At 47.0% G+C, this 72089-nt stretch overlaps 1 long non-coding RNA gene and 1 pseudogene across 1 annotated transcript; one reads left to right on the top strand and one right to left on the bottom strand.

Moving 5' to 3' along the window:
• Window positions 1-13354: 13354 nt before the first annotated feature.
• Window positions 13355-67521, bottom strand: LOC144150239 (uncharacterized). Its single transcript, XR_013318467.1, has 4 exons — window positions 67418-67521; window positions 43168-43356; window positions 27892-28074; window positions 13355-13429 (listed from the first exon to the last, which is right to left on the bottom strand). It is a non-coding gene; the product is annotated as an uncharacterized LOC144150239 (long non-coding RNA).
• Window positions 35513-37407, top strand: LOC144149674 (RILP-like protein 1; annotated as a pseudogene).
• Window positions 67522-72089: the final 4568 nt, after the last annotated feature.

Here is a 72089-nt window from a genome sequence, read left to right as displayed (position 1 = left end):
GTTCTATTGGTTATTTTTATGCCGCACGGGCTATCTTATTCAGATGAGGAGAGTGTTTTACCCTAACTTCACTAGCACAGAATATTCTTATGTTAGCATCTCCGAACGGGGCACGTTGAGCAATCTTGGTGACGGTACTGGCGATACCTTGGACCTCGAGCCCCGAAACATAAGCTGGATTCAACCGTGGCGATGTGTTTATAGGTGGAGGGTTAGAAACCACGAACGATGGCCGTCGGAGCCCAGGTCAAGCTCCGGCGGATGGGCTTCCTGTCTGTTTACCAGGCAGGAAGCTCCGGGACCTCTTCAGGTATCGGGTTAAGGCTGATGAAGAAAGTACCACCGTCCCCTGCTTTTTCCTATGCCGTATGAATAAATCAAAAACCCCTTCAAAACGTGATCACTCCCTGAAAAGGGCCCGCACCGAAGTTTTCTTTCCATCCATGCCAACCATCAACATTTCGAAACCTGACAACTATCCTCGTTTTTTGGTCCTTGAATCAATACATAAATCCAAACCCCTCTCCTCCCAGTCTGTATTCCTCGTCTCAAAGTTTCTTAAAGGATCAGTGGCAAATCTTTCGAGGCAAAAAAACTACGAAAAGGAGAATTGTTGGTTGAAGTCAAAGCGCAGCAGCAAGCCACAAATCGCCTGACCCGAACCCGCACGGCAGATCTGGACATCACTGTCACACCCCACCGCAGCCTCAACAGCTCACATGCTGTGATATCTGAGCCACATCTGGTAAGTGAAACAGAGGCCGAACTTCTGGAAGGCCTCAAGGATAATGGCGTTACCACTGTCAGGACAATCCCCATCCGTGGTGACAATGTAGAAATACCAACAAACCACTAAATCTTGACATTAAACAAATCAAAAGTTTCTGAGCACATCAATGCTGGCTTCATTAGGTGTGGTGTACGTCCGTACATACCTAACCAGCACCGCTGCTACAAGTGGTAGCGATTTGGGCACGCTACAACTTCTTGCCGCGGCAAAACGACCTGCGCGGAAGGCGCCGCACATGACCACCCTACTGAAAACTGTGACACTATTACCTTCGCCTGTGCAAACTGTTAAGGCCGCACGCAGCATGGTCCCGCAGCTGTGAAAAGTTTCAACAGGGAGAGAAGATTATCAACGTGAAAGTAACAGAGAAAATCTCCTTCCCAGAGGCGCGAAAGAGGTTGGCCTTATTCACCCTGGGGAGGTACGTCGACGCAGCTCGATGGGGGGCGGAGTGGCGTCTGGTTTCGGAGGGGACCCAGTACCGCGAGGCGGACTTGGTCCCGTCCCTGCCCCCCTCGGGTCGCCTCCGGCGGCCCAAACCCGCCTCCGGACCACTCGCTGAGCCAGCAGCGGTTGTGGTGGCATCCACGTCTGGTGGTAGCGATACTACATCCTCCACTTCAGCTCCATTGTCCCAAACCACATGCGAGGGCACGGAGATGGAAATGGGAGAGCCAGCGGTAGCTCCCACACCCACCGCACCGCCTGCGCCATATCAAGGCGTTTTTGAAACCCTCGTCGCTTGCGGGCAAGGAAAAGCGCGCCTTAAAAGGTGCGTGGTCCAAGGAACCTGATCCCTCAGGTGCTCCGAGGATATCCGAGGATGAAATGGACGTCGAAACATTCTTGTCTGTGGTGCACCGCAAGGAATGCGCCCCGACTCCAAAGCCTCTCGACAAGCCACAAAAGGCGACAGTCACTGCCCCGAAAGACGACGAATAAACATAAACACTCCACTAGCTCTCACACTAAATAATGGGAAGAGAAAACATAATTCAATGGAATGGTAGAGGCCTTCTAAAAATCTTGACGATGTATACGAAATATTGCATGCTAATCAGCCAAGTGTAATGTGTGTTCCGGAAACACATTTGAATTCCAAGACCACAAATTTTTTGAATAGTTACATGGTCTTCAGAAAGGACAAGGATGGCTGCACACACTCTTCTGGCGGTGTGGCCATAATTGCCCGGAAATCCTTAGCCTGCCACCCTCTCACTCTGAACACTGTCCTTGAGGCTGTAGAAATTCGAACAATAATATTTAAGAGGATGATAACGGTATGCTTCATATATATTCCCCCTAATCTGGCACTTTCAAGCTCTGACTTTGAGGCGTTGGTTCACCAGCTGCCAGAACAATACATCTTAACAGGCCACCTTAATGCTGACAAGTCTCTCTGGGGCTCTCCTCGTATGAATGCCCGGGGTCGCCTGATAGAGAGGTTTCTTACATCCTCTGGAGCATGCATTTTCAACAATAAGGAGCCTACATACCATAGTATGGACAGAACACATACCCATATCTTGGCTTGGCTATTGGCTCTGCAGTTCTCTTTCCTCTTATCGAGTGGGGTGTGGTCACTGACGCATATGGCAGTGACCACTTTCCCACCTCACTAACATACATAGGTAAAGGCCCATGCAGTCCATCTTCCCGTATTAGGTTTAATGAAGCACGAGCTAACTGGAATACATTTACAGAGACATCCAAACTATACCACACATCCATAGGACACCTACACGTTGAAGAAGCTACCCAACTCCTCTTGTCGCACATCCTCGACGCTGCGTAAAAATCCATTCCCCACGCCTCTGGTTCCCCGCGCAACTAGAGGAGGCCGTGGTGGAATGAGGGCTGTAGGCGGGCGCGAGAGGTCCACAACAAGGCGTGGGGTATCCTTCGTCGGTACCCCACGTCGAGTAACCTCCTCTTGTTAAAACGGGCCAAGGCGTTTGGAAAACGTGTGCGCCATGGGGTAAAACAGGAGAGTTGGCACGCCTTCTTGACATCTATAAAGCCGTACACAGACACACACAAAGTCTGGACACACATACGTAAGCTCAAAGGACAACAAACAAACAGCCTGCCCCTGGTTAGCCCAACCGGGGACACACTCGAGGACCAGGCCAACACACTTGCACAACACTTCGAACACGTGTCCAGTTAAGCACACTATACAAACACTTTCATGAAACACAAAACATCTTCGGAAAAGAAGTCACTGCGTGATAGCAACAAGTCGCACACTTCTTACAATTCTCCTTTTTCAATTCATGAGCTGAAGGGCACCCTGACAAAATGTAAGCATTCAGCTGAAGGTGCAGACAAAATCACATACACCATGATACAACACCTACACTCACACACCCTTGAAACACTTCTACATCTCTACAATACCTAATGGCTTTCGGGGCACATTCCTCGAACTTGGAGGGAGGCCATAGTAGTGGCTTTCCTGAAGGAAGGGAAGGACCGTTCCTCTCCCGCTAGCTATCGACCCATCACCCTTACAAGCTGCCTGGGCAACCTCCTCGAGAAGATGACAAACAGGAGACTTGTGTACTTCCTTGAGTAGAATGGTCTTCTCGAGAGTTGTCAGGCAGGCTTCAGGGCAAGGCGATCCACCAACGATCAACTCGTCGCGCTCGAGTCTTACATAAAGGATGCGTTTATTCATAAACAGTATTGCGCAATGGTGTGTTTTGATCTTGAGAAGGCCTATGACACCGTCTGGCGGTACGGGATCCTCAGTGTCCTGAAGTCATTTGGTGTCTCAGGCAACATGATAAAAATTCTTAATAGTTATTCATCCGAAAGAACATTTCGTGTGAGAGTTGGCAGCGCACTCTCAAGGGTTCATGTACAAGAAAATGGTGTTTCGCAAGGTTCAGTTCTAAGCTGCACTCTTTTCATAGTTAAGATGAACTCCCTTGGGAAGGCATTGCCACCTACAATTTCTTATTCAATGTATGAAGGTGACGCCCAGGTATCTTCTAAATCATGCATTATATGTCCTTCTGCGAGCGTCAAGTCCAGCTCGCTATAAAAAAACTTGCCAGCTGGGCAGACAAAAACGATTTTAAACTTCACCCAGAAAAAAGCATATCTGTTGTCTTCTCCAGGAAGCGTGGGATCCATCCGGACCCAGACATTACCCTTAATGGAGTTTCGTTTCCTGTGAGGAAGGAACACAGGTGTTTAGGAGTGGTGTTGGTGAAAAACTTACGTTCATCCCTCACATTAAACAATTGAAACATAAATGTCTAAAGGCTCTCAACATTTTTAAAATCTTGTCACACCAGTCCTATAGAACCGACAACCAACTCCTCTTACATTATTTAACAAGCCTATTGGGGTCCCGATTCGAATATGGAAGCGTCATTTATGGGCATTATTTAACAAGCCTATTGGGGTCCCGATTCGAATATGGAAGCGTCATTTATGGGTCTGCGAAAAAAAACGGAACTAAAAATGCTCGATCCAGTGCTGCATCTGGGGTTTGCCTTGCATGTGGTGCTTTTCGCACTAGCCCAGTCGAGAGCCTCTACGCCGAGTGTGATAAATTGTCCCTATATCACCAGAGGACTTACATAGATTTGTTGTGTGCCTCGAAAATCATTGCCCTGACTAGCCACCCTTTTAATTCTACCATTATTAATACATCCTCGCAACAACTCTTTTGAAATCGTCCATCCATCTCTCTGCCTTTTTCACTTAGAGTAACAGAGAAAGCCTCAGAGCATGAGGTACCCTTTTTAGACATACACAAAACACCTATCACTGGTTTTATACCACTATTGAATCTGCGCACTGTGCCTTGTGACCTGTCTTTTACGCAGCTTTATAAGAACAGTGCACCAAGAATTGCGATTCAGCAGCATTTCATATATCTGCAGGATAAATACACGGCTGCAGAGTCTTTCAGTGATGCTTCCAAAACGTTCACTGTGGTGCCTTGTGCTGCTCATGAACCCAATTTTGAAGCAGGTAGAACCATGAATGCAAAGACAAGTATTTTTTCGGCAGAAGCATACGGCATCTTTCTGGCTGTAAATTACATAGGTGAACATACTATTCCTACATCCATCATCTATAAAGAATCACTGAGCGTCGTCCGTGCATTTTTATCGGGAAAGTCATCGAAAAACCTTGTTGTTAACCCTGTCTTGAAATCACCTATGCTGGCGTATTCTTCAAAACCTTGAGGTTACTGTGTGATGGTTTCCTTCCACTCTGGCATCGGCGGAAATGAACTGGCGGGTAAAATGGCCGCGAATGCTCTAGTCCAAAACCCAGAAAACATAACAACACTACCTTACACAGACCTCAAGCCACACATAAGACAGAAACTCCGTAAGACTTGGCAAACAGACTGGAGCGAACAGACAGACAACAAACTACACGTAATAAAACCACACTTGGGACAATACACTACTGACTCACACAACAGGTACTTTGAAGTTACCTTAGCTAGACTACTGATAGGCCATACACATGTAACGCAATCGCAACTGCTAACGGGATCTCCTAGACCCCTGTGTAGCAGGTGCGGCAGAGCCTATCCGTGGTCCACATACTGATACAATGCAAGGCACTTGACACAGCACGACACAAACACTTCAGAGAACTCTATAGACAACGTATTTCCCTACACCCATCGTTGTTGCTCGGTCACGATGCCATGGTTTCTGTGAAAGGCGTGTTTAAGTATTTGTCAGACGTTAAGTTTTGAAACCTCGTTTCCGATCTTGCATAATCAAATCTGGCCCTGTACACCAGCCATCACAATTATCTTTACTTGATTTATCCATGTCCGGTTTACAAGTTTTATGTCTACCTTTTGTGGTAATTACTTCTCTTCATTAAATAACTCTTTCTCTGGCGCTCTTTGCCCTCGCTGGCCTTGCGCCATTAAACACCAACCCTCATCAACATTTCCCAATTTTATTCACTACATGCATAGCAAGTAGCTCTGTTCTGGCAGTCTTGGCACCGTAGGCAGCTTAGAGGAGTTCAACGCTGCTGGACCAGTCTTGACTTGTTGTAGACTCTGAAATCACGGCCCGAATTATAAAAAGAAGGTCGCCTTAACTTTGAGCACTTCTAGTGGCGCTGCCTACCACACCCAAGCGCAGGCAATAAATACCTTCACATCAGTACCCAAAAACGTGGAGAAGAGAATAGCCCCACCGGTAGCGTAGTGGTTATCGCACCAGGCGCCTATTCTGGAAGTCGTGAATAAGCATCACACCCGCTGGGCTTTTCTTCTCCGCTTTCTTGCGGTATTTCAAAACTTTTCATGTGTTTCTAAGATAACAAATTACTTACCGAGTCGGCCCCTGTGCTTTTCGTTGCATTCTTGACGGCCAAACCTTATTAGATGCAGAGCATCTGATTCCCTCGCCTTGTCCCTCCGGTGTCGTCGTCGTTGTTGGCGTTGTCCGCCCGTCCCCCATTCTCCTCGCCGCGCCAGCTGCGCTCTCCGCCGCTCACCCCCTCTCCCTCTCCTCTCCGATAGCAAACACTATCTCGCGAGAGGCATTGGATTGGATTCGATTCGATTGGCTTGGACTGGATTGGATTGGCTTGGATTGGGTTTGGATTGGATTAAAGTGGATTGTGTTGGATTGTGTTGCGTCATAGCCGCGGAAAGTTGCGTCATAGCGGCGGCAGACGCGCTGGGGCCGGCGCATGTGCAGTACTCTCTCTTCTGTGGTTTCCTCTCCTTCGAGCGCGCTGCGCATATAACCGGTGTGCCGTTCTCCGGCGAAGCAACATCCACGCTTGGCTCAAACATCTAGAGTCCACGCCGCTTTACAAGTACGCCAACGTCGTCATCGACTGGGACCGGCTTACGCAGTCCCCTCAACGTTATGGGCGGTATAAAACGCGGTGCCTGCGCCGCTCCGCTCCATCGTTCCAGCGCCGTTCCTCCGCTGTCCAACGCTGCAACGTGGACCCCCATTGCGTCGCATCTACACAGGGGTTCCCGCGAAGGGAGGTGGGAGTTTTTTCTGCCACAATTCAACGGAGCCCCTCATTTACCATTCATAAAGATATATTGCGGTGAACCTTGTACAGTTTTGTTTATTTATGGTTTGTTTTTACTGTCCAGCCGCCCCCCACTCTGTTATCAGTGTAGCAAGCGAAGCTCGTGTTCCATTCGTTATTTTTATGCCGCACGGGCTATCTTATTCAGATGAGGAGAGTCTTTCGCCCTAACTTCACTAGCGTAGAATAATTATCCTTGATCTACAAATAAATTCGGATGTGAATGGACGGTGCGAGAACCACGTTAGCCGAACGATAAAAAGCCTAACGAGCAGACGGCTCTAAATCCGGCAGGAAACACTACTACGCCGACTGCCTGTATCGCGCAAACGTCGACCCACCACCACAAGAGTCTCACGAAGGCGGCGCATTATTCGCTCTTGTGACGCAAAGTGACGAAGCCGCCCAGCTCCATGCCGATCCCGAGTTACGCGTCATGATCGACAATCTCCAAGGCCGCAACGTAAGCGTTCCAAGGGGGTTCAAACACACCTTACCTGCATTCAACCACAAAAAGTCCGTCCTCGTGAACAAAAGTTCGGCACTGGAACGAGAACAATTATCCCCGCAGATCTTGGAGACGAAATTTTAGAAGCGCGCCACGACAACGCGTTGTCCAGACATCTCGGCACAGCATGACTATGAGAAAAATCAAGGTGAAGTGCTACTGGCCCCGCTTTAGAACCGATATTTCCCACTACACCCGCAGCTGACATGACTTTCAGCGACAAAAAAGGCCACGGAGAAGACCCGCCGGACTTGTGCAGCCAATCGTCGTCCCATCGAAGGCCTTTCAGCAGATAGGAATGGACCTTCTGGGCCCGTTCCCGGCGACACCATCCGAGAACAAGTGGGTTGTCGTGGCGGCAGACTACATGACCCGCTACGTTGAGACCGCCGCTCTTCCGAGGGGCACTGCACAAGAGGTTGCAAGTTCTTCATACATCAAGTTGTTCTGTGACACAGAAACCCTGAAGTCCTAATTACATACCGCGGAATGTCCTTTGCCGCGGAGCTAATGCAACGAATCTTCCTATACAGAATCTTGGATTACCGTAGAACCACGACGCCCCACCCCCAAATGAATGGATTAACGTAACGTCTCAACAACATGACCGTGGCTATGCTGTCTATGCACATGGACGTTGAACATGAGACTTCAGCATGCGAAAGAGGCCCGCAAGCTCGCTCTACTTCGAACAAAGAACAAACAGCTAGTGGATGCCGCACCTACACCCTCCGACACCGAAATGCTCAGTAACCCCCAGGGAATAGTGTGTGGGTTTGGACGCACATCCGCCGACGCGGACTAAGTCAGAAGCTTCTGCAATAGTATTTTGGACCCTACCTGATTCTACGACGTGCTGGCCAACTTACCTAAGAATTGATCCCTGATGGTCGTTCCGGCACATAACGACGACGCACGCCACCCGAAGTCGTCCACGTGGTTTACCTCAAACCTTACTGGGCAAGATTAGGATTTTTTTTGTCGTTGTTTGTTTGGACTGTCATTATAGTTTAGCACCGCGTCAGTGCACTCGTAGAGGGTAAGTATTGCGGTGAACCATGCGTTCAGTTTGTTTGTTTATGTTTAGTTTTTACGCCCCATCTGCGCCCGGCTGTGTTATCTGTGTCCCATGCGAAGGGCGAGTTTGATTATTTATTTTATGCCCCGTGGTTTGTAGTAGTCTGATAAGTTGAGCGTTCCGCCCTAACGTAACTCGCCTAGAATAATCTTCGTTGATCTACAATGTTCAGGATGCAAATATCCGGTTCAAGAAACACTCCCGCCGAAGGTTAAAAGCCTGCAGAGCAGGCGCTACGGTAATCGATTAACGGACACTCGTCTGCGCATGTCATTTTGTTGACTGCTGCTTAGCCGCCTCTCTACTTTTTGAGTTGATGATGATGATTCTGTTTGAGGGTGCAAGGGCTTCTAGGCCATAAAGAGCCATGCTTTGAGTTGTTAGGCCAGCACAAGTGCACTCCAACAAAGACGTTTTTTTTTAAATCAAGACAACTGCGGCTCTTGGCTTTGCGACATACATATCTAACAAGAATTTGTAAAGAACGAAATAAAGTTAAAAAGCAGTTCCTCTTCACCCCGTAAAGTCTCAGGGACGCTGGCTACCACACCTAAGCGCAGGAAACAAAAATACCTTAATATAATTGCCCTAGAAAGTGGAGAGGAGAGTAGCGCCGCCGGTAGCGTAGTGGTCATCGCACCACACCGGTATTCTGGAGGTCCTAGGTTCGGATCCCACCCGGCGGGCATTTTTAACAGGTTTCTTTTTCTCTTTCCAAATTCGTTATCTGTTTCAATGACCTACAACATCCTCCCCTTCGCTTTCTGAGGTTTTATTGACCGCCAACACTTATCTGTCTTATTTTCAACAATCACCTCATTACCTTTTCTGATTCGCTGTATGTATATAAATATATATATACATATATATATATATCAAAGTTGCAGTCCTTACTGCCAGTGCTGTTTGGCGGTGTGTTTTATAGGGCCGAATCAGGTATGATTGCATTTTTTTTTTGCAGGAATAAATAATTGAAAATTCAAGTCGAGAAAAAATGCGCCGTTTTTTCCGGAAGCGGGAATCGAACCCACAACCTCCGCATAACGCGTGCGGTGCTCTACCATTGAGCTAGTTCCGCGGCGACTCCCTTCTCGACTATACGGCGGTATTTTGTATTTACGACTGCTCAGAGCCCGGTCAACTAGCGCCGCCCCTCGACTACCGCGGGAAGACGTAGAACGTCTTTTCCCAGCGGCCGCACGTAAGACGTCGTCAGAAGTCGGGGATAGCCAAAGGCATTTCAGACTGCTGAAGCCAGAACCCTCGTAATGCATTTTGTAGAACAGAGACGTACGGGACGAGGGATTCCGTAAGTACACATATCAAAGTTGCAGTCCTTGCTGCCAGTGCTGTTTGGCGGTGTGTTTTATAGGGCCGAATCAGGTATGATTGCATTTTTTTTTTTGCAGGAATAAATAATTGAAAATTCAAGTCGAGAAAAAATGCGCCGTTTTTTCCGGAAGCGGGAATCGAACCCACAACCTCCGCATAACGCGTGCGGTGCTCTACCATTGAGCTAGTTCCGCGGCGACTCGCTTCTCGACTATACGGCGGTATTTTGTATTTACGACTGCTCAGAGCCTGGTCAACTAGCGCCGCCCCTCGACTACCGCGGGAAGACGTAGAACGTCTTTTCCCAGCGGTCGCACGTAAGACGTCGTCAGAAGTCGGGGATAGCCAAAGGCATTTCAGACTGCTGAAGCCAGAACCCTCGTAATGCATTTTGTAGAACAGAGACGTACGGGACGAGGGATTCCGTAAGTACACATATCAAAGTTGCAGTCCTTACTGCCAGTGCTGTTTGGCGGTGTGTTTTATAGGGCCGAATCAGGTATGATTGCATTTTTTTTTTTGCAGGAATAAATAATTGAAAATTCAAGTCGAGAAAAAATGCGCCGTTTTTTCCGGAAGCGGGAATCGAACCCACAACCTCCGCATAACGCGTGCGGTGCTCTACCATTGAGCTAGTTCCGCGGCGACTCCCTTCTCGACTATACGGCGGTATTTTGTATTTACGACTGCTCAGAGCCCGGTCAACTAGCGCCGCCCCTCGACTACCGCGGGAAGACGTAGAACGTCTTTTCCCAGCGGCCGCACGTAAGACGTCGTCAGAAGTTGGGGATAGCCAAAGGCATTTCAGACTGCTGAAGCCAGAACCCTCGTAATGCATTTTGTAGAACAGAGACGTACGGGACGAGGGATTCCGTAAGTACACATATCAAAGTTGCAGTCCTTACTGCCAGTGCTGTTTGGCGGTGTGTTTTATAGGGCCGAATCAGGTATGATTGCATTTTTTTTTTTGCAGGAATAAATAATTGAAAATTCAAGTCGAGAAAAAATGCGCCGTTTTTTCCGGAAGCGGGAATCGAACCCACAACCTCCGCATAACGCGTGCGGTGCTCTACCATTGAGCTAGTTCCGCGGCGACTCCCTTCTCGACTATACGGCGGTATTTTGTATTTACGACTGCTCAGAGCCCGGTCAACTAGCGCCGCCCCTCGACTACCGCGGGAAGACGTAGAACGTCGTTTCCCAGCGGCCGCACGTAAGACGTCGTCAGAAGTCGGGGATAGCCAAAGGCATTTCAGACTGCTGAAGCCAGAACCCTCGTAATGCATTTTGTAGAACAGAGACGTACGGGACGAGGGATTCCGTAAGTACACATATCAAAGTTGCAGTCCTTACTGCCAGTGCTGTTTGGCGGTGTGTTTTATAGGGCCAAATCAGGTATGATTGCATTTTTTTTTTGCAGGAATAAATAATTGAAAATTCAAGTCGAGAAAAAAATGCGCCGTTTTTTCCGGAAGCGGGAATCGAACCCACAACCTCCGCATAACGCGTGCGGTGCTCTTCCCGCGGTAGTCGAGGGGCGGCGCTAGTTGACCGGGCTCTGAGCAGTCGTAAATACAAAATACCGCCGTATAGTCGAGAAGGGAGTCGCCGCGGAACTAGCTCAATGGTAGAGCACCGCACGCGTTATGCGGAGGTTGTGGGTTCGATTCCCGCTTCCGGAAAAAACGGCGCATTTTTTCTCGACTTGAATTTTCAATTATTTATTCCTGCAAAAAAAAATGCAATCATACCTGATTCGGCCCTATAAAACACACCGCCAAACAGCACTGGCAGTAAGGACTGCAACTTTGATATGTGTACTTACGGAATCCCTCGTCCCGTACGTCTCTGTTCTACAAAATGCATTACGAGGGTTCTGGCTTCAGCAGTCTGAAATGCCTTTGGCTATCCCCGACTTCTGACGACGTCTTACGTGCGGCCGCTGGGAAAAGACGTTCTACGTCTTCCCGCGGTAGTCGAGGGGCGGCGCTAGTTGACCGGGCTCTGAGCAGTCGTAAATACAAAATACCGCCGTATAGTCGAGAAGGGAGTCGCCGCGGAACTAGCTCAATGGTAGAGCACCGCACGCGTTATGCGGAGGTTGTGGGTTCGATTCCCGCTTCCGGAAAAAACGGCGCATTTTTTCTCGACTTGAATTTTCAATTATTTATTCCTGCAAAAAAAAAATGCAATCATACCTGATTCGGCCCTATAAAACACACCGCCAAACAGCACTGGCAGTAAGGACTGCAACTTTGATATGTGTACTTACGGAATCCCTCGTCCCGTACGTCTCTGTTCTACAAAATGCATTACGAGGGTTCTGGCTTCAGCAGTCTGAAATGCCTTTGGCTATCCCCGACTTCTGACGACGTCTTACGTGCGGCCGCTGGGAAAAGACGTTCTACGTCTTCCCGCGGTAGTCGAGGGGCGGCGCTAGTTGACCGGGCTCTGAGCAGTCGTAAATACAAAATACCGCCGTATAGTCGAGAAGGGAGTCGCCGCGAAACTAGCTCAATGGTAGAGCACCGCACGCGTTATGCGGAGGTTGTGGGTTCGATTCCCGCTTCCGGAAAAAACGGCGCATTTTTTCTCGACTTGAATTTTCAATTATTTATTCCTGCAAAAAAAAAAATGCAATCATACCTGATTCGGCCCTATAAAACACACCGCCAAACAGCACTGGCAGTAAGGACTGCAACTTTGATATGTGTACTTACGGAATCCCTCGTCCCGTACGTCTCTGTTCTACAAAATGCATTACGAGGGTTCTGGCTTCAGCAGTCTGAAATGCCTTTGGCTATCCCCGACTTCTGACGACGTCTTACGTGCGGCCGCTGGGAAAAGACGTTCTATGTCTTCCCGCGGTAGTCGAGGGGCGGCGCTAGTTGACCGGGCTCTGAGCAGTCGTAAATACAAAATACCGCCGTATAGTCGAGAAGGGAGTCGCCGCGGAACTAGCTCAATGGTAGAGCACCGCACGCGTTATGCGGAGGTTGTGGGTTCGATTCCCGCTTCCGGAAAAAACGGCGCATTTTTTCTCGACTTGAATTTTCAATTATTTATTCCTGCAAAAAAAATGCAATCATACCTGATTCGGCCCTATAAAACACACCGCCAAACAGCACTGGCAGTAAGGACTGCAACTTTGATATGTGTACTTACGGAATCCCTCGTCCCGTACGTCTCTGTTCTACATATATATATATATATATATATATTTATGTGAGTTATTCTGCATAGAATACATATTATATGTGTTGAACTCCTGTCGACAGTGTCGATTTTCCCTAACGTCTACTAAGCCATGTTTTCCTAGTGTCGCTATGCAACCATTGAAATGATTTGTGCGCGTAGCAAAAACCTGCACTGTGCTTGCATGATAAAAAACTGCTGTTATTGCTAACTGGGCCAACTATCCAAGAAAGTAAAACTTTGTTCTTGAACCAACAAATTTTTTAAGATTACATTTCGCATCTTCACCTAACGGTTTTTAGGTGTCAGGAATGCGGGCACTTCAACAGTCTTATTCGGCAACCATGTGCTGAATAACCTTGCCATTGCTTTAGCACACTTCCCAAAGACGACACTCAAGAAGTTGCCTTTTATTCGACAAATTAAAGTCTGTCAGTCATCTTGCCATTATACCACATAATCGTGTCGCTTGCTGCAAGAAAGAAAGCAGGAAATCAGACAAATTTACCAGGGAGCCAAGGGGAAATTAGGGCACATCATTCACACTATATCTGAGAAGGTTACCGTCCATTCTAATACGTTTGACTCTTTACCAATCACCATATTTTTGCGCAAACCCGTTTGTTTCACAAAACCTGAAGACAATACTCACCCTGCCTCAGTGAGACCAAGAAATTGTTAATTTCTACACCCACGTACATTCCACCATCGATTGAGGATGCTTTGCTTGTAATGTATTATTAAGGTGTCTAAGTGGAATGATTCGTGTTTTTATGTGGAAAAGTCAGTGTGTAGCGTTGGTTAACATAAAACGTCTGTGACATGTTCTAAATTGACCCAGCAAAGAAATAACCGTTTTTTTTATTTTTTAATACCCGTGATTACAAGACAACCATACTTCAGATCACAATACACCACCCATAAATCACCAATATTTTCGTATGGTCTTAAAGAGGCGAATAAATTCCACCCCGAATACGTTTTTAAGAGGGCAACACAATAGTGGCATGCAGCTTGTATATTTATAGGTGGATAATTCCTTGATCTTTGCTATTCTTTTGAAGAGAAAGGTATTGTTTAATAAACATTTTTGACGGAAGGGAGGAAGGAAGGAAGGAAGGAAGGAAGGAAGGAAGGAATACGTTTTTTCGCCCATCGGGATCAGGTATTGGGGTGTAGGAGTCCCACAGGGCTGCTGGGACCGCCAGAGCCCGGGTAGAGGGTCAGGGCATTCCATGACCCTCCTGGGTCACGCAATATCTGCTCCAAGAGGCGAGGGGAGCGAACGTCGGGATACGGGTCTGCGGGGCATTCGCATAGGAAATCGTAGTGATTGTCGTGTGCCTCGCAGGTCGGACAGGTAGGGTGAGTAAAGAGGTGTGGATGACTATGTATCAATTGTGTTCTGTGTGGGTAGGTGTGTGGATGTAGGATGCGCCGCATGTGGCCTGCCTGCGGAGAGAGGAGTAGGCGCGCAGGTGGGTATCGGCGGTGGACAAGGCGGTAGTGAAGGGCAATATGCCTGTATTGCAGGAGGGATGATGGCTTACCTGCAGGGACATCGCGTGTACGCGTATTGAAAACGGCGACCCGTAAATTAGTTCGCGAGCACGTACGTGCACCACATCATTAGCCCCTATGCCTGTGTGGGCTTGTCTCCACAGCAGGGTCACGACATCAGATGGGGAATTTTTGGAGAAACTTTTCAATGCCATGGGAGAGATGTTACCGAGAATAAATTTGCGGATTGCCTGCTGACAGTCAGAGAGGACGAATTTGGGGGTGGTGCGCAGGGTTAGCGCGAGGGCAATGGCTGCCTCCCATGACATGGTTTGTTGCTAGTTAGGATGGTAGCCGCTTGGACGTTTGTGATGTGTTTTGGCCAACAGCTACACAGTGTGCAGGTTTGTGAGGCTAGGGGGTGGCATCAGTGTATAGTTTGCATGGTGATGGTGGGTATAATACGTGGGCGTTGGTTCGTGCTAGTCGACGGGCTGCGTTGAACGTTTGGTGCATGTGGCGAGTAATTGGGTGAATTGGGATGCTTTTACGGATGTGAGGTGGAATATGAAGGGGGGATGGATTGGGATCCTAGCTTTAGTACGTTTATAGAGTGGAGAATGTAGCCCCTGTAGGGGAGGGCGCGAGGGGCGTCAGTTGGGAGACGCGGTGAGCGTCTAGATACTCCCGCATGGTGTTGTGTATGCCGAGGTCGAGTAGGCGATGCGTTGCTGCGTAGGGGGGAAGCAAGAGTGCATGCCTATGCGTCTTACGGAGGAGAACATCAACTGAGTCGAGTTGGGTAGATGTAAGGTTAAGGTATTTCGGGCGGTACAAGATATCGTTGAATAAAACACTGTGGCGGTCATGTTCTGTGATGCCGTGGTGTTTGCTTGCAATCCGTCTAATGAGATGCGTGTTTTGAGCAACGTATTTCTTTACTTGCTGGAGGGTGAGTTCGGGTAAGCTGTTGTGTCTTGGGGTGAGGCTTAAGAATCTAAGTTGCTGTGTGTTGGGTAATGGGTCACAGTGTATAAAAAGTTCCAAGGGGGTTTGGAGGGGGCTTGCTGCGAGGGGCCGAGAAAGTAAGTTAGGAGAGCGAATTTTTGTGCAGAGCACTGGAGAGCCAAAGGCTCGATGTGGTCTAAAACTTGGTTGAGGTCGTGTTGGAGTGCAGTTTCAATGTGTTGGTCGGAGCCAGAGTGAACGCACAGGACAATGTCATCTGGGCCTAGTGTGCTGCTTAGTGTGGGCATGGTGAGGAGTTAGCGGGCAAGTGGGATTAGGGTGAGGTTAAAGAGAGTGGGTGAGAGGACCGCTCCATGTGACGTTCCCCGGTCTGGCATGTGGAAACGATCAGACTTGAGTGTGTTCAATGTGTGCATTATAACGTTTCTGCAGGAGTGTTCGATAAGTTTGCCACGGCTGGAAGCGAAGTAGATAGGGTGAAGGCTGTGTATGGATGGGGCTTTTCCAGGTTTGGGGATGAGGGTTATGTTGGAGTGTTTCCTGGTGGAGGGTAGATTATGGGTAATCCAGTGTTAGTTAAGGAGTTGCACAAGGTGTTCGAGAGCCTCCTCTTCTAGGCATCGCAAGATGGCATTTTGGATGTTGTCATGTCCTGGCGCGGTATTACTTTTGAGGGCTTGGATCGCCGCATGTAGATCTGAAAAGGTAATATGGGCATGCAGCTGTGGAATGGGGTCTCCAGTGTATTGTAGGTAACCAGTTGGGTGTGGTGAGGGCGGTGGGATGCAAATGGAGCGGAGGCTGTCGCATAGGGCTGTAGGTGAGAGTTGACTGTCCGCTATCAGATTTGTGGATTGGTTCCTACATTGGAACTTGGTAGAGCGCGGGTCGAGTAAGTCACAGAGACAGTGCCAAACTTTCTTAGTAAAGAGCTGGCCTCGCATCTCGTCGGAAATGCTATTTCATTGATTCCTGGCTAAGGTAAGTGCATGTGCTTCGATCTTTGTATGGAGGGTTTTAGTTTGAGGCGAAGGTTCCGTCGGTGCTCATGTTTCGGAGGTGAGTGCCTACATATTGCACTGGAGGAGCACGGTCGATGGTTTTCACTGCCAATTGTTTAGCTGAGAGAAGGCGTGTCGTCTATTGTTCTAGGTCCGAGTCACATGTGCTCCTGTGACTTCCATCTTTTCTGAGTCGCTCGAATATTTTCTCCTTCGTTCCAGAGTACATTCCGGACACTTTGGGACGATTATGGTACACTGGTAAAGCAAAAGACGGCTGGGCTACGGCCCACTGTCCCATGTCGTTCCAAACGTCCATGTAGCAGACGCCTGTGGCCTCGTCACTCCGGCTTGACGGGGGTAATTCAAGTATTTATTTAGCGGGAGGGGCATTCACTGCGTTTCCCAATTGGTGCATCTTCGCGGTGGGAGTGGGGCACTGTGGTCATACCCTTAAGGCTAAAAGATGCGCTTATAATGTAATGATCGCTGCCGAGTGTGTCTGGTGTCCTGGAGGCATGATGGGTGAGTTTTCCGGTGATAACGGTGAAGTCGGCATTCGTGTCGCACTGGGCACTATTGTCAATGCCTGTGGGGAAGGACGGTCGGTGTGGAGTGTGAGTTGAAAGGAGCGGACTTGTTCAGATAGTAAACAACCTTTGCGAGTCGTGTGAGAGTAGCCCCACTCCACAATTGAGCGTCAAACTCGCCTGCAATTATTAGAAAAGTATGTTTAGCGAAAGAAAGGGCTTGGGGAAAGATGTATTTGAAGATGTGTTTGGAATTAGCAGGGCTGTAGATATTGAGAACGTGCAGGCGTGTGACAGATGAATTGGGAAGGTTGAGAGTAGAGAGTATTTGTGGGATTGGTGGAGCGAAAGTTTGATGCTTGGTGGGAATATTTCGGTGCACAAGGGCGGCTATCTGAGGGAAGTTTTGCGGGAAGTGAGATGCATATTCTTTTCGCTTGAGTGGGCTGTGCATTTCCTGTATTGGCAGGAGAATGGTGGTTGGGGTTGTCTGCGATGTGAGCTTGCAGGTTGGCTCTTTTTTCGAAAACCACGGCAGTTCCACTGCCAGATGTGTTGAGTGTTCTACGATCGGGTCATTTTATGAATTGGAGGTATGGTGCTGCCTGTGAGCCTTGCTTGTGTTACGCGTATAGGTGTTGGGACTTGGTTGGGCTCTTTTAGTCCCATTATGCCTCCTCAGGTGCGATCTATTGCTTAAAACGTTTGGTTACTTTGAACAGGACAGGTGACAAATTGTTCTTACGTATCAGTCGCGTTATGAGAGAGGTGATGTAGGAAATTGTGTCACAAATCATCAAGTATAGGAAACGTCGAAGAAAAAGTCTTAAGTTTTTGGCAGACTCGACTTGCTTAAAACAAGTGACAGCTCTTGCCTTGTTACGGTATGGTCGGATGGCAACTTTGTACAAAAACCGCGCGGTCACCAAAATGAAGTTTTGTAGGATTCAATACAATGCCCGCGTTCTGAATGCAGTCGAGCTCAGCAGGTAAACGTGAGTTGAGCTCGCGAATGTTCTGTCAAAAATGACGACGTCATTCCAATAACACAGGCGCACGTTCCAGCCCTGCCCCGCAAAAGAATCTACACAAAGCGTAAAATGTGGCAGGCGCGTTACATGAGCGTTAAAAAGAACTTTTTGCTTTTATGGTACATCTGGGGCGACGAAAGCAGTCTTTTTCTCTATCTAGGGGGTGCCTTCATAACAGCCCGTATACAGACGATAGGTCTACTTAAGAAAAAAAAACAAAGTTCGTTGCGACAATCAACAGCGTCGAAAATCCGCGGAAGTGGACACACATACTTTTTGATAACAGAACGATCACAATTATGGGTCCTAAAGAAGCAACGCACATCGCGTACCAGGAACCTACGCTGACCATGTAATACGTTTCTCGAAGAGAAGAGGCTTAGCTAGCACGACAAGGAGGATACACACAATTGAAAACTGCGCGTGTTGTTGATACATTCTTGGAACAAGCACTAAAATGACGACACGCATGTAAGAACAGTGCGTGACGTCCTGTGTGTTCTTTCCTATGTGTGTTCCTGTATGAGCTTCTTCCCAGGGAGAACCCAAATATATACAATTTTATAAATTGTGGTAGGGGCATATTATCTAAAGGAGGCAATTTCCATGCCGTAGGGGGAGTGCAACTGTTTAGATCAGAGTTTTTATCACTGAATTTCTGGCACGACCACATGAAACTGAACAATATTGAGGAAACACTAGACATTCGTCTCTGAAAAGGTCTTAAGAACAATGCTTGCGAAGGAATCATAGGCGAAGCACTTCAACATTTCTTCGTTTAGAGTGCCGGTACAACAGGGTGTGCTGGTGTTGAGTAAGCCTTTAGAGTTGCAAGAAGGGTGTGCGATCAATTATATTGTTCATCTCCGCAGGCAAAAGTATCCCCGCACTTTTTAAACTATCTAAACCCAATATGACATCATGCATTATGTGGGGAAGTATGGGTAATTCGTTTTTGAACCTTTTCCACAGAGCGCACACTACTAAGTATGTGCCTAGTCGTCGGAACACGTCCCAATGAACTACATGAATTGTTATCGGTTGGTTGTAATCAAACAACACTTGGCGCCCACGGCCTACGTAAACATAGACGTAAATGACGACAGCGAGACAAGTTCTAGTGGCCACTAAGGAGCTCGTGCGTATTCAAACAACCAAAACGCCGACGTTGTTGTTTAACATTTTTACAGGCAGGGGTACTTTTGTAGAAGGCTTTTTAGGTGCCCTCACCCACATTGGCTGCAGTTGCTAGTTTCTCGGCAATGGAAAGGGGTGTTGTGTTTATAGAGACTATCCGTAACGCTGAGTAAAGGGAGGAAAACGTCTGTCGTAACCGAAGAGGTGTTGCTGCTGCAGGGCGTCTATCACACACGCCACTGCTGGCCGCACAAAGGGGTTACCGCTGGAATTATGCTCGATTGGGGCAAGTGGGAACGGACGCCGTCTCTTTATTGGTGGTGGCTTGCGGAGACAGCGATATAACTCACTCATTCCCTCTTTTGCCTGAGTGAGCCGGGGTCTAAAGCAGGTGCAATGTACTACTTGTGTGGAGGTTACTTGATGATGAGGCGAGCAGAATCTCCTATTCTTTCAGTGAGACTACCAATGAGGTGAAGTTTCTCCATGCCTCTGCCGAGTCAGACACTACAGAGATGCTGGGGGTCATTGTTGGTGCCTGTACAATGGCCAAGGCGATTGCCACTTCCTACGCTGCTAGGACTGATAGTGGTGGGAAGATTATCATGACATAGATAGTGTTTCTGTTCCCATCCACCATGACTGGAAGAAGAGGTCTTTGATTGCAGCTGGCGCCGCGGATGGGCATGGCTCAAGCATCCCTGTAGAGAACCGCTGGTGGCGGGATGCACAATAGTTGATCTGCGATGGTTGCAGCTGTTTTTCACCGGTGGTCACGATGTTGCATCGGATGCGTATTTCTGGAGATAAGACCGACATGTATTCTAGAACGCCAAGTTACCAGTAAGTAGTGCTTTACTCGGCTCTCTGGAGGCCCATGCGTGGTGAGGCCCAGGCGTCTATTTTTTCGAGATCAATTTTTCGAGCCTTTTACATTGGCACTACAGACGGCCTGAGATTAGTTTATCGATAGTATTATAGACCCAATACTTCAAGTCAATCCGAGACCTCCTACGGGAGCCGTCTCGTCCAAGTTGCAAATGGGATGAAATCGCTATTTGCGTTAAGCTTGTAACAACCGACGGGGATATAAAGCAACATTTTCTCGCTTTGTTTAACGCCTACCACGATTATCATTGTGACGAACATTTTCACTTCGTATTTTTGTGGTTCGTCCTGAAAGTGAAGTACTTAAGATAAACCTTTGCGTTTAAAGATTCCCTTCTGCGTTCTATACAAAGACATGGCATTATTACAACTACAGCGCCAGTTTCCGAGCGTTATTCAGCGTTAGTCTCAAGGTTCTTTATTTTCCTTGCTCTTTCCACACTCATAGAACTAGTAAGTAATAAAGAAACACCAAAAGGTGTGTATAGCAGTGCTCTTGCCATCGTACCGATTACGTCTAATGGTACTGTTCGTCAAGGCGTCACTACCAAGCAAGGCGTGTTCAGTTCTGGGGATATAATTATTGGCTCAACTATGTTAGCAGCAGATGCAATAGGCTTCAGTTTCCCGGGGTTCACTCCACCATGGATGGGTGAATGCGACTAAGTTTTAAATTCTTCCCGGACTTGGATTCACTAACCCATTCGCGTAGTAATGGCTAGATTGTTGAGAGTTCCTCAATACCCGTTCGTGGGCATGGGGTGGCTACAGGCCCATAAGTCTAGTTGTGAGAAACGACCCCAATCCCTAAAACCTTAGCGCGACGTTAACAGGGAACGAGTAGGTTAGATCCTCGTTGTCCGAGTAGCTGTAAGAGCAGCTACGGTACCACTTTCAATTCTCCGTTCTTATTTTAGGCAACGCGGACCATTCTACATTTTTACCATGTCGGCTCCATTGAAAGGTGGGTTGTAAACAAACCGCATTTCCTAAGAGCTCCTTTCACTAGGTTAATGAGCAAGTATTTCAATATAAAATGAGTGTGTTGTCCTCAAGGCTAGAAGTTTTCTACGTACAAGATTGCTAATCACGTGACGAGGGTACCATCGCAGGAACCCAACCACACGTCCGTATTAGAGCGGCAATGGTCTGTTTCAGCTGTACAATACTGCGAAGGTTACATACGCTGCAGAAGACTGTTTTTCATAGAAACCGACGATTATACAACCTTTGCAACAAGAATGCTAAACCTCACTCAAGAACGGCAAGAAGAAGTTGTCCTAATTCTGTATAGAACATTACAAGTACCACAAGGATGGCAAAGATTCATACTATTACTGGCCAAATCCGGTTCACCACGCGGCTTCGTGAGCCTGAGCAGCTTCCTTGTACAAGCAAAGCTTATCTTGGAGAAACATAACAATCTGCGTGTAACTGTGTCCGCCGTGGAGTGAAATCGGTCAAGGTTGGCCGCGCGCATAATTTTGAAATGGCAGAAGGGTGTTTGTCCTGACTTTACCATTGTGGCCACCTTCCAAGATATGTCCACTGCATTCATCATTGCTGCTAATAAAAAGGAAACATCACTACAGCACCAACAAGAAACATGAATTTAAAAAATAATGGAAGCGGTAGCGGAAGCTGCTTAGCACCGCCGTATTCCTTTCTTTCTCGTCTGCAGCCGGCCTGTCGATAGCGCGCCTTTGTGAAAGACTGGTATTCACGACGCCGGCGCCTGCTCCTACCCTCTTCGGGGAACAACGTGCTGTCCGGCCTGCTCCTGGGATTTGTCCTGGCGGCATTGCCGTCTGTTCGCTCGGGGATCGCTTTTTCCTCTCTCTTTTAAAAGGTCGCGGGGGTTCTCCTTCTTTCCCTCGTCGGGTGGGACTCTCGGCACCCTCGTGTTTGGAAAATAAACAGTGTGTCTTGAAACTGGAAACCAGCTCCACACCTGCTTTCTCGCTTCCTTCGGCAGCCGTCATTCCCGGCTGCTACAAAATTGGTCCTCTGAACAACGCTTCAACGAACACGCCGCGATGAGCTCCGACGACAACACTGCTGCCTCCACGCCTGCAGTCATCGCGACTGAACTGAAGCTACCAATTTTTTGGCTTAAAAATTTAATAGTTTGGTTCAGCCTTGTGGAGGCCCATTTTTTGCTCCGGCTCTTCACCTCGCAGTCGACGAACCACCTTCACGACGTCGCAACCCTGCGCACAGAAATCGCCGACGCTATCGACGACATTTTGGTTTCACCCCCCACGCAAATGGAATACGACACCCTCAAAAAGAAAGTGCTGGACCGCCTAGAGCCACCAGAAGAAAGCAAACTTCAGCAGCTCCTGTGTCGTGAAGAGCTGGGCGACCAACACCCTTCCCAACTGGTGCACCGGATGCGGCAACTACTCGGTGTGCACGCGCATCAGGACGGCCAGCTCCTACTTCTCCGTGAACTTTTTCTGCAGTGCCTGCCCCAGTCGGCACGCGTGGTTCTCGCGGGATCAAGTGAGACGTCCCTTGATCGACTAGTGCAACTTCCCGATCGCATCACCGAAAACTCTGCTCCAAAACTTCGCGCCCATAGCTGCTGCAAGAACACACGAGCAACAAGATCGACTGTCGCGCCTTGAGGAGAAAATGCAACAACTTAACGAGACCATGCAGAAACGATTGCTAACTGGCGCTCTTCAACAGGGCGAGCAACGACGCAACCGATCCCCTTGAAGACAGCCAAGCTCTTTGGAGAGAAGCCAGTCACGAAATAGTTTAGACGGAGTGTGCTGTTACCACCATCGTTTTCGCACGGGTGCTAGCCACTGCACTCACCCCTGCGCGCTTCCGTGAAACACTCCGGCCAGTCGTTAACGGCGGCTTACGAATCGGCCCACCAACCAGCCGCCTGTTCTTCGTAGTCGACAGCATAAGCAACTCGCGCCTGCTAGTCGACACGGGAGCCGAAATCTCTATTGTCCCGGCAACCCCCGATGATCGCCGACGTAGCAAGAACACATCGTCGCTGCAGGCAGTCAACAACACTGCTATCGCCACGTGCACCTTCCGCTCGCTGACAATAGACGTCGCGCTCAGGCGCCTGTTTCGCTGAGTCTTCGTTGTGGTGGACGTTAGTTTCGCCATACTCGGAGAAGAATTTCTAAGCCACTTCAACCTAGATGTGAGCATACGTGACCTTTGCCTCGAGGATAACAACACATCCCTCGAAGTACGTGGTTTGGAGTCAAACATCTGCTTATCTGGCATCTGCGCCTTCCAGCCAGTATCTGCTTACCACAACGTCCTTTCCGAATTCCCTCCTCTCACCAAGCCCCGCAACACGGAACAGCCAGTGAAACATAACGTGACTCAACACATCGTCACCACCGGGCCGCCAGACACCGCTCGGACAGGACTGCGGTCCAGCAACAGGCTTCAAGCTGCACTCAGCGAGTTCGAGCATAGGCTGTAGCTGGGAATTGTTCGCCCTTCGCCTAGCAACCATTCATCACCGCTACACATGGTCCCTAAAGATGACCGGGACGACTGGTGCCCGTGTGGTGATTACAGAACCTTGAACGCATCGACAAAGACGGACCAGTATCCTCTGCCACACATTCAGAATTTTAGTACGCGGCTGGCAGGTACGAAAATATACACCAAGATCGGCCTCGTAGCAGTATACCACCAAATCCCTTCGAACCAGAGGACATACCTAAAACAGCCATAACAACTCCGTTCGGCCTCTTTGAGTTTGTCCGTATGCCCAGCGGCTTGAAAAATGCCGCAGAGACCTTTCCAAGGTTCATGGATGAGGTCACCCGGGGTATTTCTTTCATCTTTGTCTACCTAGATAACAATTTGGTGGCCAGCAGAACGCCTCCGGAGCACGAAGAGCACTTCCGCCAGCTCTTTGAGCGTCTGGATGAGCACGGTATGGGGTTGAAACCTCAAAAGTGCGTGTTTGGAGTCAATGCGCTCAACTTTTTCCACCACCACATCACTTCTGAAGGCATTATGCCATTGCAATCGAGGGTGGAATCAGTAAAGAAGTTTGCAGCTCCAACATCTTTCCGCAAGCTGAGAGAGTTCCTCGGGCTCTTAAATTTCCACCGGTAGTTCATTCCGTCTTGTGTTAGATAACTCCAGCCATTGACCGACCTGCAGCGTCAAGAGGAGCAAAACGCACCAGAATTTTGTTTGTCTGACGAACACCAGCACTATTTCCAGAAAGCTAAAGACGAGCTTGCCGCGGCTACCCTTCTAATTCATTCACAGCCCGAAGCTCCTACACGCCTCATGGTGGACGCCCCCTCCACATCGGTCGGAGCAGTGCTGCAGCAACAGGAGGGTGCACCGTGGAAGCCACTGCGATTTTTCGAAATGTCTGAAGCCTACAGAAATACGGTACAGCACTTTTCGAAGGGGGATGCTCGAAATCTATTGTTCCATTAAGCATTTCCGCTACTTCCTCGAAGGTCGTCAGTGCTACATCTTGACAAAACACAAGCTACTCACCTATGAATTCAACAACACTTTCTCCTACCCAGAACGGGAAATTTGTCAGATCTCATTCATCTCTAAGTTTTCTACAGACATCCGCCAAGTTCCCGAATTCGAAAACGAAGCAGCCGACGCCTTGTCTCGCATCAACGCTTCCAGGCCAAAAGTCCTGGACTTCGAGGCGATGGCCCCGGCTCAGCGTGAGGACATTGAGTTGACAAGACTGAGACATGGGGGACCTTCACTCGTGCTGTCGGAGGTTGCACTTCCGTACGTCCAGGGCACGATAACCTGCGATATTTCCCAGGCAACCCCACGACATTTCGTCTAACTAAATTTTCGCCAAGTGGTATTCAACACTTTCTACTCCGTCAGCCACTCAGGTGTCCGCGCCACCCAGCGGCAGATAACACAACGCTTCGTTTGGCCCGGAGGCAACGCGGACGTGCTGGGTTTGGCTCGGATATGGCAAACGTGTCAGCAACTGAAGGTGACTTGCCAGACTCGTGCTGCACTACAGAAATTTCAGACTCCTGTTTCGCGGTTTCACCACGTTCACCTCGGCGTGGTGGGATAGCTACCGCCCTGCCAAGGTTTCAGGTACCTGCTCACATGCATCGACAAGTACAGCCGGTGGCCGTAAGCTATACCAATTCCGGACATATCAGCTGAGCCCGCCACGCCGGCCTTTAATCAAACATGGGTGTCTCGCTTTGGCTGTCCCGTCCACATAACAACTGACCGGGAACGACAATTCCAAAGCAACCTTTTTTTCCGCACTTTCAACCCTCCTCGGCACAAGGCTGCAGCATACAACCGCCTACCACCCCGCCAGCAACGGAATGGTTGAGCGCTCGAACTCAAAGCTGCACTTGAGGCGAAACTCGATCCCCAGCACTGACTGGATAAGCTCCAACTCGTTGTTCTTGGCCTACTCTCAACGTTGAAGGAAGACATCGGCTTCAGCGCAACGGAAATGGTGTACGGCTCAACAGTGCGCCTCCCGGGGGAATTCTTATCCGACAAGACACATTCGGCCCCAGCAGCCTCCGACCACATTGAGAAGCTGCGCGTGTGGGTTGTGCAACTCAGGCCAACAGCACATCGCATCGCCCGCAACAGGAAGGTTTTCAGTTTTACCAACAAGAACTCAGCTACACATATGTTCGTGCGACAGGACGCAACAAAGCCGCCCCTCACTCCGCGATATGACGGCCCGTTGAACGTTTTGGGAGGTAACAACAAGACCATCACAATCGACGTGCCGGGAAACGAGAAGTCGTCGCCGTCGACCGCGCCAAGCCTGCTCATATTGAGGTTTCGGTTCATGCAGCCTCTCCCGTACATTTTCAGTTATAACCAGTGGCTGTGACCTTTCGCCATTCAGCCGGTAACTGCTGCCTTTCTTTAAAAGCTCTGCAATGTGTGGGGGGGGCGGGAGCGGAGGAGCCTCTGTAGTGGAAGCTGCCTAGCACCGCTGCATTACCTTCTCCCGTATGCACCCGGCCTGTCGACAGCGCGCCTTTGTGAAAGACTGGTATTCGTGACGCTGGCGCCTGCTCTCTACCCTCTTCGGGGAACAACGTGTTGTCCGGCCCGCTCCTATGATTAGTCCTGGCGGCATTTCCGTCTGCTCGATCGGGGGGCACTTTTTCTTCTCACTTTTAGAAGGATGCGGGGGTTACCCTTCTTTCCCTCGTCGGGGTGGGGGACTCTCGGCACTGACATCTTTGGAAAATAAACATTGTGTCTTGAAACTGCAAACCAGCTCCACGTCTGCTTTCTCGCTTCCTTCGGCAGCCGACATTCCCAGCTGCTACAAAACAAATCAGGGAGCAACTGCGAAGCTATTGTGCCGGTTGGAAATCATATAGTGTATCAGTAAAGCTTTGCGGCCTTCCAGCATTGGGAAGCTTAGGGCCCGCAACGTAGTAAATCTTCTTGAAGACCACGCGGTCCTTACTAAAGAGTCGCTAGCGGTGGTATCGTGATGGCGGGCACTGATTACTCTCAGCAGTGGCCGTCAGTCCTCTGATAGAGAAGTGTACTTGAAGAAAGGTCTTCATAAAAGCGGCATCCACGGCACAGACCTGACGCCTTTAGTAGAGTCCAAACGGGGACGTTCTAAGACCGATGAGTTCTTCAAAAACGCTCAGGGGCGGTACGCTCCCATGCCTAGCTCGTCTTTCCTGTGTCGTGCACAGGGCAGCGACTAATTACTGCCTGTTCGCGAAACCTCGGCCAGCATCCCCACGCTTTTCGGCAAATGCCACCGAAAGGCGATCAGTTGCAGCTACAGCAGTAAATTCTACTGTTCACTTTGCCGCCCACTTCTCTTGCTCAACCTATTATCTTGCTCCTCTCTCAAAAAAAACTGCAGTGCTCTGCTCACAACCCTTTATTATTGCCGCAGTCCTTTAGGGGGTGCGCCCTCTATTAAGACTATTACTATGGTTGGGCGCATCGGGATGCCGCCGCGATAGCGATCTGCGACGGCTTTTTCATTGTTTGGGTAAAACGTTTTTTCTTAGGTAAAACGTTTATTCAGATATTGCAAAAACAGCTTCTCCAAATAAATTTATTTAAATGGTTGTAAAAAAATTATTCCTGTACTAATAAGTCTGCTCAAAACAGGTTTAAAGATTTCTTTCTGCGCAAAAATATTTGGCAATAATCAATAGTGCAACAAGGTAAAATTACTTGAAAACTTCATTGCTTTACAACATCATGCTCAAGAACTGAACTTTTTTTGCCTGGGCAGCTGTGGCAAGAGACACACAAACAGAGAAAAAGTTACTGTTAATAGTCCGGCAAAAGTAATCCTCCTTGAGAGCGGTCTCACCATTCCGCACACCCATTATATTGAGTCGTGGGGACCATTGCGCACAAGCGTACACAACGATGATCGGGCTGCCTGTTCATTGCAGATAAGTCTTCCTATTCTAGGCAATTGTTAAAAAAGTGATGTGGGCATTAACATTTTATCATATCTAGTTAAGCGATACCACGCACAAATGCACCGAACAACCAGTGTCGATTCCTACTACTTCTATGATACTCATCATGCGACGCTGGGTGCGTCCGCTTATTCCACTGTATAAATCATTTGTACTCGGCCTAATCTTCCTATGCGAAAGTCATTCTCCGTATTGCAGAACATTAAAGGCGTCCATGAAACAATAGCGTTCATTTTATCTTGTTATGTACATAAATATTTTTTGGGTCATTGTTCAATATTGTTATTCCCACAACAAACATACGTATTATCATTTCATTTTATACTACAAAGTGAAAGAATTCCTCATGAATATGATTGTAGGCGTGCGGTGTCTACGCCGATATTCTTTAAAGAGGCAAGCGAAAGTAAATTACAGAATTTCTTACGTTTGCACTTGCTTTCGCAGTCTTCCTGAGAGGGAAATCTGTTATCTTTCGGCCACATTTTTTTCGTCGAAAACGTATATGTGGGCTTACATTTGTCATCTTCTGGACTGTAGAAAAAACTCTGCACGCGTTTCCACCACGAGCGATCATTTTGCTGGGTTTTCCATAGGCACACAGATGCGTCTGTTTGAAGAAAAATAGAACTAGCGTTATGAGAAGCCATTTCGTGCGCACATTTTTTAACCAAGTGTTTTTAATGAGCACTCGAGGCGAAATAACTGCAATTTCAAAACATAACCTTCGCACAAAAAAAAACATACGAAGGAGATGAGAGAAAGACCAGACGAAATAAACCTAGCCGTACTCTTTTTGTTGTTAGTGACCAGTTATTCATTTCCCACGTTTTTCTCGACATACCTTCTAAAAACAGGACTAGTGGATTCATTTATTAATAAAATGTATCCAAAGTTCGAAACATTTCTCACCGTTTCTTGTATTTTGGCGATAGAGTAATGGAGTACTGAAAAGTATTTTTGGAAAACTACTCTGCACCTAGCTTGAATTTTAGCCAATTGCAAAACACTTAGGTTCCTTTGTTTTCTTACTTGGTTTTGTTAGTTTTTGTCTCAATGCTGCTTGTCCCACAGTTACTGCTAATTCACTGAGTGCCGATGGTAGCTGGATAGTTACCCTGTCTATACTGATGTCGTTCTGTTCGTTCAAAACAAGGAATATGTTTTGAACAGTTATTTGAAACCCTTGCGATCTGGCCCTGCCTGATTCCTTGGCGTTGTACTTAGTTTTCACGAGTTTCGTTGTTTTTCTTCTAAGATTCAGCCTTAGCTTTCATCTCACCACCCTATGATCGCTGCTCTGAATTTTTCTTAGCACCTTTGCACTTGCACAATACCCCGGTTATCACTTAGAATGCAGTCAATATCGTTTTACGGTTGTACCACGGGGACTTTTTCATGACCATTTCCGGTTCTTTCGTTAGTAGAGTTATGTGTTCATTACCCTCAGGTTTTCTCAGTGCAAGGTACGCAAGTGTACCTCCTCGACCGTTGCGATTACCTATTCCAAAGTTTCAAAGTGTGGTTTCTCGTATTCGCTTGTTTAAGACCTTTGCGGTAAAGATTACTATAACAATAGTGAATCGTGTTGCTGCCTTCTAAATTGCTAATTCGACGTCTTCGTCGAAGCTGCCGACAGCTTCATCAGCATAGCTAGTTTTTGGTAATAGGCATGTAGTTACTTTAACTTGTATTGCTTGTTCACTTTAATCAACACATTCGCAACTCTCTTGTTAGTGCTGAAAAACTCGTCCACGTTTCCCGCTATTTCTCAACGGGTTAAAAATCTCACCCCGCGTTCTTCATCTGTTGGAGTCCCTTGCAGCAAAATATGCCGTCTAGTGAGTTTCATGAAGCCTTCTTCTGATATTGTAACTTCACTCAACAATGGAACATCCCAGTTATAGTCAGAGTACTCCTCTAGTAATAAAGCTAAGCTTACCCGGCTAGACAGAGTGCTTGGTTTGAGCGATTCAACGGCCAAGTTTCAATGGCCATCTGTCCCGGCCAGGAGATTCTTAGTACCCACTCCTGGATGTTTTCACCAAAGTTAAGACAGGCGTGTATGGTCGGCATCTTTAAATTTGGCAAATAGGTTAAATGTAGCTCCTTGTGGTCATGAAAAAAGATGGGGTAATAGGTTTTGGGAAAAATTCACATTTCTCCCAAAAAATTACCAAATCTTGATCGGGTGGCTGGCATGTTGAGCGACTAGCGAAAAACTGGGAACGTTTACTACTTTAAACAAGAACAACTGCCGATATGGCAATTGTTCATTTAATATAGGCACCTCGCGTAATCTCAAATGATTTGACATATTCGGAGTTCGCGCCCAGAGCGAAGTCATTTCAATAAAAATTGCCCAAATGTGGAGCTCCTTTTCTCGGAATTTAAACAAGATAGGTTGTCGAAATATTTTATTATTGTATTTGTACCCTTGTTTTATCATAGTGAAGAGTTCGGTTTGGTGGTCGATATCCTACAATATGCAAAAAAGCGCTATACCGTACCAATATAGCCAATTTTAGTATATTTTGAAAGCCCATTGAAAAAAGACAACCTCAAATGTTTTTCCAACTTTCGCACAGTAACGCCCAGATTGCTATCACATACACCAAAGCACGTTGCACAGCTGTTGTTGCTCTGCAGCTAGAAATCGCAAAATGTGGCTTTGTTAGGAGTATTGCGTTACATGCCCAAGTGGTTTGTAAGAAGCATATGGCTGCAGCGTTCGGAGCGAAATGGCTATTGCAGTGAGCAAATAATTAAATAAACATTCCTGTGAGCATGGGTAGTTGATTGTTAGCGTGAACAAAATATATAGCACACTAACAAGTTGCAGAAAATGCGCCCCAAGTGGATCGCTCAAGCTGGTGCACTCGCTCTTCTGGTTACATTTGTTCTTGCGCTGCTCATTGTTTTTGTGTGCGCGTTGTGCGCGCCTATTCGCATAAACAGTGTTGGAAAGATTGGATCAGGACTTCGCGAGAGTGACCAGGAGCACTTGCAATGCTCGATCTTACTTTAATATGCAGGTTCAAGGCAACGTTTCCGTCGTAACAAACTAGGCACTGAAGGGTGGTGGCTCAACTTCCTGCTTAGTTCCCGACAGATATGACCTCATGATTATTAGCAAGGCCAAACTTATCAAAGTGTACAACCATCACCTTAACCGCAATGAGTGATATCAGAATCAGCTAACAACAATTTTTGCGTGATTATCGCCTGCGGTGATTCACGCACACCACCGACCCTCAGGATGCTAGCAGCCCTAGAGTATTGAGGAGCGCGTGCTTCGTGCTGATTCTTTAAGAGGGCATAAGAAAAAAATCTCTCTAGAAGGAACTTTCCTAGCGTGAAAGATCTTCACACTGTAACAAAACTTCGAGTTGAAAAGAGTAGGCAGCATGTACATCCTCGCCTATATTGAAGGTCGCCATACGGCTGCATCCTTGGACTGTTGGTATGTAGACACTTTGCTTGCTGCTAACCCCCTACTCACCAGCTGGATCAGCCTCACTGGCCTTTTGATGTCTGCTCAAGTAAATAACATTAAAGAATCGCGGCCTCGTCGGTGGTAAGTGATCTGCAGTAGCACATATTCCGTCAGAGATACTCGGGCAGCAGTGATGTGTAGTCAAGGCATGTCCTCACTTACAAAAATAAAAAGAGTTGAAATTTTAAGTAGTTGTTTTATTTGGACCTTAGACAGAACCGTCTTTCATAATATTGAAAAGGAAAGAAAATGTTAAAAATAATATTGATGCGTCACATTGACCCTAGATATGGCAACGTTTGTTGGAGTGGTAATATTCATAAGTATATCATCGTTTCCTGGAATTGCAAATTTTTTGGTAAAGTTGTATCCTACTAGCCTTCCGTGTCACTTCACTAGAATCTTTTCCGTCGGATATTTAGGAATCAAATTACAAGTAAAATCCCAAAGCAAACCTAAAAAGTGTCTTTTTGGCTACATACCCTGAAATAAATTGTAATTGCATCAAACCTCACCCTCAAAAGTTTAAAAATCGTAGTTCATTTCACAGTCTAGTAATAAAAAAATACGTCTGCGAAGTTTTATTGAATAAGAATACTTATTTTTAGCTGGCGCCTGTTCGCGCAAAATGTGCAAAAAAGTATTTTGCCAAAAACAACAAAATGGTTTTCTGTCGCTGTTCAAGTCATATAAGCATGCACTGGAACGGCACCATTCACCGCGTTTATATCTAGGGCTCTCGTTAGCTGGCATGAGCTTCATTATGGTTTTTTTTTGCAGCTGGCATTTCTTGTGCACATATGTTATCTCACATATAAATTTGCGATTACAATACTTCACTGCGTACTGCTCACTGGTACAACACGGGGGTGTGGTGGCCAGCTTCAATGCCCGCTTCCCTCAAAATATTGGCTGCGCCTCTCTTGCTATTGTTTAGGCGTCATACAGCATAATATATACAAATAAGTAGGAACGCCTGGCTCATGTGGACGTCTTGGGCAAGACTAAGCCTGTTGGGGACAAACCGCTGTCAGGGTCACATTACATTTTTTTTCCTGATTACTTTGTGTAAAAGTTCTCGCAGAAGCCCCTGTCAATTTTTTCTCCAACTTCCCAAGCTTTCCACCACTTACCGACGGATTCACGTTTCCCATTATCTTCGTTGGGAGAATTCATGGTGTGCCGATTGTCACGTAAGGTTCGCTGTATTGCTTTTTAACCTGGACTTGACTACCTTTTATTATTCAAACGTCTAGCCCATGTTATTACTGCTTCTACTAAAAAAAATTTATATAAAAAGGACAAGCCCGGCAGCGTTCACGGCCGGATCATAAACTGCGCGCAAAGTAACCAACAAAGACATTTGCGGTTCCACGCATCCCTCTTAGGACATTACAACCAATGTTTAGAAATAGAAAAATGAAGACATGAAACTGTCTGAATAATACTTTACGTATTAGACTAAAAGATACACAACAATGTTCAGCGCATGCTGCTTATAATTGCTGCGTTATCAGATTCTGTTACTTACCAACTTTAGTTTCGCTTTCACAATAATTCACCACGTATTAGAAAATTGGCGACAACCATTGAACGAAGGTAAGAGCGTGATTTATGTTGCAGAATATTTTGGAATGCTTGGGGGTTCTCGAAATGTAACCAAACAATGTCATATAAAAAACCAGCTTTTGAAATCTGGTGACATACCTTAAATTTACAATGGGCAGAATGGGGGATGTTCCTGAAGTTTGGAAACTGGGCGAGTACAAGATCCGATAACTGGAATGCTTGTAGTTTGAATCTTGGCTCATTACAGACATTTTTGTCTCACTCAGTTACTCCGCTATGTTTCATCCTAAACATTGCGGCAATAATTTAAAGTCCGGGACTTGAAAACGCTACGCCTCGAGTTGGGAGTTGAGATGGTACCGCTCGAGATTTATACAAACGACTAAGCATGGGATCCGAAGCTGGCGCTTCAACATGAGATTTAGGTGCAACCAACTTTATACGCGTCTAATGTGAAGAAGTCATGCTTCCGGTGGTGTTTGTACAATGATTTCCTCCTTCTAACGGCCATTTCTCGACCTGCATTGCCATCCTAAGCTTCTGCAAAACACTTCGATATGTCCGCGCAGTACATGTAACACACCCGTACTTAGAGCAATGTAGCTGCAAAAGAACAAAAATAGGGCAAGATTTATTTTAGTTTACGTGATAGAGAGCATCCTCTGGTTTCCTGTGAAAGTTTGAAAAAGTAAACATCACTTCTTTGTAATTTCCTTTTAAATTATACAAAATGGGTTACTTTACCACGGTACAGTCTTTTTTTTTCAAATTAATGCGTCTTGACCACATAAGCTAAAATAAGCAAGGAGAATAAACCCGGAGAGAAGAAACACAAAAAATTGAAATACCTAGGTTGTAGAGATTGTGATAAAAGAATTCTCACATTTGAGCAATTTTGAAAAATTGTGTCAATTTAAGAATTTTTATTAAAGTCAATTCGCTCTGCTAGACAAAAGCACATATTTTAAATCGTTCAAGATTATGCAGACTTCACATAAAAGAATTATGGCGATGGGTACTGTAGATTTCGTTTTACAGGGACAAAAGTTGGCAATTTTCGGCGCACCGTTCAACGTGCAAGTTACCCAAGCCGTATCTGGGAATTCTTTTTGTTAAAGGGATAATTGTTTCGTCAGAATAGCTTCCTACATGCTTTCTCTTGTGCACAAGAAGCTATATATAAAATATTCGTCCCATTCAAAGATGTCAACCGGGTGCGCCTGTCTAATCTCGCATGAGAACACCGTGCTGTATCTATGTTCCACCCGACACGGTTTCAGTTGCTCTACAGTTGCTGCGGACTGACCGCCGAGAGTTGAGTTAGTCATGCGATGTCACGGCCGACTACTACACCACAGAGGCCATGTCCTTCTTTTTTCAGAGAGTGGTGTTTGTGCCCTAAACAAACAAACGAACATTTAATAAAAAGGATGGCTCAAGGCCACATGGGGAAGAGCAGGAAGTGGAGATGAAGACCTCAATAGTGTCCCAACATGGAGGAGTCCAGAACAAACCGCCAACGTTCGGATAAATTCTGTTTGATGCGGCCCTTCGGACGTATCCAGTCCTCGTAAGCGAGTACCCAGGCAAATCGATGTGTCTCACTTGGCCCTACGAGACCTATGCAGCCACATACAAGGTGATGGATGGTTGGCTTCAGTGACTGCCCAGACGCGTAGCAGACGTACGAAGGGTCGGATGGTGATGCCATCGCAGATGAAAGGTCTTCGGAAGCTGCTGCCGTGGAATTGCCGCTCCTCATTGTTCATTCTGGCCGCTGGCACAATAAAGTGGTCCTCACTCTACGTCACCCACTCTTCGGTTTTCAACAAAATTTGTGTCGTGACCAGGATGTGAAATCCTACCGTTGAAGACCCCATCAAACAGGGAGCCTACTGAAGAGAACCAGGGCCAGCGCAGACCAGCGGTTCGACATCCAAACCAGCGAACGCGTTCACAGCAAAGCCATGGATCGGTTGAAACAGAAACGGGCGCATCTTCGAGCAGACACAACGAGAGTCATCAATGAACTCAACACCTTGATGGACGCGACACCTATGTCTGCCAGTGAGCTGAATGATAAACTTCGACTTTTAAAGATTAAAGAAGGGTAAATCGCCGCGTTAGATGAAGAAATTGAACGGCTTGTTGAGGATGGCGATTTAAAAAAGTTGACCTCAGTAACCCACTATCAAGAGCCTATTGCCCTCACCAAGCTTCGTGCAGAACGCTTTCTTTTTTCCACAGCGCAAGCTACGTCCCCAGCGCAAGCAGCGCAAGCTCAACCATCAAGTGCTCCTCGCGTGATTGGTGCGGTAGCATACGGACGAGCTCAAGTCAGACTTCCCAAACTATAGCTGACCAAATTTCACGGAGACATTGCGGAGTGGCCTGCGTTTTGGGACCAATTTGAGTCTACCATTCACCGCAATGATTCGCTTGCACACTTAGACAAATTGAAGTACTTGCGCAGCTAGCTTTAAGGAAAAGCCGAAAATGTAATCCGCGGATTGCCAACAACAAACGAAAGCTACGGAACCGCAGTCGACCTCTTAAAGCAACGATTCGGCCAGACGGCGCTAATAATAAACGACCTCATGAGCAAGCTACTAAATATAAAAAAGTTGAGTCCTGCGATGATTTAGAAGGCCTCCAAAGATTGAATGAGGATTTGCAAGCTCATTTACGCTCTTTAAAGAACCTCGGAGTTGACACTGATGCCCACGGTGTCCTACTGAAGTCAGCATTACTCCGCGCACTGCCAAAAGAGCTTGTACTAAAGTACCACCAGCACTTGCTTAAGGAAGCATCCACTTAAGGGCAAGGAGACCAGCAAGATGATTTGTCTTCGCTGCTCAACATCTTGAATATCGAAGTACGAAGCCGTGAATCGGCAGAGATGATTATTTCAAGTGAAAAGCTCCCTCCGTAGCAGTCAACACCGCGAAGATTGAACAGCGACACCTTTCGACGTTCAGCGTCTATGCTGGTGGTTCATCAGAACGCAGGTACCTGCCTCCTTTGCGAATCTCCTGATCATATGACGGAGGCCTGCAAAGCTCGTATGACGATTGGTGACAAAAGGGCCAAATTACAAAAACTGGGTCACTGTTTCCGCTGCGCGAAACCGTTTCATTGCGCCAAAGACTGCGGAACGGCGCGAAGATTGCAGTGTGTAAACTGCGGGGGACGCCACATATCATCGATGTGCGACCCCAACTAGAAACGTGCACTACCAATAAGGTAACCATCGTTTCCAGCTCGGCGACTGATCAGACACAACGAACAGTTCTTCTGCAGACATCGCTTGTTTAGGCCAAGGGCACAAGAACGAAACGTTTTGTTAGATTCCTCTTTGATGGAGGCAGCAAGCGCAGCTTTATTACATAATCTCTAGTACGAAGTCTGCAGGCTGAATCGATCGGACACGAAGTGTTGACTGTTTCGGGGTTGAGACATTCTTCGTTTCAAAGAAAACAATATCGAAAGGTGAGAGTCACGCTGTACAGTCAGTACGACAACCGACCCTTGGAGATCGAGGAACTGGAACTACCAGAAATATGTAACCACCTCTCCCCTCTCACGGCGCAAAAGGCTTTCCAACACACGAAAGGCGGTCAACTTTCCTTTTCTGACGTTGCTGTCTTCGACATCCAGCCTGACCCAGGCATTAACATACTAATTGGCACCGACTTTTACTGGACATTCGTCACTGGAGATTTCAAGCGTCTGAACCAATCGCTGACTGCTGTGAACCCTGCTGTCAGATGGACTTTACCTGGGAACAGCGTGAGCGTTACCAACAGCGGCAGAGTGGAAGAGGTTAAGACCTTCCAAGTGTCTACTGAAGAAATCTCACATCAGCTTAAGATATTTTGGGAAATTGAACACTCCGCATTGAAAGATGAAGTACAATTTACAGACGAAGAACACGACCTTTTGGAGAAAGACGCGTCGAGGAACTGGCTTGAAAACGAGATTGAGCAGTACGAGGACGTCTGGGGGCACGAGATAAAGGAACTGGGCAGTGTTGTCACTCGGCTGCAGGAGGAAAACGCCAAGCTGAGTAGCTCGCTCAAGGCGAAAGAGAGTCACCGTTCCCAGCATGGCCAACCATACAGCGTGATGCTGGACGATGACATCGTTGTGCTTGAGCGACTCCGGGATGCCTTTTACAAACAGTCGGCCAAGCTGAGCCAGTGCAAGAGGGAGGTGGCCATCAGTGCTGCTGACATTGAGTCGCTGCAGCAGCAGTTGGAAGCGAGCCAGAAGGCAAGCCAGGAGCAGGGGGGGCGGAACCGGCGGCTGCAGCAGCAGATGCGGCAGCTGTGCGAATAGTGGGGATACCTGCAGGCTCTGCTGCATGACCGGCAAGGTCAGCTACGGGCACTGCAGGAGCGGCTCCGCACAACCTTGCGGGACCACGACAACCTGCTGCTGCACTCTCAGGACGCCTCCTGTGCGGAGATGAAAGGGAAGTTGGTGATCGATCTTGATGACCCCAACCGGCCGCGCTTCACGTTGGACGAGCTGAAGCACATCCTGTTCGAGAGGAAGGAGCTCAAGGCACGCGTTAGTGATCTCCAAGACAAGCTGGCCCTGTACAGACCAAAGTGGGCTCATGAGGCAACCTCGTTTCTGACCAGGCCGGCCGACCTGCCGACGCCAGTGAAGGATGAAGACCTGCCTGTCCAGGGACACATCAACCAGCAGCCTGAGGAGAAGCGTGTTTCTCTCGGAAGGTCCTCGGACATCCGGAAATTGTTCGAGTACATGATGCACAACCTGCACGTGCCCGAGGAGGATCCCCGCTCGGAGATCTTGACCGAACGTTTCAGTTTTCCCAGCACCCTTTGGCCCCGCGTAAAGCCTGGATGACGCCTCCGAGTGGCCTGGCGGGGGGTCTTCTGAATGGACTGCTCGCCCAAGGCCCTCCACCGGAGAGGCTCGATGACATCGCACACTTCTTCGAATTTGTCACAGGCTTCCCTTGCTTTTCCCTCCGGACTCTGGACTCCTGCTGTGACACCGCGAAGCTCTTCTTCTCGCGCTGCTGAGCAGTGCTTGGGAATGACGCATTTCATGAAAGCGGGTGTCCATTGGCCAAAACACCAGCGACAAACTGGGCGCTTTCTGTGGCAGTGCGTAGTTTTAATTCAATGTCAACACTCAAGACGTCCTGGTCTAATGTCGAGATCCTTCACCCAGCTGTAACCTGTTGCTTCATATATGGCCGGCCCGGAGCCTGTTACATATTTAAACCGACGGGGACGAGAAGAGGACGACAAACCTGACATGAGCTGCGGGTATGCGGGGGAACGAGGTGGCGCATGCCATCATCATTGTACCCCTAAAAGCTTTGCTGGCATGATTTATTATTCCTACCGTTCGCCCCTTAGGTATCCAGGCACAACTTTATGCCTGCGGGTGGTGGGCCGAAAGAGCTCGGGGAAAATAGTGAGAGAACGAGAGACGATTCCCACCGAAGACGTTGTCGCGCACGCCTGTAGTGATAATTACACAGCGCTTGTCAGTGTAGCTTGTTACACTCGCGGTGCTCAAGGAGTAAAATGATACGCTGGCTTACTGATGAGATTCACTGACGTATGATGGTAGAGAGGTAAGCTACTGCCATGTTCAAGGGTATAGCTCCTTCAAGGGTTCAAGAGAGTACCGCCTCGGGTACAGGATGCAAACGCGCCAAGTTGACACCTCTCGCTCCCTGTTCACGAATACCAAACAAGCTTCAGGTTTCTCAGCCGGTTAAACTGCCACGCGATCCTGCCCACTTCACTCCTCAGGGAGTGCTCCCTCTTCACTGCGGCCACTCCCGCCCTCTGCTTATCGAGGCCTTGCATAGGCCTAAGTTATCGCATTGTTCTTGTTGCATTTTACTTATCAAAGCAACCACGCTAAGGTCCGTACCCGGAGACCCTATTTGCGCCTCTGGTACTTTTTGACCCGTTATCTTCGTCAAAGGACGCTGTGGAGGGACCAAAATGCGCAGGGCAAAAGACGGCGACGTTTGGCGGAGTGAGCCGAAAGAAGGCTGAAAACGTGGCAGTGTCAGTTGGATGGCGATTTTAAGACAACAGCTAGAACCCACGAGAGAAATTTCTTGGTTTGAGCTCTTCCTACCTGTTGATGCTTGCGCTAAAATAGGAACCTGCTCATTTCTTGGGGCCAAATAGCACCGGCAAAGTACCGCTACAGGCATTTGAAGCCCACAAGGACAACGGGCAGTAATGTTGTTACCTTTTTTGCTATGCCTGGAAAACATCTGATCCAATCCACTCGGTGAAGGTGAATCCACTCTCCAAACCACTCTGTGAAGCTTTAAATGGCACCCACAACAATTTCCCATTCGACGTCACTGAGTTTCACACACGTGGGTATACGAAGAGTGAAAAAAGATATTCTGCCAGCAGTTAGCATGAATTCGTGTGGGCAGCATCCCGAACGCAGGAGTGCCACCCATGGCGCGGCTGTGCGAAGTGCACCGCCGCTGTAGCCTGTCAGTGCGTCGGAGTGAAAATAAAGAGGGGCGTCCTTTGAAACGTTAGACAATGGAACCTAGCTATCATGAGCAGATAGCCCTGAACTGCCCCACCACGTGGAAGAAGCACAGACACCGAAACAATTTGGCATGTGAGCATAGTGATTTTAATTTATACCTAATTAAAGTAGTTAGTCTAGTAAGTTAGGGAATTTCGAAAAAGCTGAGGGAAATTTTATAAAAGCGACTCATCAGAACCAGTTGCTCATTTCGCTTTTCGTAATATTGCTTAAAACGTTCGCTAATGTAGAAAACCGACTCCTAATTAGTAGAAAGCTGTTTCGCAAAATGTAGGGCTTCTCTAGTGGCCAGATGTCTGTATATTGCCTGTATATTTTGTTTTCACGCCCTGCGAACGAATTTTTAACTTGTATTTGGCATACGACCACTTCATTCTATCGGGTTCTGGTTACCCAAGAGGTGTTCTGTAACAGGTTAATCAAGCTGTGCGAAGGAAGCGCGAAATTGACGCGAAAGTGCTATAAAACAGGCCCAAAACAATCGTCGCTAAAGCAGGCGACAAATACGACGGGAGGGCTCCGCCAACCCGGCCGCCGTAGTGAGCCCGGGAAACGCTGGGTTATGTCTACCATTCGCCGCACCATCTACACTGTGCTCCGTGAGTGCAAAGGGCCCTCACGCTACCCAGCTGCGTTGGGAGTTTTTTGTCCAGCACGCCACAAAGTAATAGCTGGGTGCTAGAGGTAAAATGCTTTGCTTTAAGAGCGCAGAAACTACTTCTGTTGAAAGCTTGAGGTGTAACAAAATTTCCAAAAAAACTTGTCTGGAGGTATCAATCAAGATGATCAAAAATGCTGTCAATGACAACAAAACAAACAAACTGAAAAAAAAACTCAACCATTGCCGCTGTTGTAAAAGATAGAGGACACAGACGGGCGAAATTAATAGAAAAAAGGGCAAAACACACTTATCACGCCATTGTTTGTGCTAGCTTGCTCACTAGATAAGCTGCTTGATGCGTTGTAGGCAAGAGTCCAGGGGGTCTTTCCATAAACGCATTTCCCGCACGTATGGAGCCTATACTATAACACATCCATCAGAGCATATTGGTTTGCCTCCCTCATGCGTAAATCATAGCACCGGAAGCAGGATCTATCATTTCTATAAGTCTAATGCTTGAAAATTACCCCGCTCGTGCAGCACATTTGTCGGCGCCTATTTGGTTCGCGAGTGGTAAGAAATATCTTCAGTGCACAGCGCACGCAGTCATAACCCATGTGTTAGCAACCTCACTGGTAGAATATTCGGTCAATATGACATTTCATTCAAAAAATTTGCCGGGCGCCTGAACTCTCCCTGGCTGTGACGAGTACATCACACCTCAATACAAGGAACCATTTTCCTCAACGTGGCGTCTTCGCAATGTCTTTATCAAACTGGCTACTATAGTTGGTGGTTTGTGGAGCCCTTCTTCAGTGCAAAACGTACACTTCTTGAATCTTGCCGTTAGCGGCCTCCCACAATGTGGTCCACGAGATTTTCTATCACGAATTCGGGTTGAATACCTTGCAAAGTGACATAATAATTCGAGGATTGTGAGGTTTTCTTGTATGTCACCTACCATGTTGCCGTTAAGCGAATTGTTGACAAAAATATCTGTGATTACAAAAAAAATGTGTTTTACTCTTCATCATGCGACTAGACGGTCTCTTAACTTATAGCATCATAAGATACTATACATAAACAAATAAAGCAATCATGAACTCCAGAATGCTATTGTTCCGATTTGACAATTTATGTTATGGTTGGTCAGATTATGTTATGGTCCCCAGAGAAAGAGCAATTTGCTTGGGAGTGTGATTTTAACAAAACATATAAAGTCATGCTAGACGTATTGCAAGCGAAAGAGCACTTTTGTAGTTCGGCACCTATTTTTCCGCACAAAGCTCCTAAGTGATGTTTTAAGATAATATTTCAGCTAACACGAAATTAACTCTTCACTCTAACTAAAACTTCTTGGCTGTGAGAAAAACGGGACTGAAATGTTCATAGTCTTTCTTTCCGGTCATGGTTAGTTTTGTTTGCTCAACATTGTCGACTTGCGTGAAAGTGAAGCGTAGCCTTGAAGTCATGTTAGGCCGTAACAGAGTACAAGGTAGCCGCTTCCATGCAAACAGATATAATTCCTTTACTCTCGTGTGCAGGAGTTATAGAAAGAAGTGTTGTGTGACATTATGTAAACACATGTTACAGAGGGGAAGAGCAAAACGGAAAGACAGTTTCGTGCATGAAGTTTGGACAACTTATATAAAATCTTCATTTCAAACATGTGTTTCTCCGATTCTGAAAAGCGAAGTTTATATCAGAAGTTTTTGTTTCAGATAGGAATAAAGATCCGCGTCTAGCAAGTCTCGTTATTCGTTCGGCTTTCACCTTTTTATGTGAAGCTTGTGTACACGAATGCATCTGCTAGGGCAAGCGTTGTTGGTGCAGAAATACGCTAGGACAGACATGCTAAACATAAAGACAATACGTATTTTGGTAGGCACACTGCTCGATACTGAAGCGTGGTTTGGCAAAATGCCTGTACACACATCACTACAAATCTTCGTTCTTATAGCGATAACCCTACAAAACACATTTTTTTTGCAGAGACAACTAAACTCCTAATGTGTTGGTGGCAATAATAAATCATTCCCGAATTTCCTCTGTTTTGATTCACTACTTATTCCTTAATATAAATTGATATGATTACATTTCCGCTAATGCCTGATAAAACCGACTTAGGCAAAATTGAACATTTTAAAAAATGTTAACGTATTTCCAAGTTTTGGTAAGAAACTCTTACATAGTCAGAACCGCCTAATATATGAGAATATTGCATACACAACACTTTGATTTCGTACTTAATGTATCTGCAAGTAGCACCGTGTACAACACATACTAAAATAACAAGTTATATGTGTAGCCTCTAATTTTGCTGTAGGGTGCCACCTAAACATCTATAGGCGGGAGGTTTACAAATTTGTTTGATCTTGCCATCGTGTCTGGCGTTTTCCGCACAAAGGAAAGTTACAGAGAGTGTATACTGCTTTAAGTGCTCAAAATTCACTAAAGCGTTTTGTTTTTCAGAGCGAGGAGCATTTCGTATTGACGAAAATTAGTACAAAGTGTAATGTACAAACAATGTGGTAGGGCGGACAATTTCAGTGTGCTTTTTCTGCAGAAATGCCTCGTCGTTTGTATTTTCCGGTCAGCACAATGAACCGCCGCAGCAAACGGAAAAACATGTGCGATATGATGAGAGTTGAACAGGCGTCAACCAAATAGCAGCCCAATTCACAACCACAATGCTATTTCCACAAAGTTACCGCGGTAGTTGAAAGGTCGCACGTACCATCTTTGGACTGTAGAGACACCAAGAGCGTTGGGGGACTAGTTCGCTATTATACAAAATTTGAAAATAAAAACTACAAACGCACAATTGGTTGCAAGCAGTGTGCGGCGGAACACCTCAACGCAAGGGCAGGGCAGCAAACCAGAAGTACACTAGCTTACCAAAACGATAAAGGTAAAGAAGCAATACCAAGTTACAGGATGGCGGCTTCCGTATTTCGCACCGTCAGATGAAGGAAGAAAAGCTAACAGAGACGTAACGGGGTGTATGAGAAAAGCACAAATTAGGTGGTAAATGTAATTCTGATAAAAAACGTGGGTGGATGAACTTGGCAATGGGATATAGAAGAATATTTTGGTGCTACCAATTTTGTCGCATTTACCTTCAAACCACGGGATCTGAGTGAAGTGCCTGGCAATGCTTTTATTGGTCCCACTTTTTGAATCATGCAATCCTTGAGCAAATCTTGGACCTTGGCTGGCAAAATATTTTTTCATTTGCCCAAACGCTTGCGACAAACTTTAACAGAGATGCATTAGTGTTCAAAAAATTTAAATACGGTCGTAGGTGCACCCATGCTGAAAGAATAAGTGAAATTGTCGAATTATCTATTACTCATTATGCAAGTTAGTTATCAAAGACATCTACACTGGGCGTATTTTTCAATAATGCGAAACACACCGTAATGTTTTTTCTATAAGGGCGCACAGGTGGAAAAGCTTACTGTTGCAGGTTCTAAGGCAAGTCTCTCTGTTGTGAAAATATATAGAGTTTCCACGGCAGTTCCAGTGTATGAACTGAACACACGTTCGGCTTGAATCATTGTACCAATAACGTTCTGAAGGTGTGCCGGATGAACATGAGCTTTTTGCAGGTTTAAATTGAAGTCGGCACTGGTTCCTAGGCACCCGCCCTGTAAACAAGAAGTACCCTCATTACGGAACCTTGAAAAGAAAAAAAACAAATACAATTTGTTGCAGTTTTAATTCTGCAGGAGTTGTAGTTACTTGCCTAATTTTATCGATTTACACCGCTTTAGGCAGATAACATGTGCACACACACACACACACACACACACACACACACACACACACACACACACACACACACACACACACACACACACACACACACACACACATATATATATATATATATAAAGATATATATAAGACAGAAATAAGTGTTGGCAGTCAAGACTACCTCGGAAAGCGAAGGGGAGGACGTGGTAGGTCACTGAAACAGATAAAGATTTTGGAAAGAAAGAAAGTGGAGAGGAAAATTTTTTTCTCAAATAACTTTCTTTCTTTCCAAAATCATTATCTGTTCTTTATCTTTAAATTTATCTTTTCTTCTTTGTCTTTCCAAAATATTTATCTTTAGCTATTCGAAGTATTCCGTCCAGAACACTAGCCACTGTAAACCACAGCTCGCGGATGACTGAAAGCTACAGTCACAATGTAAACTGTAAAAAAAGAAGTTATTTTACGACGGTAACTGTCTCCGCAGAAAAGTCACGTTATGCAGGTGGAATTGCTTGGCATAACAAAGCCCGATCTGAAGTAGGCGTTTTACGATGTTTAGCTTGGGAAAAACGTATTTGACTGAAGTATTTATATGTTCGTTCCGTGAGAAGCATATCGGTTATGCACGTGTATTTCCGTCTGTATTTTCAGCAGAGCTAGTCACGAAGCTTGAGCCGTCGCAGCTTAATCCAAAAGCACTCACTCTTCTGGTCCAAGAGGATTTGTATGATACACAGCTGGACATAAGAAAAACAGGGTAGTTGAGAACACTTCTTGAACTCTATCCGAGTTGGTCCTGATGTTCGGATACGCGAGGGGGACCGACCAGTTGAGCGCCTGTCCACAGCCGGTTCATCACTCAAAAAGCTGATGTATTTTGGCCAAGGCTGGCACTGTGGCCCATGCGGAGCTAATATCGCTCAGTATCTGAACACTTGCCTTGGCCTTGAGTTGCTTAAGCTTCAAGACGTAATGTGGAGTCAACATCATCATGATGTGCTTATGGCTCTGCTGTATTTGACTGCTCTTGGGGTTTTTTGAATCCTTGCTCAAGAAGCACGGTTTCCTTTTCTTTGGCTTTTATTTGCGTTTTTTATTTTCGTGCACGCAACAACACTTCGGTGCTTCCCCTGTGTCCAGTTACTACGGATGTTCAAAACTTGTTTTTGGAACCTTCGTTTTCTGTTACTTCAGGGGAAAGCGAAGTATCAGTTTGGGTGATAAAGCAAGAGAGGTCTCTTTGCGTTCTTTCATACTCGTTGTTTACGAATGAATTGGTAATTATCAGTTGTTTTATCTCCTCTTGTGCCGTTTATCCACGCTGCAACTTCTCTGGCTCCTCCGCGGACAGTCGACAAGCAAGAGGGTGAGTGCTCGGGGATGTCTTTTGCTTCAGATCCCGCACACCACCCGCTAGGCCTAGTACTTCAATCACAGTCCAATTGGCGGGCACGGCACCGCTCAGCTATATCACAGATGTCAGCACAACTGGTGGCGACCTTTGCTGCTGCAGAAGTGACGCTAAAGGATTTTCAACCAATAAAGTTAACGCCACCGGCCCCGCTACCTCCGGCTGAGCCCTCCAGTTTATCGAAGCGTCCATCTGACCAAGGGGCACCCCAAATCACTACTTACGACTCAACGCAACCTGCGGCCAAGGGGGAATATTCCTCGGACACAAATCAGCCACTTCAGTGGTCGGATGAATGCAGTGCACTACCGGCAGCTGCTCCACCCCACGCAGCAACGGTCAGCTCCTCAACGTACAATGTCGCCATCAAACCTCTAGAGTGCTTCAACATCCCTTGTCTTCCAACGAAGTAACTACAACAGTCTCTTGACAGCTACCTGGAAACCTTTGCATTTATTGGCTCTGCCTACGACAGTCGCACCAACACTATATCGGTGTGGGGGCCGTGTCTAGAGGCTGACCAGCGGCTATTTTATCTTCCCCGTATTCCTCTAGTGGCTGAAGAGAAGCTTCCTGCACAAGTGTACCTGTTGTCGGGGAACGACATGCGGCGATATGTCGTTTCTGGGGTACACCCCGAAGAGGATCCCGCTGTCTATCGTGCCAGCTTCCGATGTGCCACTCACCAGGAGCTTCTTGCCTGCAAAATAGGCTCTGGCCGCACGCACCTGGTTATCGCACCAGACCGTCATTCTGGAGGTTGTTGGTTCGGATCCTAGATGGCGGGCAATTTTTCTCCACTTTCTTTCTTTCTTTCCAAATTCGTTATCTGTTTAAATGACCTCCCACATCCTCTCCTTTGCTTTCTGAGGTTTCCTTTATTGCCAACTCTTATTTTTCTGGTATTTTCAGCGAGCCCTCATCCATTCTGATTCGCTACATTCTGTATTGTATATATATATATATAAAGTTAGAGAAAAGGTTCAGGCTATCAGGTTAGCTGTACGATAGAGAAGTCAAACTGAAAAACATAACGTTTATTCTAACGTTTCGACCAAGGGCCAGTCTTTTTCAAAGATGAAAAAGACCGGCCCGCTGGCGAAACGTTAGAATAAATGTTGTTTTGTTTTTCAGTTTGGCTTCTCCATCGTATATATATATCTATATATATATATATATGTGTGTATATATATATATATACATATACATATAAATATATATATATATATATATATATATATATATATATATATATATATATATATATATATAATTAAGGTTTTTTATGCGCACACACACACCCAAACATAGGTCGGCAATCTTCAACGCCGAAGGAGGCATAGGGGTATGGTTAGCACTTTTTTACTACTATAAGGAAAGTTAACATTTTTTTTTAATTTACGTAAGAAAGAAGAAAAACACGGGTCCAGAGTGGGGACCAAACCCAAGGCACTAGGTTTGATCTCGAATGCCTTACATTACGACCGTGTGTTTTCTCAAAGTGTTTTGGCAGCACCAAGGCGTTTTTACAGCACTGGCCGACAGAAACGTGTTTGTTTTAGTGTGTGTGCTCGCCAATGTAAGCGGATTTGCGAAATGCGGGTAAGAAATGAAAGTTGAGGAAACTTTTCCGTATTTCAGTATCGAGAATGAATCCCACAACATCCGTGCAAGGTATACCATGTTCTACCAGCGCAGCTATTCTCTCGAAATCAACAATGGCTCATATTCAGGGATATGTTCAACTTGCGACACACCTCGGCCCCATGGTTAGAAGCTTTGCTTTTCCTGCAACCACCTCATAGTAAGTTATTGGTTGTGTGGGGTAGCCACTCGAAATTCCGTCTCTGCTGGAGCAAAAACCATGCCAACGGTTCCCAAAACAGGACAACAGTTTTCGCAAGGACTCATTTGAAATATGCACACACTTTCCAAGGGCTTTTGCTTCAAAATATCGGTACAGTGCCGAATGAGGTAACAATTTTGCCATGATGCAAGAACGAAGAAATGGGGGTGGCGAACCCATCAGCTCTGCCCCGAGGAAGATAATGAATACCGCAGCTTTCGTAGTCTGTCGGTTGATTATAACTTATATCTTGTACATTGTATATATTATAATATGATGCCATAGCTCTTGGTTCTGATCGTTGCAAACGTCACCAGTGATGCAATGGGCCACTGGCATTGACAGGAGGTAGGGAGCTGTGCTCATACAAATACAGAATGGCCATGACCACGTGATAGCATACCCAAACCTAGTATTAGCAAGGCTCTAAACAGCTACTATATGAGGTATAAAAGAATATACTGCAGTAGCTTGGGGACTCAATAGGTTTCCGCTCTATTTATATGGTCACTTAGCCAAGGACTACGTAGTTGTCTTGAAGTAGAAACAAGTTTATTGGAGAGACCTTGTGCTCCCCTAACAACTCAAAAGAATACAGAGGCGGCGAAGCAGCGGACAACAAAGTGGCTTGAACACGCGAGTGTCGTCCAATCGAATGCCGCGGCGTCAGCTCTTCAGGCTTTTATATTTCGGCGCAAGTGTTTCTGGAACCGTCGATTCACATCCAGAACATTGTAGATGACAAGAACTTCTTGCTGGGCTAGTTGGTGAATAAATGTCATGAGTTGAAGCGCAACAAAAACACACGGACGAAACACAGTGTAGACGAGGTAGGCGCTCTCTCGTCTACACTGTTCTTCGTCCGTGTATTTTTGTTGCGTTTCAAATTATAGAAACATTATTGACCACAGAAGATTATTCTGGAATAGTGACGTTAGGGCGTTAACAGTCTGCGTATCTGAATGTGGTAGCTTGTGGGGCATAAAAGTAAACAATGTACGACGCGCTTCGTTAGGAACGCAGATAACACCGGCGGGCGTGGCCCGCCAGTAAAAAAAAACAATAAACAAACAAACCCATACATGGGTCGCGGCAATATAGCTGCCCCTTATATGTGGTTACCGACCACCATTCGCTAAGTTAGCAAAATAGTTTTATGGACCGTGCAGGACGCCTTGCTCGATGGGGCCTGAATCTCCAGAAATTGCCCTCCACCATTACCCCTAAATGAGGTCGTATGCGCAGTAACGGCAAGTGTCTGTGTCGGGTACCGTCCAACCACCCGACACAAATACCAACGAAGATGATGACGCATTCCGTGTAAGACTGCTGACCTAACATGCGGATGCACAAAAATGACGTTATGATGAGCACGGGACATTGATTACGAGACTTAAAGCTCAACACGTCATGTTTCCCAATCTTTCGCCGGAGTTTTCACAATATTTTGTGCCCGAAACGACGTCCTCTGCACAAAAAGCTTCCACTCAAACCGGAAAGTTTGTTTCCTGTTCGTTCAGTAAATTTGCGTGACAATACAATTAAAGCATGCCATGATGACCCATACCTTCGTACCTTGGTGACAGTCCAAAGCAAGAAGAATTCGAAAGAACTACCATAGGCCCTATGGATGCTGCTGAGCACGCCACGAAAATATGTTGAGGGAATAAGAGGCTGAGAAATTTGGAACCCGTAATGTCGAATTCCTATCGCCCGGAGGGCCACCGGCAACGCCATTCCGAGTGAAATCGACCTGTTTGGTCCTTTTCAGAAATATAACAGGAAGAATCGGGCCACTCTCCTTAGCGACGTATTCTTTGGTGTAATACGCGAAATCAAAAACCCTCCTGTTTACAACAACGACTGCACAGGTTGCCGCACTCTTTACTTGGTCCATGCACCACTTATACGTTTCCGGTATTTACTTACCAGGAATATCCGGCGACTGACTAACTTCGCTCACCGCGTAACAACAGCCTATCATGCCCAATAAAATGGGAGCACCAAGCGCATGAGTAATTCTATTGCCAGTGTCATCGCTATGTAAGGCCCAAAAAAGCAACGAAGGTAAGTCAAAGTTACCCCCGTGATGTTCGCGTGGGAAAGGGCTTTCAAAATGCAATGCATTTGTCTTTCCTTCACCTGGTGCACTGTAGACTAGTGACAAGGATTCTGGATGCCGTCGGCGAAACATACGCAGTGATTGCACCCACAATTCCGTGCTACTGATATCTGAGATTACGGCACAGGCTCCTCAACTCTTCAGGTTCGGAATCCAAGACCAGAAACATGTCAACGTTCTCTATCTTAGTCTTTGTTGACAAAGAGTGCCCATCAGACCCGGTGGTGTGGTTTGTGTTTCGACTCCCGTTCAGCGCTGCGGTCTGAGCAAAAAACACTTCAACCATAGAAAATGTCCGTAGAACTCTTCTGTCCGTAGAAAATGTTGTGGCTGATTAGAGACATTAACTACGAAGTCTTCCCATACGGAGTGTGGTTACCTTTTCAAACTCCGAATCAGGAAGTCTCTTGCATGTTGTCACATAAGCGAGATTAAACATTAACATGTCTAGTGTCACGCGACAGACTACATTTATATTCACCCTTCCCCAAGGCATCGAGACGATGCTTCACAAAAGGGGGATCAATGCCGCAGCTGTAAGATAGTATTTTCAAACGTGGTCAGTGATGTAGTGACTTATTCTGATCTTCAACTACTGCCCGAGGGGATGGAAGAGGAGAACGTAATGGCGTGAGTTCAGTTAGCTGGGCAACTGTTTTCCTCACTTTACCGTAGGGGTTCTGGGCAGTTACCAATCTCAACGGGTAACCGAGGTGATAGAATAAATGAACTGACGCACGTGTTCAGTTAGCTCGGCTCTGTTCTCTTCATTTACAAACCTTTCTTTTGCGTATGCACAGCTTTCTTGTCAAGATTCCAATTCAGACTGTGACAACATTGCACAAGACGATGAGAGGAGAGAAGTAAGAGTGAGCGGTACGCAAGTACGCCCCGATAAATAATAGGTGATGGGGGGCTCTGCCTTGCTGAATTTGTCTATAGCTACCTTGCTATATATATAAACAGCTTGCTTCATCCCAAATCATCGTTCATCTAATCCGTGTACTGCAGTCACGTAACAGGTTTGGTGCACCATGTGGGTTTTTGGCCATCCTTAGCTCAGGATCGCACTAGCTCAAAATCGGAGCAATTACCGAGAGTAAGTAGGTCTTTCCGTGCACCGCCAGCACCACTACGAGTAGCACTCAGTGATGTCCCCAGCCCAGGGGTTTCAGCAAGTCAGCAGCCAATCAAGGACGTCCGAGCACTCACGAGATGCAATCAGCCAAAACGTCCGACCATGGCAATTTCCCAGGCTTTCGTCCGGTGCGTCTAACAGTATCCTACAAGGTGTTTTGTGTCTTAGTGGGTTTCAATGCTCAGGAACCTGTCTTCAACAAGCCCATCTTCGTCAACTGCTGCCGCATGGTATACCCATCTCAATTCGTCCTCTCCACGACCATCACCTCTTGGTGGCTTTGACGGAGACGGTCGCTTTCGGCGAGAAAAAGCATCACAATACTTTGAGGAGGAGGGAAGTGCAGTGGAGTGTTTCAACACAACCACAGGGAAACAACTTAGTTTGATGGTTTGCTTGCCTCACATTTTCCGATGAGTACCTTTCCCATGCAATGACTCGATCAGTTTTGCCTATTTCATCAGTGGGGTAGTCTCTACGAGGTGTCTCAGCTATTATCCACCAAGGTTTAAAAAAAGAGTAATGGTGGAACTCGAAGAAAACCTAGCGCATCAAGTTTGCAGTACTGTGGCAAAAGGGGGCAGCATTGTTTCGTTATTGAGACTGAACTAAATAGTTGTAATTATTATCTATCTTGAGAATTACTGTCCTGATCATTAAAGTGTCAATCAGCCACTTGGAGGTACCTACGAGGGGAATCTAACTGCGGTATTTTCAACCATGAAACAATTGCGTAATGATATATTCTGAGTGATAAAGAAAACCAGCGAAATATGAAAAATACCACGTGATGGTGCTTACGCGCGCTTTGTAAAGAAGCGTCCACAAATAAGCTGATTTAAAGCAAATGCTTCGCCTGTCACCTGCCTGAAGTAACAGCGCACCACCTTGATAATGGCATGAATTGAATGAGCAGCAACAGCAAGATTCGCGGGTTGCGTATACACATAAAGGCACAAACTCGGTCGCATATTCTTCTTTCTTTTGTTTATTTAATTCTGGTTAACTCAGAGGGAGCGTGCTCAAGGGCACCGCTTTACGATTCGCGCGGAGGCACCGTCACGTGGTTTTTTTTATTTCGCGGGTTTATTTATCAGTCAAAATAAAGGCGTACGCAATTATTTCGTCGCTGAAAATACCGCAGTTTGATGCCCCTCATTGGTATCTACAAGTGTTTCATTGACACTTTAGTGATTACGACAGTACTTCTCTAGTTAGATAATTAAATACAATAATCGGTTTATTCTCAATAACGAAAAAATGCTGCCCGTTTCTCCACAGTACTGAAAACATTGTGCACTAGGTTTTGTTAGAGTTACGAGAATACTCTTTTTTTTTAAATCTTGGTGCATGATAGCTGGGACACCGTGTATATTCTAATGAAGAAAATATGCAATGTTTGCCGGAAGCCTCAGGACCATCGCCAATCCCTTGCGGGTGATGTGCTCTAGAATAGTATCACTACTAGCAACGCGGATTGTCGAAGACACACCGTAACCGCATTGAACGACGGCGTTCCCTCGTCCCTCGTACTGCCTGTTTCTCTAAGCATCGACTCTGCTCGGAATATCTCCTCTTCTTTTGCTTGCACAGCAACCTTCTTTAAGAAACCTTCCAACTTGTGGACCCGGAATACAGGTAGCTTACTTTTTGTTAGTGGCGAGTGCTTGTTGAGTACACCCCAACACCTGTCGTGTTCGGGGGCCTGATTTCTTCTATGTTTGGTCAGTACTGAGAATTTGGAGAAGGTAGTTGTGGTCCTCCATATGTTACAGTGTTCTTTTACCCATGCTAAACATGACGAGGTCATCATGCCTATCCATTCATATTTATCGTAGGCCCACCAAGAAACTGAGACTGCTAAACATTGATCATTTTGTGAGTTATTCAGCAGAGCGTGGCTACGTCGTATAAAATTCCCAAACGGCTCAAGTATTCCGAATTTATTCGTAAACCCAAGTTTTCCTTCTTACGCTTTCTCGATATACTGTCCATACATGCTATTAACGATATTTGTGAGATGGTATCTCCTTGTAGCAGCCCTTTTGAACCGGAAAAATATGCTTTCCTTGCGAAGAATAATCTTGCCCGCGCATTTCCCACATATATATTGTCGAAGAGTCGAAATGTTGGTCACCCCTGTCTCTCTCTTGTATATATTTCTACATATTATCACGTTAGAAAATGTGGGATACCAGCATTATCAATAGGACGGGCTAGCTAACGGCCACACTAATCCTCCACGTGGGTACGTCACGTCTTATGCGGCCCAGAAGAGGATGAAGAAGGAGCATGTTAGCTAGCGGCATGTGTGCTTGGTTTTTAGTCGCCCTATTGGTAACCACCAAACTGTCCTCTGTGTCAGTTTCACCTGGCAAGTTAGGCACCTCGCCTGATAAATACTTTGCCCCGGCGTCTTCGCGAGGACAACTTTCCTGTGTCGCTGTTTGACAGGACGCAACACTGATTGGGGGTGCTTCTGTAGCCCCGTACGCCACGGACGTTAGCCCCTAGAGACCTTCGCCTGTCCACACTCCGGTGAATCGGTGTAGCCGCCGTAAAGTCGGCCTTCCTCCAGACCAGGGCCCTCTCTTGGAGTCTGCATTAACGAGGCATGACTCTCAGGCAGAGGTAATCATGCAGGCGATGCCTACTACGGTAACGTTTCAGCAGCCCCAAGAACCCACCCACTTCCACGGAGAGACTTATGAAGGGTTCTGAAGATGTTGAGGACTGGGTTGCACGGTTCGAGCTTGTGGCTGCATTCAACCAGTGGAGTGCAACCAAAAGCTCCTACAGGTCTATTATTCGCTTGAGGACGGGTAAATTACCTGCTACGAGAATTGGGAAGTGATCCTGCGCACTTGGGAGGACTTTAATCGGGAGTTTGAAGCGAAATTGGACAATTCCGACCACCGTGAGCAAGCACAGCGTGTGCTCGAAGCATCCATTCAGAAACCTAACGGGAGTGTGGCTATGTTGGTGAAGGACATGGCCCGTCTGTTTAGGCGAGCCGATCCAGACAAGATGGAAGGCAAAAAATTACGCCGTCCTATGCATGGCATAAAGAACAGTTTTTCGCCGTTTTCGTCCGGAATCCGCCATGTACTGTCCAAGAATTTATCCGCGAGGCTACAGCCATTGAGAGGGCCCCACAACCGCGTTCCCGAAAATCTGACCGCATGGGCGCCAAAACATCATCGAGCATCTCTGCTGTCATGGCCACGGATGAGGACAACCGCCTTCGGGATCTCATCCGCGTGGTAATAAGAGAAGAGCTCGCTAAGTGCGGCATCAACCCGTCGAGAACCATACAGGCCGCCGTCTCCAACATAGTGCGCGATGAAATTCGCAACGCCTTTTTTCTACCAGCACTGCAGGCAGTGTCAATATACCCGGTCTCCTACGCCACGGCTCTCATTGCCCCGGCTGCCGCTGCAACCACTAGACCGGCCGCGCCGCCTCGTTTGCACCAATCGCCACACCCAGCTGGCTATTGGCTACAACAAACGGTCTCTCTTACTGCCCGACAGCCCTTTTCTTTCTAACGCTTCCGTCCATCAGCAACAACGCTATCGTTCCCAAGTATGGGAGACCGACCTTTGGCGAAATCCCGACCACCAGCCGCTCTGCAATATCTGTGGGGAACCAGGGCACATTTGTCGCCGCTGCCGCTACCGCGAAATCCGACTGCCTGGATTCCAACCCAACTCTGTTCGGCGCCGATTCGGAGAAAGACCGGTCGCCATTTCTGACTGTCTCGCCGATTGCCGAGATACCACACCACTCCGTCAATCGCGTTCATTGTCCCCAGCTCTCCAAGGGTCGCTCAACCACCGCACTCCTGGAGGGTCACCTAACCGGCGGTCCCCAACGCCACCACGGGGAAACAAGATGGCCGAATCTTGGGAGGCAAGGTCGCCGGTAGTGAAAGCTCAGAAGGCCTCCCTGTACCGCCGGCAGTTGAGGAACCTGCAGCCAAAAACTTCGGCGTCGACGTAAATGCCCCGGCCGAACTTTTAGTTTTTCTCGACGACACGAAATGGCCGCATTATTATACACCGGGGCGGAATGCTCGATAATTAATCTGCAACTCTGTGGCAAGCTTAGAAAGGTGAAGACTCTATGGGATGGACCTCAGATACGGACGGCCGGGGGTCACTTAATAACGCCTCTCGGGAAATGTACCGCGATCGACCGCATTGGCGACCCGGACTTCGTCGGCACGTTCGTCGTGGTCCCAGAGTTCTGCAGAGACCTTATTATAGGTATGGAGTATTGCGCGAGCATGATGCGGCAATCGACGTCGGCGGAGGCTTTGTGAGTATTTCTGCCAAAGAGAACACACCATAACCTACCGGCAGCCAATCCCCACACCTGTGAATTGTTGTCCACGAAGTTAGCCTGCCACCAAGGACCTGCATGGTTGTCTCCGTGAGGTGCGACGCCTTATTAGGTGGCCCTGGTATTGGCGACATCTTGCGTCCCCTTCTTCTGGGCGGTGGGATCGCCCCCACTAGAGCCGGGTGACGCTAGCTTGCGGGGAAGCGGATGTCCTGCTGACAAAGTGTACCAATTAACGTCGACAAGTCGTCAAGGTAACGGCGGTTGCCTTTTTTGAAGACATCGAACAGCAACGGACTGCTTCGTTCTGCAGGGTAAAGATTCAGCCGTGGTGCAAATAAGTGCGTAATCGGTGTTACCGCAACCTCCCACCGATAGTGCAACGCAAGCTTTATGAGCTCTTAAACGGTTACCGGGAATGCTTTTCGTCGACGCCGGGGATCCGACAGACCCAGTTGTTCAAACGCCGCATAATTACTGCCGCAAATAAAAGACCGGTTTGGAAGAACCTCTACCGAGTGTCCGCAAGAACGTGATGCATTACGGCAGCAGGTGGACCAGATGCTTGATGTCGACGTCATTCAGCCAGCGACAAGCGCCTGGGCGTCACCCGCCGTCATGGTCAAAAAGAAGAATAGAAGCTTGAGATTCTGCGTCGATTATCGCGAACTGAACCAGGTAACCAAAAAAGATGTTTATCCTCTGCCCAGAATTGACGATTCACTCGATCGATGGCGACATGCCCGTGACTTTTCGTCAAAAGACTTAAAGAGCGGATTCTGGCAAGTAAAAGTCGATGAGCGTGACCATGAAAAGACAACATTTGTTACTCCCTATGGGCTTTATGAGCTAATTTCTCACTTTTGGTTTGTCCTCAGAACCTTAAACATTTCAAAAAATGATGGACATGGTTCTGTCTGGATTCAAGTGGCAAAGGGGTTTGGTATACCTAGACGACGTCGTTGTGTTTTCCAGTACCTCGCAAGAGCACTTGGACCGGTTCACGTGCGTTCTTCAGGCTATCCGATCTGCCGCAATGACACTAAAACCAGAAAAACGCCAATTCTTGTACGAAGAACTACTATGTGTCGGTCACGCTGCCAGCCAAGCTGGCCTACACCCGGATCCTAATAAACTTGCGGCCGTATCGAAGTTCTGCACCCCTACCGACGAAAATACAATTCGACATTTTTAGGGCTGTGCTCTTATTATTGGAGATTCATAGCGTAATTCTCCCACATTGCGGCTCTGCTCACTCGCCTCACGCGCAAAGGTGTAGCTTTCATCTGGAATGATGAACAGCAAGTTGCTTTTGACGAACTCCGGCGTCGCTTACAGACACTACCTGTGCTCGCTGATTTCAACGAGGAAGCCGCAACTATGGTTCATAGTTGGCATAAAGTAATAAAAGTCATAGCTTACGCCAGCCGAACACTATCACGGGACCAACGTAACTACTCGGAAACCGAGAAAGACTTTCTTGCTGTTGTTTGGGCCCTCCTGAAATTCGGACCACACTTTTATGGGCGTTATATTACTGTTGTGAGTGACCACCATCCCCTCTGCTGGCTCACGAACCTTAAAAACCATACCGGCCGTATTGCGCGATGGAGCATAAGGCATCCAGAATTTGACATGACCATCGGACACAAAACCGGGAAGCGGCATTCAGACGCAGACTGCCTTTCAAAAGCTACAGTTGGCCCTCCCAGATCCGATTACGACAGCGACGATGCTGTGCTCGTCGATGTTCTGGGCGCATCCACCATTTCGGAGCGGCAGCGAGAGGACCCGGAACTACGATCGCTATTTGATTTTGTTACACTCTACTGTCGTGCCGAAGGTTTTTGCCAGAGGACTGTCCTCATTCTGTCTGTGAAGCACCGTTCTCTATAAGAGAAATTTCGTAACGAGTGGAAGTAACTACCTGCTTGTCGTACCCAGCCTTCGCAGGAATTAAATCTTGCAGGCCTGTCACAACGAGCCCAGCACCGGTCCTTTCGGTTACACACGTACACTGACCCGGATTAAGCAGAAGTACTACTTGCGGAAGCTATCGGCCACCGTACGGCCGTATCTCCGAATGTGCCAGGGCTGTCATTGACAGAAAGTACCACCCGGCCGGCCATCCGGACTTCTGCCGCCCGTTCAGGTACCTACAACGCCTTTTGAACAAAATGGCATAGACTGACTCAGTCCTTTTCCAACTTCCACAACCGTGAACAAATGGATAGTAGTCGCCTCGGATTACTTAACCAGGTGCGCCGAAACAAAGGCACCTCCAGGGGCTACAGCGCTGAAGGTTGCACAGTTTTTTCTCCAAAGACGTGTGCTGCGGCATGCCGCACCAACCGTGGTGATTACCGACCGTTGCACAGCATTTAAGGATCAACTGCTGCAAGAAGTGTTGAGATTGAACGGTATGCCCCACCGAAAGGCAAGCGCGTACCACCCCCAGAAAAACGGTTTGCAGAACGTCTGATCGGAATAGTAGCCGACATGCTTAGTAAGCACGCTGTTGCGGAACACAAAACGTGGGATGCCATTTTGCCTTGTAACGCACGCGTATACTACGGTCCAATAAGAGACTACGCAAATGACGCCATTTCCAGTTGTCTAGGGTAAGGAACCATTCACAATGCTTGAAGCCATGCTGCTACCCGACACCCACGACGAGTTTGTGCGGAGCGCCGAAGAAGCACGGGCGCAGGCACGCCAGCGAATCAACAGCACCAGCGTTGCCACGGCGGCAGCTGCAATATCCGCCATCGACATGCAACCTTTCCCCCCGGGACCAGGTTTGGGTGTATACTCCAGGTATGCGCCGGGGACTTTCAGAAAAACATATGCGGCGTTACTTCGGCCCGTTCACGGTGTTACGACAGCTTAGCGATGTTACATATGAAGTCGCTCCAACCAGCCCAAGCGCCGTAGGACGCTCCTGATCTCGCCCAGAAATTGTGCATGTGGTCCGCATGAATCAACACTTCTCTATATGATCACAACTGCGGACTACACAGGACTACATTTCCCGCACATAATGGTAGCATCGAGTCGACGCTTTTGAAGAGAGAGGTAGTATCACGTGCAAAACCGTTAGATAACAGCATTATCAAGTAGGACGGACCAGCTAGCGGATACGCTAAACCCCGCGTGGGTACGTGACGTGTGATCCTGCACAGAAGAAGATGAAGGAGCGCGTTAGCTAGGGGCTGGTGTGCCTTATTATTGGTCACCATGCTGGTCACCCCCAAACGGATCTCTCTTTCAGTTTCACGTGGCAACTTAGGCCCTTCGTCTAACAAATACTTTGCCCATGCCTGTTCGTGAAGACAACTTATCTGTCCCTGTTTGACAGGACGCAACAATAATATTATTGTTATCATCATCCTCAGCCTGTCTACGCGACTGATAGCCAAGAATTCTCCTAGAGCTTTTCTAATTACCCCGGTACTGGGCTAACAATGACCAATTTATTCTAGCAAACTACTTATTCTCATCGGCTCACCTAACGTTTGCAGCCACTGACGTGTTTGCGTTCTCTAGGAGCCCGCACTTTTATCGTTAATGACAAATGGGTATCTTGCCTTCAAATACATGTCCTCCCAACGCCCATTTCTTCTTCCTAATTTCTTCTAATTTGCACCGCTATTGATAATTTCTACTTATGTGTACTACCACCAGGCAGGGATAATTATAAAGAGAAGAATGAATTGGAGTGCAGTTGGTAGGCACTCAATGGTAATGAGCGACAGCGTAACGCTAACCCCGAAGAAGAAAGGATATTGCAGGTGTATCTTACCGGTTCTCACATGAGGGGCAGAAACACGGATGATGAATAAATTTGTTCTACGCAAACAAAGGACGAAATAAGGAGCAATACAAAGCATGGTGATGGGTGTAACGTTAAGAGACAAGAAGAGAGTGGAGGGGGTCAGGGAGCAAATGTGTGTTAAGTATGTACACACACACGCACGCATATGCACACACACATACACTCCTATGCATATATTGCGGGCGCCAGCAGAATCTACAGTTCTGGGACAATCGCCCTGCTCCAAAAGGACGCCCTATTGTCATCGCTTCATCTTCATCATATCGCCTTCTGGCATTTTCAGCACCGCTTCCTGACGGGGTCTTCCTGGGTCCTCTGCTCTCGGAATAAACAGTTCTCCTTCACGAGTCCTAGACGGTCTCAAGTAGTAGGGGATGCCTACGATCGTGCCGTCTCCCTCTCCCAATCACACAGCTGGAGCTTCGATCACGTCGGCGCTTACCAACTAGCCCCAATGGAGCATGAGAGCAGCAATGGTGGCAGCAACCTTGCAGTTACCGTCGAGCCCAAATATACTATCACCACCCCCAACCCGATCCACTCTTTTTGTCTCGCCTTTGTGGCAAAGACTTTAAGGAATGGCTTGACCAGTTTGAGCGAGTGAGCGCGTTCAATCGGTGAAACGACGCATTCAAACTAAAGAATGTTAGCTGGTCCCTGAATGAATGGCAAAAACGTGGTTCCTTAACCACGACGGTTTCTCTGACTGGCCTATCTTCAATGAGGAATTACGTGAGATCTTCGGAAGATCGCCTGCTCTCTCTGAAACAGCCAAAAAGAAACTTGACGCCCGTGTGCAACGCCCGGAGGAGATCTACGCTTCATACATTGAAGATGTCGTCGTGGTATGGCGCCGGTTCAACAAGGACATGGCTGAAACGAAGAAGGTGCGCCACATACTGTAAGGGATCGCTCATTTGCCTTTGTTGCGATAGAAGTTCAGAACCCCACTACCATTGTCGATGTGCAAACGATCTGCCAGCGGCTTGACATCTCCAATCCATCCGTATTCAGCACGACACCTTGCCTGCCTGCCCCTCTGGCTACGCCGAGCTCCCTACTCTGATTCGCGACATCATCCGTGAAGAGTTGCACCAGGGTGACATACCCTGCGCCCTGAACAACCACGGTCGCAAACCTCGGCTGCGTGACATAATGAGACAGGAGTTGGTTACATGACAACTCTTCCTCAGCCATGTCGTAGTGCTCCTGTTCACATGCCAGCTTACTCCGATGCCGTATCCCGATCTACTGTGTGCAATGAGCAGATCGTGTCCGTACTCTCGCACGGCTACTTGACCCCTTTCTTCACCTACGGCCAAACCGCCTTTCCATTAAAGTTGGCGCGCACCGCGCCCTATTAGCGACCGGCCTGTCTTCTATTACTGTGGCATCCGAGGGCACATTTCTCGCCTTTACATTTCACAACAGTTGAATGAGTGCCGCGGCTGCGCCCCATACGAGCGAGATAACCGCTTCAGCTACGCCCATCGCCAGCGTGTGTGCTCGCATCGTCCGCCTCGCTCTACGCTCCCAATGGATTCCGATGTCCAGCCCCCGATTCCACGTTCTTCCAGACGCCATTATGCGTTCACCTTTCTGACAGTCTTTGTCCCCTCTCCGACCCGCATCTCAAGTTTTCGACCGACACCCGGAAAACGGAAAGCAGCAGTTTTCTGGGGAAAAAGTGCATCAAAGGGAAAATGTCAAAGTCCCCCTGAGTCACCATCTAAAACATTTTCGGTTTTTATTGAAGGCATTTCGGTTGAAGCTTTATTAGACACTGCGGGTCGCATTTCGCTGGTTTCCGCAGATTTGCGCTCTTGGATACCAAGGTGACAACGCCATATGATGGTCCTGCTCTGTGTGGTGCAAACGGTGGAAGGATTCGACCCTGTGGACTATGCCGTGCTCGTGTTTTCATTGATGGCATTCGCCACCCTATACAGTTCACGGTATTATCTCCATGTGCACGTCAGGTCATCTTGGATTTGGATTTCCTGTCATTATCATCGGCAATCATCCCCTGTAATCAACCCAGCTTTCGCATCACTGACCCCTGCCTTGGCAGTTTGTTCGAAAGAAGAACGGACCCTCTGGTCACAACAACTGATTGTGAGCTCTGTCCAGGCGAAGAAACAGTTTTCTCCGTGTCGTTCGACAGAGTCACCGATGGCGACGTGTTAATTGCAACAGCTGCAAATATCGTCCTCAAAGGAGCTGTCATACCCACCTGTCTCGTCCGTTTTATTTATGTGGGTCGGCTTTTGTTGCCGCGGTGAATACATCTGCCGAAGCAATTTCAGTGCCGGAAGGTGCCACCATCGCTTCGGTTTTCGGCGATGAAGAAGCCTGTGTTGTTCCGCTGTCAACCATATCGATAGGTGAAAACGTTTTCCAATCGCCCGATCCCGCTTCGGCTTTTGACACCGCCATAATGTCCGACCTTTTGCTAGAGGAGAGGCAAGCATTGCTGCTTGTGCTGACCAAACACCATGGTTATTTTGACGCATACTCTTTTGTCCTAGGAAGACTTCTGGAGCGGTACACCACATCGACACAGATGGATTATGTATCGTTCGTCGCCGTCCATACCGTGTGTTATGTCTGAGCGGAAAATATTACAGGAGAACGTCGACGACATGCTTATGAGAAATATTGTTCGCCCTTCATTGAGTCTATTGTCATCTCCTGTCGTTTTTTACAGAAAAAGGACGCTTCTGCATGATTTTGCGTATCTTTAGGGCAGTGAACAAAATACAACGCAACGACGTCTATCCAACCAGCGCATTGATGATGTCTTTGACACTTTACAAGGTGCTGAATACTTCTAGAGCATGGACCTCCGCTCTGGGTTCTCACAGGCTCCCATGCACAAGGCGGACAAATAAAAAACAGCTTTCGCCACACCTGATGGTCTTTACCAATTTAACGTAATACCATTCGGGCTGTGTAATGCTCCAGCCACATTCGAGAGGATGATTGATACAGTCTTTCGTGGCCTTAAATGGAGAACCTCCCTGTGTTACCTCGATGATATCGTCGTTTTTCCCTCCGCTTTTTTCGACCATTTAAAGCGCTTGGATGAAGTCCTAACCTGTCTTACCAACGACGAACTTCAACTAAACACAAAAAATGCGATTCGCGGGGAAGTTCATCAAGGTGCTCGTTCGTGTTGTGAGCAAAGACGGAATTTGCCCTGACCCGGACAAAAGTACTGCTGTAGGCAATTTTCTTCGCCCATCCCGCCAAAAAGACCTCTGCAACTTCTTTGGTTTAGTTTTCTATTTCCGGCGTTTTATTTGCAACTTTGCTGTCCTTGCTTCACCTTTCCACAAACTTTCTTCCATCTGCGGCACCATTTGTGTGATCTTAAGATTGCGAAGCAGCCTGATAAAAGCTCAAGCTTGCCTTAACATCTGTGCCAGTGCTGCATCATTTTGACGGAAAGGCATCCACTGTACTACCCACAGACGCCAGTGGATATGGCCTTGGTGCCCTGTTGTTACAACGCAACGCCTCCTCTGTGAAGAATGTTGTGGCGTACGCAAGTCCCGCATTGACACCTGCCTAACGAAACTACTCAATCATTGAGCAAGAATGTCTTGCAGTTGTCTGGGTTGCACAAACATTTCTCCATATTTGTACGGACGGCATTTCACTGTGGTCAATGACCATCATGGTCTCTGTTGGCTTTCGTGGCTCAAAAACTCAAAATGGATGGCTTGGTCACTGGATTTTGAGGTTACAGGAATACGACTTTACTGTGACATTCAAGCCTGGCAAAAGGCACATGATTGCGGACACTCTTTCCCACTGCCATGTCTCAAGAAGATGATTCGCCATCCAATGCAGCCCAAGTAGTCGTACCAATGGCACCTTTGGGCGATATAAAGTTCAACCCCATCTAAGATCTACCGTCTCTTCAACGTGGAGACCGGTACTGCAGAAATGGATTTGACCAAGTTACCGGTTCGACGAGGCCACTTAACAAAGAACCGCTTGCGCCGCCAACTGCAAAAAATTCCACTTCTTGACGCTGTTTATTGCATTACAACTACGACCCTACCGGTGTAAAGTGGGTTGCCGTCATTCCGCGATCTCTACAGCAGCATATTCCAAGGGGTTTTTATAAGGACGCTAATTTCGGACATTTAGGTTTACACAAGACCTACCACCGCGTGAAAAGTTGTTTCTTTTAGCCTGGCCCTTCCACCAGCGTCGCTAAAAACGTCACCTTCTCCGCATCCTGCCAGCACCATAAACGGCCTACGTCACCTCCTGTTGGAATGCTACAACCGCTACCTTGTCCGTGAGCAACATTCGAAGTCGTCGGCTAAGACCTGTATGGTCCTTTGCCCATTTCCACAGCTGGTCATCGTTGGGTTTTAACGGCCGTTGATCATCTGACCCGCTATGCCGAAGCCGCCCCACTTCAGACTGGTTGGTCTGTAAAAGTCGCTGAGTTCTTTTTGCGCTCCATATTTTTGCGGCACGGACCTCCCCGAATTCTTCTCAGCGACCGCGGAAAAACATTTCTGTCGGCTACTCTTGCGGAAGTTCTTCATGCCGCCGACGCCGTTCACAAACCTACGTCCAGTTATCATCCTCAAACGAATGGTTTGACTGAATGTTTTCATCGAACACTGTCTGTTATGGTCTCTTTGTACATCCGACCGGATGACAGCAATTGGGCAACAATTCTTCCGTCCGTAACATACGCATATAATTCCGCAGATCAGCGCACCACAGGTTTTTCACCCTATTTTCTTCCCGCTTCCCGATTTCCCTGTCGCTTACGGCCACCGTATTTGCCCGTATGAACACAGAAGCCATCCCAAACACCCGCAAGTCTCGTAATGAAGTATCTAAAAGCGAAGTCACCTTTCGCCCAGGGGACACGGTCTTATTATGAACTCCTGTGCGTCAACCTGGCCTCTCACAAAAGTGGCTTTCTTGGTAAATCGGACCCAACGCAGTGCTCGAGCAAACGTGTTCTGTAAATTATCGCATGGCGCCAACCAGTGATGTTACCGACGGTCGCGGTCGTGGAACAGAAATCGTCCACGTTTCACGGCTAAAGCCTTATGTACAGCGGTGCAACACAAGTCGACACAGGCTGCGCGACCGCTTTCAAAAAGGGGGGATAAGTGTGAGCACCAGCAGAATCTACAGTTCTGGGACAGTCGCCGTGCTCTGATAGGACGCCCTATTGTCATTGCCTAATCTTCATCATATCGGCTTCTGGCATCATCATCACCGCTTCCTAACTGGGTCTTCCAGGGTACATACTTAATCACAGCGCGAAGTACGGGACAGACAGAAAGATCAACCACTGGACAGGCGCTGATTCTCAACTAAATTTATTGAAAACCCACAACAAACTTTTATACTGAAGGCAAATAACGCCGCACGTGTCAAATTAGCATACAAAGAAAACAAACACAACCATTTAAAAGTGCAGACAGGAATATGACTCATTTATCGTTATCCATGAACTGGACCTCTTTATCATTAAGCACCACTGAAGGGTGGCTCGTACACTTATAGCCCCTCTTGCTAATGTGATAGGCTTCAACTATCTCGCGGTGTAGCTGCTTCGGGTGCTTGGTAACAACATCAGTTTCGTGAAACAGCGGGTCGAAGCCGCACGTGTGGCAGTGTGAGGTCCGAGGAGGTCGCGGACGCTTGTCAAAGGAGAGCGCACGCTCTCGCAATCTAACATTAGAACACCTACCAGTCTGCCCTATGTATGATGCGCCACACGTGAGAGGGACTCGGTACACGATACCGGATTGGCAGTCCACATACCTGTGCTCATGGTTTGTGCCACACCCTGATTTTGTGGCCCTTTTTTCCAAAGAAGCCTTTCCTTGTACCGCAACGCATTCCCTCCAATTTACTTGGGGCAGAAAAAACAACTATGACAGCATACCGACTAGCAACGTTCTTCAAACAGTGCGACGTACGGTGCACTTTTTCTTTTTTTATCAGGGTCCCCGCGAGACTTGACATGCCTGATCAACTTGTTACTGCAACTCCAGAGCGCTGCCCTAGGGTAACCTGCCCTAAGGGTGTGAGCCACCATTCAGTGGTGCTTACTGATAAAGAGGTCCAGTTTATGGATAACGACAAATGGGTCATGTTCCCGTTTACACTTTTATCTGGTTCTGTTTGTTTTTTGGTATGCTACTTTGACACGTGCGGCGTTGTTTGCCTTCAGTATAAATGTTTGTTGCGAATTTTCAATAATTTTAGTTGAGAGTCAGCGCCTGTCCAGTGGTTGAACTGTCTGTCTATCCCCCCCCTTCGCGCTGTGATTAAGTATGAATACGTACCAACTCGCTTAACTTGCACCTGTCCTACGTAGTCTTTCTGGGATCTCTGCTCTCGGAATAAACTGCTTTTCTTCAATGGGGGTTGTCCAATTTCCCCCATTTTCTGAACTTGCAGCCCGCGCGGCATACGTTGACCCGTCATGGTGCAACCTTGAACGCTGCATTGTTAACACGACCCCTTTTTCTCTCTCTCGCCCCCCCCCCCCCTTTTATTTTTCTTGTTTGTTTGTTGATGTTGTAACATAGGCGTATCCTGACTGTATGCACACTCCCCATTTCCGAAACATTTTCCGCTCTTTCTCACAGTTTTATGCAAACCTATATAAGAAATGTGTTCAAAATGTTTGCGACAGCAAAATCATGTAACTTTACTCTGATGAAGGCAAGTCCCGTTGCCGCTACATAAGTAAACATTGTTTGTTATTGTTCTTGCTGTGTATCCGACTCTTTACTTATACAATATATATATATATATATATATATATATATATATATATATATATATATTGTAAGTAGGACTGTCGTCAGCACCATACTCATTTAAGTAAAAGAAAGAGCGTGGACAGTACTGGTCATTCAAAATGAGTGGGTATGTTACACAGAGCCCATACTGGGAAGAGGCACCAATTCGTGGAATTGGCATCGCCATCGCTGGGACGAAGAAGAATCGTCTCATTGGCTCTCCGTCTCGGCTTACTGGACAGCCAGACTTGGTGCTTCGGGGCTACTGATGCTGCTGGTGCTGCTGAAGAATAAAGCTTCAAAACCTTATTATAGTTATGCTGGAGGTGCAACGGTCTTTGTTCTCTTACGCTGGAGCACCGCACTCGGATTCTCGACCCTCCGAGAATGTCTCGCAACGATGACCCCGGCGTACCCCAAAAATCATCATCTGCGCGGGTGCAATTCGTGAGCGGGACCCTCCCTCAAGACGCAGCGGACTGGCTTGCTACTTTGAAAGAGTGAGTACCCATAACCACTGGCACGACCGCCTCAAGCCTAATAACGTCGAAGTTTCCTTGACTGGGCTTTGCACAGCGATGGTTCTAGAACCACGCGACAGGTCTTAAAACGTGGCCTGAGTTTAAAGACGACTTCAAAAATGTATTCGGCTGCCCCGCTGCTCGGAAACTCCTGTCGGAGCAGCGTGTCCGTGAGCGTGCGGAGCAAAGTTGTGAAAACTTCACTTCTTACATTGAGGATGTCGCCTCTCTGTGCCGAAAGGTTGTCAACGCCATGCCTTAAGCGGAAAGGATAAAACACATCCTGGAAATCATAGACGATGATGCCTTCCATATGCTCCTGGCGAAAAACGCACAAGCTGTAGATGAGGTCCTTAACATTTGCCAGTGGTGCGACTAGGGGCGGAAGCAGAGGGCTCTGACTTGGAGATTCCTCGCAGAAAATCAGTTTATGTCCAGCTTGACCGCTGATGACGCCGACGGTATCCTGCTTCAACGGATCCAGCAGTCGGTGAGCGAGGAAGTGGCTCGGAAGTTGTCCAACATCAACTATGTGCACGAGCGTAAATCTTCTCTCAGCCCTGAACTCAGGACAGTCGCTGACTCTCTGCAAGCTGCACTGCCTTCAATCCCCGTTGTTGCCCCGGCGCCCCATGCCGCCACCATACCCCAAGCTCCAGCGACTGCAACCCTGCCTTATGCAGACTCTATGCACTCCGTGATAATGGCAGCTTCAATTACATTTCCGTACTCTATCCTTCAACGACCTTTCGCTGAAGTAGCTTTCAGGCCATGTGGTGCTATGGAACCAGGTTTCTCGATTGAAATCTATGTTTGCACCCTCCTAGTGAATTCAGCAATACGTATTTTCAGTTCCAGTATTCTTTGAGCTATCTCTCCCCTTTCCTCTTCGCGTTCGGGTTTCTCCTGCTCTTCCTCGGCTGCTCTTTTGTACATCGCCAACGCCTTTCACTTCGATAATCGTAGTCCCTATGTAAGGGCTGACAGTTTTTCTAGATTCATCACATATCTGGCTGAATTGACATTGACACGAAAAAAAGTGCAATGTGCGAAAATTTTATACGCTTCTCTTTGGCACGTGCTCCTTCGGGGGTTTGGAGCATGCCCCTTTGGGAGGTTGCTCATGACAATAACATCAATAAATTGATTATCTCAATCCCAGATAGAGGGCTGGAAACTGGGCACACATAGAGCACAATACAACGCCGAAACAAAACTCGCCTATATGTTAAGGTGTTTACAAAACCTACAAGTCGGCTGATTGTTGAAGTCCTTAAATAACGATACCGTGCTTTAGTTTTTGTGCAATGCTGAGCTTACATCACAACAGATGAACCCCCCCCAAAAGGCCTACATTGAAGGCACAGACGATATTTCTTCAAAAGAACGAATAGGGAGCACTAAAAAGTGGTTTGCTTCTTAGGAGTACTGCTGTCCAGGGCAAAAAAACATTGAAGCACAAGAGGGCTGTGAATGGGTGGCGTGATTTTATGGTTCTTCTAAAAATTTGCCAATGCAGTAACAGCGCCTAGTGTAACGAAGAGATTCATTTTTGCTTGCATTTACGACAGACACATTTTTGCCTTATTAGCACTCTACTAACAATGTCGTATATATGCATTTAGAAACTTCCGGAACATGTACTCTACTCATTGTATAAAAATCTTTAAATATTTGCAGCCTATGCTTATGGTCGTGTGCCATTTATGAAAGGCTTCTTGGATGAAGCAAATCACTCAGCAGCCAATATTAGCTAGTCATGGCGGCTTAATAACTGTATATCTTGCAGAAAAAAGCTTGTGTACACACATAGTGATATAAAGCTCTAAAAACACACTGATTTGGTACAACCACCACAGTTCTCTCGTGTAAATATTTTCGACGACTGCACAGCCTATGTTTTGTGAATAAAATAGAAATCGCATGTCTTACCCTTCATGAGCACTGGTGATAACAAAAGCGCAAATAAGATGAAACGTGATACTGCGCCGACCATGACTAAAATACAGCTTCTCGCTGGATACGCATTGGGTATGTCAAAGACTCACTGTTATATAGCCGTTTATCTGACCCTCTATTTCTAAAACTTTAATTAAAAGGCGGTAGATGTTTGAACATTCTGAAAGAAAAATTTGTCTTTGTTAAAATGTCTTCAGATGATCTTCAGCACTCTAAAGGTTGACCAGAAACTAACACTTTATGTGATATCGTGTCTGAAGACAAGGTTCATTGTGGATGTTATAAGGCACGCCAAAAAGGCTAAAATGTGTGTTGTAACCTTTGTTATAGCCTTCTTGGGACACAAAGGGCAACAACCTGTGGTTTACTTAGAATTTGTTTTTCGTATACTTAATACAAGAATTGCTTTCACTGCGAAGTGAAATCAGTATTACACTTCCGAAAACTGCCAGTACCTTACCATCCGGTTGCACTTATGATCGATCCCTTTCCCATTTTTCAAAATAAGTGATTCGAACTCACTCGTTTTTCTACAAAAAAAAATCCACCCGGCCCTAATGGCTTCTCTTTATTTACACAAGCTCTCTTGACACAAATTGATAGATTTATTGACAGAGAAGGCTCATGGGTTTAGCAGAGCTAAATAATTCTTCCCTAATATCACACGGCACCAACAATGATGTCTTATATGTGAAAAAATACGCGTTTTATTCTATCAATTTTTTCGCGCGAGTAACCGACAAGAGAATGCAATTAACAAAATGCTGTGTGCGCCAAAGATGGTTTAGGAAGTCTAGGTACCAGTGCGCAGCAAACAAAGGTATACAATCAAGGGAAAAAACCAACACAATCCACCGAATAGCAGGGACAAAACAGGATCGTATCAAATTTTCATTGGATAGTTCTTATACGTATGACCCTGCTGTATATGTACAGGGATTTTGCAATCAAGTTCATGTTGTAGCCATATTGGAAAGGCACCTAGATATTCTCCAACCGGTCAATTGTGCAGTCGTTGCTTACCTCCATAGCTCATTTCTATCCCTTTCGTTCTGTAGCCCTGCTGTTGACCTCCACTACCAGGCCGTGCAATGGCAGGTTTGGTTGCCTGGTATGGTTCATTTTGAGGACAGACAAAAGTGCTTGACCAGGTGTTAATCGCGGGGTTTTGAGCGCCCTAAGTGAGACGGCAGCGACTCTGCAAAACTGTACGGGTTGAGACGCTCAGGCCTGACACAGAAGTAGCCACGAGCAGTCTGGATAGCTACCAAGGTTTGTGTAAGGGTCGGCTCAAAACGGGGACAAGTATTCTTTTTAAATCTTGCAGAAGCCATGACTGGCATCCTTCGTAGGCAATGCGCCCTTCCCTGCCGACGCTGATAGTCCCGGGTCGGGTCGAATAAGGTGTTCGTAGGGGGAATATGCTGGCCAGAAATAAACGTGACCTTGAGAAAATAAATGTTTTTTGCTTGAAGTATTTTCTGGATATTTTTCGTAAAAAGCGAACAAGGCAATCAGTCGACAGGTGAAAATATCCGTGCTGACTACAAGCTAGTATAGTCGGGCTGATCCCTTATGCTTGATTGAGTCGGTGGCAGTTTGCAGACTCTTTTCTTATTCCATTGAGCGAGGAGTTGGAAAAATCAGGCTGTCAAATGAGGCACGTTGAAGGGAGTGCGTCAAATGACTGGTACGCATGCATTGCTAAAGCCATAGAGTATTTGAGTACCCAAACTAGTAGAAACCTTCCACAATAAATTGTTGGTTTAGCTACTAGGTACTTCATTAAGAAACGGGTTTGTGTTCCGAGTGTATGTGGACCGGCCAATATTTACCACTCCTGTGATGTTTTGTCTCGCCTCGACGGTCGTATGCCAGCAAGAAACACCTGTGGACTTGTACAGTGCCTCCGTTCCAGGCGACATAAATTATCAGTTGGCATAGCCTGATGTCCTTGGTGAGGTGAACGTTCAGGCCCTAAAAGAGTTCAGACAAGTACGTATCATCAGAACAACTCGCTGTCCACCATCCCAAAAAGCGACCAAACCCCATTCCGTTCAACCTGGTCTCATTGCCTCCAACTCAACCCCTTCCACTGCTTTCCAGGAGAGATCAGAGAAGTTCCTTCGCCCCCCGATTTAAGCAATGAGTCGGTTTGTTAGCTTTGCCTCTTTATGTTACCCCGCAGTTGGAATGTTCCAATTTGGGCTGTTTTTTTTTTCAATTCTTCATTTGTCCCTTGTACAAACACGGTTATACATTGGTTATTGCCAATTAAGGAATATGATTTGCACTCATTTGCCGGAATTATCTAAGACCGAAAGGAGGATTACCTCGTTGCAGAACTCGCAGCAGACACCGTCCCGTACAGGTGCTTTTTAACAAAGGCCAGCCAGAAGAATTCATACGACTTTATCCAAACTACATCACCCATTGTGGTTGGTGGCAACTATAAGACATGGTGGAAGGGGAAAAAAACTCTGATATGAAACACATGGTTGTTGCAGCTATGCCCCATATGCGCTAGGATAAATTCGCGATTTTTTAATGATCCCCACAGTGATACAGGATTAGCCGCAGTGAACCCGGAAGGGAGGTGTGCAAATGCGCTGACGGTAGCTTTATTTTGAGTTATGCTTCTAAAGCCGTATAGGATGACGAGCAATTCCGTATGCCATTTTAGCAAGAAAAATGGCATCCAGGGCCTCTTTCGTCATTCAGGAAAGAATCAAAGGCCCCGTAGGACACCTCAATCACAATCATGCTTTTTGTGAAAAGACGAGGCGGTATTGTGTAGCGAGAACAAGGGAAAACAAACCTGACAATTGAAAACCCAGCTTCCCAAACATGTGATTAGCGCATCAGTAAAGTTAGGGCATTTCTGTTAAAGTCCTGCTGTATTCTTGCGTGATTCCAGCCTTTTGCGGATGGTATTCTAGATATTGTGTATATTGTTAAAAATTGAACTACTGTTTTTGTAGCTTTGAAAAAAAATGTGTGGACACAATCAGTGAGGAGCTGTCGCGAGCACAAAATCCGTCTAAAAAAGTTGCAACGTGGGCAGCGCAGGCGGTTGTGAGACCACGCGTGATCACACGTCGGGAGAAGAAATCTTATGCAGGGCAACACTTCTCTGCGGTCACTGACAGCAGGAATAACCAAGGGGTTAAAGGACGAAATATTGACCGTACATAAAGTAACATGATTGCCTGTATTTCGGGGGTAATTCAAAGGACAGGAACTTAGTAATGTCTGTAAAAAATCCACAAGGTAGCAGAGCCACCTATTGATTGCTACAAGCAAGGCTATATGAACAATGCACAACGTGATGATGTAGTTTGTGTGAGGCCAAGAAACCACTGGTGCCGGCGTCATGCAGCAGGACCATTGCGAACAAGAGAAGATTACACGGAAAAGGATGGATACGACCCGTCTGAAAGACCAACCTCTAATGACCCACTACGAGTTGTCCAGGTTAATTTTTTTGGGAAGGACACTCCTGGTTGGACCAATTTATGATTTTTTATGGATTTTTATGAAACATTATGACCCAGCTTTTTTCAAGGTAGAATAACACTCATAGAAAAAGAGACAAGTGACATGTTCAGTGCAGTACGGGCCGGTGGGTGTAAAGCAACGGCTAAAATTCATTTGGCTTCCTCGAGTAACCTACCAGAGTTGTACGTGATGGTAATGTATATTGTTTAGGTTGCAAAGCCGACTAGGCGAATGGGCCTGTGTCATTTTCGGGCGGAAATGCAGGAGAGAGCATACTCAAGCCTGGTGCATGCCGTGGAAATATTTCAACAGGCAGTAGAATTACCTTTGCAATTTCTCCACAAGCTCATGGACGAATGGAAATTATGAAAATGAATGGAGCACTTGCATTATTTTAGTGCCGTTAAAAGCTTTGCTTGCAAAAACTACTTTGCCACTTGCATACCGTCCTGCCATCGATTGAGGCCATCGTGTCGAATCGGTATGAAGTGCAATCACACAGCAGGCACTAGCGGATGCAGAAATTGTCAAAAAAGAGGATCATTGGTCTTACCCTAATGAGGGCTTACGCTCGGCAGAGCTCCAATGACAGGTGTTGTTTTGTCGCTGGTCGATGGGCGGATGAGCAATGTTTGCAAAGCTATAGACATACCGAAAAAACTAGGGACAAGTGCTTACAGAGTGTTAAAGATCCTTACCCGAGTGCATACAGAAAAACTACCGAAGGCAGTAACTGTAAACTGTTCAAGCCATAAACGGGAGACATCGACAAGGTGGCCAAGAATGGTAATATTGTGGTTGGAAAACGGCAATTCTCGTAACTAATATGTACAACATGGCGTCCGATTGCAGGGGCTTCAGATAAGGTGGAAAACTGTTGGGGTTCGTGCACTACCGAACAAAATCCACCGCAAAAAGGGAAGGCCAGAGAGAGGTTGAAACATGCTGCGCTGAAATTGTAATCAATCGCAAATGAACCAAAATATATAGATACCCGTCAAATTAGTGACTCCGTCGAGTAATTTGTGGTTCCAACAGAATGATTTCATAGAAAACTGCGCAAGCAGGTTTTCTGCTAAGACTAGTGTAGAGGTATTGGCAATTACAAATAGCATTACTTTTATCTCAGAAATACCATCAGGAATAC

The sequence above is a fragment of the Haemaphysalis longicornis genome, unplaced genomic scaffold, assembly GCF_048455015.1.
Source record: "Haemaphysalis longicornis isolate Haplotype H1 unplaced genomic scaffold, Haemaphysalis longicornis Haplotype H1 scaffold_8, whole genome shotgun sequence".
In the NCBI taxonomy this organism is placed as follows: Eukaryota; Metazoa; Arthropoda; class Arachnida; order Ixodida; family Ixodidae; genus Haemaphysalis; species Haemaphysalis longicornis.
The sequence above is the reverse complement of the archived record's forward strand: the minus strand, read 5'-3'. Positions and strand labels throughout refer to the sequence as shown.